This window comes from Lactuca saligna, chromosome 1 (assembly GCF_052625555.1).
Source record: "Lactuca saligna cultivar CGN05327 chromosome 1, ASM5262555v1, whole genome shotgun sequence".
Classification (NCBI taxonomy): Eukaryota; Viridiplantae; Streptophyta; class Magnoliopsida; order Asterales; family Asteraceae; genus Lactuca; species Lactuca saligna.
Window position 1 is genome coordinate 43,785,993 of NC_136417.1, and position 72,089 is coordinate 43,858,081.

The following is a 72,089-nucleotide window of genomic DNA, read 5'->3' on the forward strand; positions in this document are numbered from 1 at the left end:
AGAAGATACCCATGTGCCACTAGCCTCCTTCTGATGCATTACATCGTCGAATGAAATATTTATTTTTTCTAACTTTTTTATGCTTTTTACTATATTGTTCCATATACTGCTCCAAGGATGTTTTGCTCCAAACCTATTATTTGCACCCACCAATTTATGAAGACCATTGACAATTTGGACCCAAAAAGAGTTGGGTTTGTTTTTCAGCCTCCATAACCACTTAGTTAGCAATGCTAAATTAAGGTAACGAATAGAGCCAATACCCAAACCTCCAACAATTTTTGGAGCAATAACCTTTTCCCAGGCTACCCATTTTATGCTATTCTTGCAAGTAGACCCTCCCCAAATAAACTATCTACGAGTTTTTTCCAATGATCTTATGACTCCTTCTGGGGCGCCAAAGATAGATAGGAAGAATGTGGGAATGCTTCCCAGTACCGTTTTGGCGAGGGTGATTCTTCCACCGAAACTGAGGGTTTCAGCTTTCCAAGTTGAAAGTTTTGACCTCAATTTTTCTATTATAGTGTTCCACGAGGCCTTTCGATTCATATTTAAACCTACCGGGACACCAAGGTAGGTGAAGGGTAGCACCGCAGGTTCACATCCAAGAGGGGTTGCCCAGTTAACAACCTCCTGCGACGGGACCCCAATACCATAAACTTTAGACTTGGAGAAATTGACCTTTAAACCGGATGAGACATGGAAACATCTAAGGATTCTAGCAAGGTTTGCAACATTCCTTTGTGACCAATCACCCAAAAATAGAGCGTCATCTACGTACAGGAGGTGAGATAGACATACATTAGCATTAGGGATATGGATACCATCAAATATACCTTTGGAAGTCGCAGTCTTCATTACAACATTTAGTCCCTCCATCGCGATTATAAACAAAAAAAGGAGATAGAGGATCTCCTTGTCTCACACCTTTAGTCATTGAGAATTCGGCAGTGGGGCTCCCGTTAATAATGATAGAAGCCCTAGCCGATTCAAGGCAACCCCTAATCCACGATCTCCATTTACAACCAAAGTTCATTTGAGTCATTATGGACTCAAGGAATCCCCAATTGATCGAATCAAAAGCCTTGTTAAAATCTGCCTTGAATAATAAGATTTCCCTTCCACTTGACTTAGCCCAAGAGCAAATTTCGTTTACTATTAGGGGGCCCTCTAATATGTTTCTTCCCTCAGCGAAGGCAGATTGAACTTCATCAATCACACTGCCAATCACCTTTTTCATACGGAAGGCAAGGATTTTCCTTCTAATTCCAAATTTTCAGAATTAAAACCTCATTATATTCCTTTGTTTATTTATCTAAATTATATGTTTAAATTTAAAGGAGAAAAACACTTTAATTTTAATAATTCAATATTTTTCTATTTTTTTTTTATAAATTTAAACTTCTTAAATGTTTAGAATTTCATATTTTTTTAAATAAACTCATGTAATACATGGGTCTTACACCTAGTTTAATCAATAAAGTTGAAAAATAAAAATATCAATTCAATTCAACTTATTTAATTTAACGGACTCAAAGTTTAATACATGTGTTGGATTAAATTCATTTGTACAATTAAAAATATTTTTTATTGATACACAATAATTTATGGATATATAAAACATAAATTGTTGTGTATGACTAAAAAATATTATATATGATATGGATCACCAGTCATCTTTTCGATTCTCTATGCTTAAAGCTAAAAGTAACTATTATTGTGAATAGCCTCTAAGGCTTCTTGTTGTGTATTTGAACCATTTTATGGAAAAATTTTGAATGGATTCTCAATTTTGAAGGTATTCAATACTTTAGGCATTTTATATGGGTCCTAGCAAGTAGCTTTGTAGTGCCTATTGAGCGTTTGATTTACGGATGTCAACGGTACCAAACGGGAGCGGAAATAGCTGCCCCCGCTCTCGCCCTTGAAATCAGTTGGTGCTTCCGCTCCCGGTCCCCCCCCCCCCCCCTCCCCGCTTACATAGCCCCCGGTCCAGCCCCCGGTTACCTCCATCGTTCCCGGTCCCGCCCCGGTTCCCCCGGTTTATAGGCTTAAAATTCGATTTTTTTGCTAAACAACTATTTTGGTTTAGGTTAAAAAGATTATTTTTAACAACTTTAAAAGCTTAAAACCTAATTTTTTAGAAACTAAAAATTAAAAATCCAACAGTACGAATCCAACATTACAAAATGACAATTCTAACAATCTTATAAATATAAAATACGACAAATCCAATATTATAAATATAAAATACTTACATGTCCAAAATTATATGATCAATTCACTACCTTTTCAATATCCATTAATTGGAAACAGTAAAGTAAAATCTAACCTAAACCTAAAATTAGAAAATCTATTTTGTATATGTATTTTATATTAAATATATATTTTTTACATAAATGTACAACCGGGACCCCCGCGGGAGTACGGGACGGAAATACCAACTCCCGACCCCGGTCCCGAAAATAAGCGGGGTTTAATTTTGCCCCCGCTCCCGCTCCCGATTTTTTAAAAAGTTTAGTCTCATATGGGATCGGGGTCCCACGGGGGTTTTTGACATCCCTAGTTTGATTAGATTCTTATTTTTATTTTAATTTTGTTTTTAGATTTTCCTCTTCTTAGCATTTCAATGAACTTATCCTAATTGTTCCATAAATTAGATAAGTCGATTGAACTAATAAACGATAGTAAGTGATATATCAAGTAGAAAAACACATTATGTAATAAGGTTGTCTTGTGTAAACAAAAAATATATATAGCATCACGTAAGTGGTTAAATATATATGGTCCAAATCATTTTATGCATGCATAAACATTTCTTTTAGGAAACCTTTTTAAAGTTGTTGCATTATGAGGAAATCCACAATGTATTGATTTCACAGAGTTCAATTAATAAATCACTTTTCTTTATTTCATACAAATTTATAATTTTTTTTCTTACAATAATACATTGAACTCTATAAAATTTAATGGAACATTACCAAAAATTTATAATATTTATTTAAGACTTGTAAATTTTAATTTTTCTTATTGAATAGTAAATCACTTTTCTTTATTTCATACAAATTTATAATTTTTTTTCTTACAATAATACATTGAACTCTATAAAATTTAATGGAACATTACCAAAAATTTATAATATTTATTTAAGACTTGTGAATTTTCATTTTTCCTATTGAATAGTTTAGTGACCATTGAATTCCAAATTCATTGAATATCAAGGTAGTATCTCACAATGATAGAGTTTCATTCATTAAATAGACTTGCCACCTCATCGACTCTCTCATTAAACTCTCCATTGTGGATGCTCCGAGTGGTGTTGTAGCCATGCTCAGCCTTAACTTAAGCAATGGCTTATGGCCCCTAATTTCTAGTAAAGATTGTTAGTTTGTTACGCATTACGCACATACACTACAATCAACAAGTAGCGATGCTGGACGATTCGATTTCAGTGTGCTTCTTCCTTCTCATCTTGACGCCTTCTCCTCCTGTCCCTCCAATATCGATTCTTGAAAATAGATTAACTGAAAGATCTGAAACGCAGCCAACATCTTATCTATTCTTCCTTCTCGGTCCATTCTCTAATTATAGATTGAGATTTGATAATTCATGATTGTCGATTGTAAGAAGTAAGAACAACAATAGTTTATCTTTTCAATTTTTATGTTTCAAATACACTGTCTTTAGGAATATAACACGACATTATTGCATCAAATATAGATGATTGATTGATTTTTGTATCAAGAAAATAATAATATTATAAAATTTTGGTTGAAGAAAATCTTATTTTAGAAACTAAGATAGTTTGAAATTAGAGCATTTGTTGATAGATTTCTAAATGTTTCAAAGATTTACAAGTTTTTCATGTTTGTAATCGAGGAGGAACTTCCCTTGATCCATAATTCATTACTTCTGATTTACTAGTTTGTTCATTTGTAGTTAACTTGGTCAACTGGTCTTTGAGTAACTATTATAACCTACAGTTGTATTTTATTATTTTTTGTGTTCTGGTAAGTACATAAAGTACTTGTTTCTATCTCACAATTTGAATATACTAGACTAATTATGTAAATTGTTACCAGAGACCACTAAAAAATAGCAAAGATTTTCTTTTTCTTTATACTTACTCACTTGTAAGTATCATAACAATTATTAAGTCATTTTTTAAAGAACTTATTAGGACACTTTAAGGGTATTAAAAACATCATGTCTTGCAAAGGTCTTCAAATGCCCCATCTTGTTACAAATGTATAAAACAAAGAACACAAAATGGGCTAGGGTTTCGTGAATAAGGTTTGGAGGTGATGGAGGCTGAAGTTGAGGCCAGTTAAAGTGTTTAAATAGGATGCAAGCCCTGAAAATTAGGGTTTCACTCTGGCAGCCCTACTCGTTGAGTCGAGGCCTCTCGACTCGTCTAGTAGAATTCAAGTCCCGCGTCCAATCATTTGTTCATACTCGACGAGTCTGGGGCCTCCAACTCGTCGATTCCCATTGCAAAAATGAATGTTCTAATTTAAAATACATACCAGGATTCGGGCGTTACAGGTCTTTACTAAGACACATAACCGGAGGGTCCTTATCGAGATATAGTCATGAGAGGCTAATTATTTGTGCGTGGTATTTTGGGGAACTCACTAAGCTTCGTGCTTACAGTGTTGTATGAAATGTGTTTCAGGTACCTCTCAGGATCGCAGGAAGGCGTCGGCATGATTGTACACACCAGCTTGATATTATGTTTTGAGGATTCTAGGATATTGTCAAACATTTTGTTGTCTTGTGTTTTGAACAACTTATAGATTTGGGTTTGAGAAATATGAAATATTGTTTTGTGTGGTTTTAAAAATGAAAATTTTATTTGAAAATTTAGAGTGTAACAATTAGGGTGTTAAAACCCTTTGTTTTGCGTTTATGATTAAATGAATCATTGAAATTATAGATTAAATTGCTATTTGGAACATTTATTCCTATTTAAATTATTTTTTCAAGTTTGATTGAAAGATCCATATGTGTTAAAGATTTTTATTTTATTCCTTATTGTTGAATTAATAGAGTTTAGATGATATTTTTGACTGTGTTAATTTAAATCATAGTTGTCCATGATCATTGATAATGATGACTAGAGTTTGATCATAAACTAAGGTTAGGATAAAAAAGTGATAAACTTTAATGTGTGTGCATGACTATATGATAATTATACACATGATTTAACTCCTATGATCATTATGATTAATAAAGATCAAATGTTGCTTAATACAAACTCAACAATGACTTTATGGATAATTAATGACATGACGATGAAATTATAAGTCTTTATATTCATTAGGATTAGTAGTCTAATCATGATGTTAGTCATATTAGGAATCGGTGAATAATCAATGAATATCCATTGCACTTGAGTAATTAAACATGATTTCGAGATGTAATCCAATCTAAACCAAAGTATCTGAAGTGATTCGTTTACAATCAGTTATCTAGTTAGTTTAGGTATTGATTTAGTTGAGTTTTATAATCAAAACCCTCTCTTTTTATTGCTTTCGTTTATTTAGTATAACCTATAATCAAAAAGTTTAATATTAATTCACTATCGTTCCTAATATAATACGCAATATAATGCAGAATATTTTCATTGACTTTATTGATCTAGCCGTAAGGTATATATACTGTACATGATGTCACAAGTCGAAATTTTTAGATCAAGTAAGACCTAAACCCTAACCAAGTACAAGTGAAACTGCATTGCAATTCTTGTTACATTTTATCATCTATAACCTTAGGGCTTGTTTAAAGAACTAACAAAGATGTATGGATTGAAAACTTATGTTAAATTAGGGTGTTATAAATGAAAATAGTTTGAAATACTAAGGGTTTAAACCATAAATAATCCTTATAAATGAGTTTTCACAAATCAATTCCAAATGGGGTTTACTGTTGAAATTCAATGCAATAAATTAGGTATACGGTTATATGATTAATTCACAAGGGGTTTACGATTGAAATTCAATGCAATAAATGGGCTTTACGGTTTTATGATTAATTCATAAGGGGTTTACGGATTTGGAATTTGAACAAAAAGGTGTTTTCGCTTGCTTTATGTCCGAAAACTCTTTTATCTTGAGCCTAGAATCCGAAAACACCTTGTAAGGCCCACCTTGGGGCGAAAACACTAAAGTCCAATTTCATTCATGAACATATATATATATATATATATATATATATATATATATATATATATATATATATATATATATATATATATATATATATATATATATATATATATATATATATATATATATATATATATAGAGTCAAGATCAAATAAGAAGGAAAATTTTGGTAGGAAGGTAAGAAGATTTTTTCTACATATTTTTTTAGCGAACAAACAAAATGAATCATCTCATGAATCATTTGTAAAATGATTCACAAGAAAAAATTCTCAAAAAAACATGTTGATGATTCATTTATACAATGATTTTGTTGTTATTCACTAAAATTATCACAAAAATGAATATTTTCTTAATTTACTTAAAAATGAATCATGAAGATGTTTTTTTTGAATTTTTTTCTTGTGAATCATCTTACAAATGAATCATCTAGCGATTCATTTATTTTGTTCGTCAAAAAAATATGTACAAAATAAACTTCTTACCTTCCTACAAAAAATATTTCTTATCGGATCTATATATATATATATATATATATATATATATATATATATATATATATATATATATATATATATATATATATATATATATATATATATAGCCGTGAACCAATTCATTTCTCACATTTTCTTTCAGTGAAATCTCCCATTTTTCTCTCAACTATCATCGATAACACCCCTTTTTCCTCTCAATCTTCAAGTATTTTGCCCAGATTTTCAAGTTCTCACCAAGAACATTCAACTATATCTTCAAATCTTCATAATTACCCAAGAACACACCATAAACTCTGTTTCTCCAACCGTAAACCCATTTCAACATTAATTCCAAATAATTATTGTAAGTCTTTTTTACATAATTAAAGTGTTGCCTAATACTTTAATTATTAATTACAACATTATTTAATTTATTATTTAAATTTGTATTTTATTAATTTAAATACAACGTCGAATATAATTATTTTTAGGCTAATGTTATTCACGCGTATTCTAATCCGAGGATTTCCATTAGCACTTCGCAACTCAACCGAGCACGCACATTCAATGTGAGTTCATATCCCCATATTTTTCCAAGCTTTTCAATGTTTTAGAGGGAGGGGTGGGGGATACAAGTAAAACACAAGTAATCTTGTGTTTAAAAATATAATTTTGTTTATTATATTTTCTTACCGCTAACATGCAATTGAACGTGAAACCTACTAAACACGGAAAACATTATGACTACTATACTTACAAACTATTTTACAAAACATGTTAAGACACAACTATTTTACAATCACAGACTTTAACACGGAAACAAACTTATAAACTATATTAAGTATAGTCTATGGAACGAACAAACTACTTTTACAAGGTTACACGTTGTTTACAAAAGGGTTTTCATTTTATTATTCGTGAATTCGTTGAGGGATTAAATTTGTGAGACACGTCTTTGAGTACTTACCTAAGTACCAAGCGAAGTCTAACCTTATGAACCAGAGTCTCCTGGACAGAGAGCGTGAGTTTGTGTATAAATCTATATGGGACTGACAATCTTGCGTCCTGACTATTAGCTATAGTCGTTATGGGTGACAAAAGTCATTAACATTAGCTTCGTCCGAAGAACGTCGTAGGGTTTAACGTCCATCAGTATGGTTATAAGAACTCACATGGATAAAACAACGACTCGTTCACGTAATAATATACATATCAAACAGTCTTCAGGGTTAGTAACTATGTGATTACTTAGTATATACATCAGGGTGAGATGAAATTTACATTCGACATGCAGTGGGATGTGTGATTTCCGCCTCATTTCCTATTCCTTGTTTGGTTGTGGGCTTAGGGCGGAATCACCCAATCGACTGAAACATCCCAAAAATACGGTCCAAAAATTTCGTTTTCAAATCATTATTAAAACCATAAATCATACATAATCAAAAATAAATTCGTGTATCATGTATCACAAAGTATCATAATATATGTCACATATCAAAATAGCAGAGTAAAACTCTCAAGCTGAAGATTGTGGTGTGTGCCATGCGATCATCCCGAGCATTTCCTTTTGTCGGTGGAAATACCTGAAACCAAAACTAAAACCGTAAGCACGAAGCTTAATGAGCTCCCCCAAACTACCAAATAACATACAAATATCATGCAACTAGGAGATACGGGCCTCGTCCACTCTCATGGAGATTCGGGACCCACCCACTCTCATGGAGATTCAGGCACACTCTGTTGTTTAGGAGATTCGGGCCCCGCCCACACTCCGCTGTTTAGGAAATTCGGGCCCCGCCCACATTCAGCTACTAACATGCATACAAGCATCACACAGACAACAAGTATATCTATCAAGCAATCACATAACTATACTCAAATAACACTATGAGGTTCGGGCCCCGCCCACACTAAACTGCTACGAGATTCGGGCCCCGACCACGCTCGACTACTAACATGTCACATATACGGGCCGACCTTGGTGTCTTGGACCCATTCCTACTGAAAGGGAACTCACCTCGCAAGACTGTCTGCTAAAAAATCGAGTGAGGAATCCCTGTCTGCTGATTCGGTGACTCTCTGGCTATCAATTTCATAACAACACTTAATCAAAATCTGATAATTCTCCTTAGGGTAAAATAACCATTTTACCCCTAGTCAAAATCAACATCCTGGTCAAAGTCAACCTTCCAGGTTGATCTAACTCGCAGAGTCGGCTTATTAACCCGTCGAGTTCTAGAACTCAGAAACCCTAAAATCACGATTCGGCTCGTCGAGTCACTTTATGACTTGTCGATTTCCTAGGCTACCCATCATCACGACTGGACGAACTAACTCGTCGAGTCGTCCTCAAACTCGCCGAGTCCTAGCAAAATCAGAAAAAGGGACAAGATGATCCACGATTCGAGTTCCTTGGCAGCTCGCCGAGTTTCATGAACATCATCGGAGATCCTCGATCGGACTCACCGAGTTCCTTTATGAACTCGTCGAGTCCCTTGCATATCTAACCTAGATAGTTGATTTCACACTTCTAAGGCTCCAAAATAAAGATCCAGATCGTTTCCATGGTCCATTTCTATAAAGTTGGTGACTTGATGGCTTTGCACGCCTCAAATGGACCCAAACTTAAGTTATAGCAACCTACTTCCAAGAACATGACCAATGCTTGGGAAAAAATGGGTTTAAGACCTCTTTTATGGTTCTAGAAGCTAAATATCACAGGAAGAAGGGATTGATTGGCATACAATCCATGGAGAGTAACTTATCCTTCCCAAAGGGGTCAAAAAGACCCATAAATCAACACTAAATGAGATCTAAGCTATGGGTTATCAAGCTAAGAGCTTTTTACCTCAGAAGGTTGCCAAAGATGGATGAAGTCTTGGATCTTGATCTTCTCCACAAGCTTGATGGCTCCAAGCTCTTCCAACTTTCTTCTATATCACAAAAACACACTCAAAATCTCAATAATCACTCAAGGATGAAGCTCACGGCGGGTTAGGGTTTTTGGAGGACAGTGAGGCTGCTAAGGGAGGCCTAAAAGGGGTTATGTGGCTTAAATAGGGTGCAAAACCCTGAAAATAGGGTTTCCTCCTGACAGACCTACTCATCGAGCCCAGACTTCGACTCGCCGAGTAGACCATTTAAATCTCGCGTCCCATCTGGAATCTACTCAACGAGTTAGGGCTACCAACTCGTCGAGTAGCTTTTACAAAAATAAATATTAATTGAACTGATGTGTACCAGGAACGGGGCATTACATCGACTGTCTGTTCAATCTAGATTTCTATAACTCGCATGTACTAAGTGATCACAGGAGGGTATTAACATCACTTCCAGTTTACAGAACAAACACGTTTTCGGCTAGTTTTATTTAGTAATAAAGATACACTTTAACAACTTAAGTGTGGGAAATACTTGTACTTTTCAATTTGGAACATTTAAGACAACAACACATTTTATGGAAAATATAGGATTTTCCAGGACAACCATCAGTATTTTACAAGCAAACGGTTCATCATTCAACTAACGAACAACTATTGTTAATTCTATAATTCCTTAGTTTATGCATCAAGGTCATGTATGAAGAATATCTGATAGACAGTGGAATGTGTGATTTCTGTCTCATTTCTTGTTCCTTGTTTGGTTGTGGGTTTAGGGTAGATCCACACAATCAAATGTCCATTCGATCTTGGTTTATATATAGCTAGTATAAACTAAGTGGACATAGAAGGAACTAGTATTATCATATTCTTACAAAGAAAATATAGGATTTTCTTAAGGAACACTTTCATCATATTTCAAAGGACTAATACATTTAACTTTGTAAGTACCTAGTGAATATGTCAGGGTTATATACATGAGGATCCGACAGACAGTGGGATGTGTGGCATCCGCCTCATTTCCTGTTCCTTGTTTGGTTGTGGGCTTATGTAACAGCCCGGAATTTCAGGTATTGCTTAAAAGCTATTTTTGGGGCATTTTTGGAAGGGACTCAGCGAGTTGGAGCCAGACTCGCCGAGTAGGACCACAGACTGGGTCGCGGGTTCGCGACTGGACTCGACGAGTCCATTATGGACTCGGCGAGTCTACGCTGTTCAGCAGAAACCCTAGCCGTTTGGTTTTGGATCGTATATAACGCCCCATATGCCGTCATTGTCCTTCTTTTAGCCGATTGAGAAGAACCCTAAGCATCTGTGGACATCTAGAGCAAGATTTGAGGCTATTGGCACTTTGAAGAGATTGTTGGGCAAGAAGGAGAGGAGTTTTGGCTAAAGGAACAGCAAGGGATTAGAGTTCTGAGGTTTGGGGACACAGAGAGTACGTTTTTCAGGTAATACTTCGGATCATTCCTGTTATTTTGATGTGTACACGGATTTAGGGTTTATGAAACCCATTTGGTGATTAGATGGATTATTATGTTGTTACCCAAACATTTATACCCCAGTAATAGGATGTTTAGAGGTGCAGAAAGTCCCATGATTGTGTATTTCGGGACCATACGTATTCCAGGAAGCAGTTGATCGACTGCATGGCATGGACTCGCCAAGTCCAATGAACAGACTCGGCGAGTAGCTTGAAGATTCACTGGGACTCGCCGAGTTGTTCTTCAGACTCGGCGAGTGGAGTCGGGGTGGCCCCGCGATTCTTCCACGTGGATCTCGTCGAGTCAAGGGGGATACTCGACGAGTAGAAAGGGAACATCAGTGAAAGTTGGAGAGAACGTCTCGACTCGTCGAGTCACCTTTGCACTCGACGAGTCCGGTCCAGTTGACCGTTGGCCAGAGTTGACCTGCATATAATTTCTTAGGGTCAGTTGTCTTGAATGATTAGAGTATTAATAAGGGTATATGGTATTATAGGGAGTCTGCAGATCGGCGGATCGAGTGCGAGTGATTTCAAGAGTTGATAGTTTTCATTACCACGAGGTGAGTCTTCTCACTATACTGTACCCGGAAGGGTTTGACTGTGTGACCGGAAGGTCGGATATGATTTGTGTTATACGTGCTATAAATGGTAAGGTATTTGCTATGTGTGTTATGTGTGTTATACGGGCCGGAAGGCAATATGTTATGTGACTGAAAGGTCGGATATGATATATGATATATGTGCTATATGTGTTAAGATTATTGTATAAATTGTTGTGTATGTTTATGGGCCGGAAGGCAATATGTTATGGGCCGGAAGGCAATATGTTATGGGCCGGAAGGCAATATGTTATGGGCCGGAAGGCGATTATCTCAAGGCCTGGAAAGGCATATATGCGTAAGTAGTATACTGGGGATCTCACTAAGCATTTATGCTTACAAGTTGTTATGTATGTGTTTCAGGTACTAGCGAGGACCGTGGGAAGGCGCCGGCATGATGCATACACACTGCTGCTATTTGAGATCTTGGGGATTTTATATATGTATTTGATATGAAACATGGAATAAATACTATTGGTTGAATGAGATCACTTTATTTTAAAATGAAAATTTTATTTGAAAATTTGCGTTGTTACAATTGGTATCAGAGCCTTGGTTTGAGGGATTTGGGTGTACCTTCGGGTGTAACTGAACTCAAACCGAGGATTTGAGGAAAAATCTTTTAAAAATAATAAAGACATAAATTTTTATAAATGGTAAAGTGGTAAACAAGAACGGAGCAGTGTGTACGATCAGCCAGCGCCCGAACGGTAAAGATCCCCAGAATACCTTACAATGTTATGTTATGCACTGAATTATGAATTGTTATGCATGCTAGAAGACTAGGTATTCATGATAGGACTAGAATGGCCTGTTTTGTGATGCCTTAGTCTAGGGAGTTTGCTTATATGAGATATTCGATAGCGTGCAGGTAGATAGTGCATACTAGAGGTAGAGTACTCACTATTCGGGGTTTGGGGAGGAAGATTTGGGACGAATACTAACACGGTGTGGTCGGTAGTATTGGGCCCGTACTACCGAAGACACCGGGTCGGTGGAAGACCCAAGTAAGAATCCCTGGATATCGGAGACTGAGTAGGGTTGCGTTATCGAGTACAATTGTACTTGATGGAGTCTCTGATAATTTTATGTTGTATTTCAGAGACATCATGGTTACCACACGTCATGGGGCGAGTTCGAGCAGTGTGAGCGACGAGGATATTCGTCAGATGATTCAGGAGGAGGTAGCTGCAGCGATCCGGGCTGAGATCCCGGAGATGTTTGGGTCTATTAAGACCACACAGATGGAGACGTTTGAGGAGCGGTACACCGCACTAACTGAGGCTGCAGCCGCTGCCGCTACCGCAGCTGTGGCCGCTGCCAGGCCGCAAGGGGGCGATTCGTTGTTGTTCCGGGAATTCAGCAACACGAAACCCCCTGAGTTTGATGGGATGCAGGATCCGATTGCTGCGATGAGGTGGATCGCTCACATTGAGGGGTGCTTCTACACTTGCTCATGCCCGGAGCACCTGAGGGTACGGTTCGCCTTGAACCAGCTCCGTCTGGGAGCAAAGGATTGGTGGAAGTTCGTGACGGCGAACTTCACTCTGGCGGAGATTACAGCGGTGACATGGGAGAGGTTTACTGAGATGTTCAGGGACGAGTACGTTCCCCCAGTGGAGAGGGAACGATTGATTCAGGAGTTCTTGACCCTTAAGCAGGGTACTGATTCCGTTGCAGTGGTCACACGGAAGTTTCACGAGAGGGCGATGTTCTGCCCGGAGCTGGTGTCTACAGAGCAGTCACGGATGAGCCGGTATTTAGGCGTTTTGAGGAGGGATATCCGGGAGTTTGTGTCAAACTCCACCTATCGTACTTTCACTGAGCTTCAGGCGAACGCCAAGAAGCGCGAAATCGAGTTGGAGACTCAGGCCAGGGAGGAGGCCGAGTCTCGGCAGGTGGACCGACGACCGGCTCAGTCTCAGCCGGCAGCCAAGCGGATCAAGTCCGCTGATTCGAGGATGGGAGGTCAGAAGGGCCGCACTTGCGGGAAGTGCGGCAAAAGTCATGAGGGGGCGTGTCGAGCTGGTGGTTGCTACAAGTGTGGCAAGGAGGGACACATTGCTAGGGATTGTCCTAAGGGGTTCATGGTTTGCTTTCACTGCAACCAGACAGGCCATCGGAAGGCCGAGTGCCCGCAGCTTCGTCAGGGATCTACACCTACTACCAGGACTACTGAAACCCGACCGGTGAAGGTCGAGTCCCCGAGGGCTCGCGGGAGAGCCTTTCAGCTAACTGCGGAGGAGGTCCGCGCTGCGCCCGATGTTGTGGCAGGTACTTTTCTTGTGAACTCTATGCCTGCTCTAGTGTTATTTGATTCGGGTGCGAGTAGATCCTTTGTATCTTTAGCTTTTAGTCAGCATATCAGCATTAGTCGTGAGCTGTTAAGTCGGCCTCTGAGCGTTTCTATAGCGGCCGAGAGGGTAGTTTGTGCCACGGAGGTTCTTCGGGGATGCGTACTAGAGATTTTCGGGGTTGAGTTTCCAATTGACCTAGTTCCTATTGCGATGGGTGATGTCTGTGTCATCGTGGGCATGGACTGGTTGAGCCGATTCAGCGCTGTCATCGACTGTGAGCGCCAGCTGGTGACTATACGAGACCCTAGTGGGGGAGTTCTTACGGTATACGGCGAGGGTACCCGTTCGGGATCAGCTTTTTGTTCGGCCGCTAGGGCAAGGCAATGCCTACAGCAGGGATGTAGAGGTTTTGTGGCGTATGTGATGGATACGTGGGAGGCTTCCGAGAGACCGAGGACAGTGGAGGAGGTTCCAGTGGTGCGCGAATTTCCAGATGTTTTTCCCGAGGATTCGCCGGGAGTACCTCCTGCGAGGCAAGTAGAGTTTGGTATCGATCTGATTCCGGGGGCTGCACCTATTGCGAAGGTGCCTTATCGTCTTGCACCTCCAGAGATGCAAGAGTTGTCCTCGCAACTCCAGGAGTTGCTGGGGAAGGGATTTATTCGGCCGAGTAGCTCGCCGTGGGGAGCACCGATTCTGTTCGTCAAGAAGAAGGATGGTTCACACCGGATGTGCATTGATTACCGGGAGTTGAACAAGGTGACGGTCAAGAACCGTTATCCGTTACCTAGGATCGATGATCTATTCGATCAGTTGCAAGGGGCATCTTGGTTTTCCAAGATCGATTTGAGATCAGGGTACCATCAGGTAAGAGTGCGGGATGAGGATATCCAGAAGACAGCATTCAGGACGCGGTATGGGCATTACGAGTTCGTGGTGATGCCTTTCGGGCTCACCAATGCCCCGGCAGTGTTCATGGACCTCATGAACAGGGTATGCAGGCCGATGCTGGATCGGTCTGTGATTGTATTTATCGACGACATCCTAGTGTATTCGCGAACTAGAGAGCAGCATGAGGGACATTTGAGGGAGGTCCTTGAGGTATTGAGGTCGGAGAAGCTATATGCGAAATTCTCCAAATGTGACTTCTGGTTGCGGGAGGTTCAATTTCTTGGACATGTTGTTAATCAGGCGGGGATATTGGTCGATCCGGCCAAGGTGGAAGCAGTGATGAGTTGGGAGGCACGGAAGTCACCTTCCGAGATCAGGACTTTCCTTGGGTTGGCGGGGTACTATCGGAGGTTTATTAGGGACTTCTCCAAGATCGCGGTACCGCTCACCAGATTGACCCGGAAGGGTGTTACATTCTCATGGGGACCCGAGCAACAGACTTCCTTCGAGACACTACGTCAGAGACTGTGCGAAGCCCCGGTATTAGCCCTCCCGGAGGGGATGGAGGATTTTGTCGTATATTGCGATGCATCAATTTTGGGACTGGGTGCAGTGTTGATGTAGAGAGGCCATGTGATAGCTTATGCATAGAGGCAATTAAAGCCTCACGAGGCGAGATATCCCACGCATGACTTAGAGTTGGGGGCAGTAGTGTTCGCTCTCAAGATTTGGCGTCACTACCTGTACGGGGTTCGTTGTACTATATACACGGACCATAAGAGTTTGAAGTATTTGATGGATCAACCCAACCTAAATATGCGTCAGAGGAGATGGTTGGACGTGGTTAAGGATTATGACTGTGAGATCCTATACCACCCAGGCAAGGCTAACGTAGTAGCCGATGCATTGAGTCGTAGGGCGGAGAGCACTCCATTGCGAGACGTATGTCTGAGACTGACGGTGATGTCTCCTGTATTAGATGCTATTCGTGGGGCACAGGCCGAGGTTGTGAGATCCGAGATGCAGAAGAAAGAGCGGGTCGTTGGGTTAGTTTCGGAGTTCGTTAAGGATGGACGAGGACTTCTGACGTTTCAGGGTCGGATTTGGGTACCATTCGTGGGCGGTACGCGTGCTACTTTGATGGAGGAGGCTCATAGATCGAAATTCTCGATCCATCCCGGTGCTACGAAGATGTATTTGGACTTGAGGAAGGAATATTGGTGGCCTTGTATGAAGAGAGACGTCGCATGGTTCGTTGAGAGGTGTTTGACCTGCCGTAGGGTTAAAGCCGAGCACCAGAGACCGCATGGTAAGTTGCAGCCCTTGGAGATTCCTGAGTGGAAGTGGGAGCAGATTACTATGGATTTCATCACCAAATTGCCGAGAACTGCTAGGGGAGTCGATGCAATTTGGGTGATCGTGGATAGATTGACGAAGAGTGCACACTTCCTTGCCATTAGCGAGAGTTCATCAGCGGAGAAGTTGGCGGAGTTATACGTGAGAGAGGTAGTATCTCAGCATGGAGTGCCGATCTCGATTGTTTCAGACCGTGATGTATGCTTCACTTCCAGGTTCTGGAAGAAATTCCATGAGGAGCTGGGTACTAAACTGCATTTTAGTACCGCATACCATCCCCAGACAGACGGTCAGAGCGAGCGGACGATTCAGACATTGGAAGACATGCTTAGAGCGTGTGTGCTAGACTTTGGGGGTAGCTGGGATGCGCATTTACCCTCGGCTGAATTTTCCTACAACAACAGCCATCATTCGAGCATTGGTATGCCACCTTTTGAGTTGTTGTATGGTAGGAGGTGTCGGACTCCCATTTGCTGGGGAGAGGTGGGACAGAGAGTGATGGGCAGTACAGAGATCGTACTCCAGACGACAGAGCAGATTCAGCAGGTTAGGCAGAGGTTATTGACCGCCCAGAGCCGACAGAAGAGTTATGTGGACAGACGTCGGTCCGAGCTGGAATTCCAGGTTGGCAACTTCGTTCTCCTGAAGGTTTCTCCTTGGAAGGGAGTGATCCGGTTCAGAAAGAGGGGCAAGTTAGGGCCCCGGTTCATAGGTCCATTTCGTGTAATTGCAAGGGTAGGTCGGGTAGCTTATCGGTTGGAGTTGCCAGCAGAGTTGGGACAGATTCACAATACCTTTCACGTATCACAGTTGAGGAAGTGTATAGCCGATGAATCGGCAGTGGTTCCGTTAGAGGATATTCAGGTGGATGCGAGCCTGAATTACACCGAGAGACCGGTAGCTATCAGGGATCGGAAGATCAAGGTTCTGCGGAACAAGGAAGTACCTCTGGTGTTGGTTCAGTGGCAACATCGGAAAGGATCGGAGATGACTTGGGAGCCGGAGCGTGAGATGTGGGAGCACCATCCGGAGTTATTCGCAGAGTGAGACTGCGAGGGTGAAGTCTAGTTCTAGTGGGGGAGAGTTGTAACAGCCCGGAATTTCAGGTATTGCTTAAAAGCTATTTTTGGGGCATTTTTGGAAGGGACTCGGCGAGTTGGAGCCAGACTCGCCGAGTAGGACCACAGACTGGGTCGCGGGTTCGCGACTGGACTCGGCGAGTCTACGCTGTTCAGCAGAAACCCTAGCCGTTTGGTTTTGGATCGTATATAACGCCCCATATGCCGTCATTGTCCTTCTTTTAGCCGATTGAGAAGAACCCTAAGCATCTGTGGACATCTAGAGCAAGATTTGAGGCTATTGGCACTTTGAAGAGATTGTTGGGCAAGAAGGAGAGGAGTTTTGGCTAAAGGAACAGCAAGGGATTAGAGTTCTGAGGTTTGGGGACACAGAGAGTACGTTTTTCAGGTAATACTTCGGATCATTCCTGTTATTTTGATGTGTACACGGATTTAGGGTTTATGAAACCCATTTGGTGATTAGATGGATTATTATGTTGTTACCCAAACATTTATACCCCAGTAATAGGATGTTTAGAGGTGCAGAAAGTCCCATGATTGTGTATTTCGGGACCATACGTATTCCAGGAAGCAGTTGATCGACTGCATGGCATGGACTCGCCGAGTCCAATGAACAGACTCGGCGAGTAGCTTGAAGATTCACTGGGACTCGCCGAGTTTTTCTTCAGACTCGGCGAGTGGAGTCGGGGTGGCCCCGCGATTCTTCCACGTGGATCTCGTCGAGTCAAGGGGGATACTCGACGAGTAGAAAGGGAACATCAGGGAAAGTTGGAGAGAACGTCTCGACTCGTCGAGTCACCTTTGCACTCGACGAGTCCGGTCCAGTTGACCGTTGGCCAGAGTTGACCTGCATATAATTTCTTAGGGTCAGTTGTCTTGAATGATTAGAGTATTAATAAGGGTATATGGTATTATAGGGAGTCTGCAGATCGGCGGATCGAGTGTGAGTGATTTCAAGAGTTGATAGTTTTCATTACCACGAGGTGAGTCTTCTCACTATACTGTACCCGGAAGGGTTTGACTGTGTGACCGGAAGGTCGGATATGATTTGTGTTATACGTGCTATAAATGGTAAGGTATTTGCTATGTGTGTTATGTGTGTTATACGGGCCGGAAGGCAATATGTTATGTGACTGAAAGGTCGGATATGATATATGATATATGTGCTATATGTGTTAAGATTATTGTATAAATTGTTGTGTATGTTTATGGGCCGGAAGGCAATATGTTATGGGCCGGAAGGCAATATGTTATGGGCCGGAAGGCATTATGTTATGGGCCGGAAGGCAATATGTTATGGGCCGGAAGGCGATTATCTCAAGGCCTGGAAAGGCGTATATGCGTAAGTAGTATGCTGGGGAACTCACTAAGCATTTATGCTTACAAGTTGTTATGTATGTGTTTCAGGTACTAGCGAGGACCGTGGGAAGGCGCCGGCATGATGCATACACACTGCTGCTATTTGAGATCTTGGGGATTTTATATATGTATTTGATATGAAACATGGAATAAATACTATTGGTTGAATGAGATCACTTTATTTAAAAATGAAAATTTTATTTGAAAATTTGCGTTGTTACAGCTTAGGGCAGAACCACACAATCGATTGTCTGTTCGATCGGGATTGTATATGACCTGTATACACTAAGTACTCGTAGAAGGAACTAGTAGGAGTCATTTTATTATCATTCATTACATAAAAAAATATAGGATTTTCTGGAGAAACACAACAAGTTTTACAAAGAACAAAGAACTTGTTTTCTAAAACAAAACGCTTATGAACTCACCAACTTTAACGTTGACACTCTTTCAAAACCACTTGTATTCTCAGGACACTAGTAGACAGGTACACGCATGGGTTCTTAAAAGACGGAGCATAGTAGCTACAAGTCTTTACGTTGTTATTTATTTTTGGAGTCAGTCATATATGATTCGAATACAATCTAAATATTTTAATATCAATACAATGGTTGTTGTTGCTTTGATTACTATTATTCAATTGTTGTGATACTATACATGACGTCCTCCGCCCCCGAATGTTTTCGCCATTCCGGTTTGGGGGTGTGACACATGAGGTTGACCTAAACATAATATTTCCACTTAGGTACCTACACTCTATACATATATAATAAATAGAAGATACACGACTAATACACCCCCACAGTCGAAAGTATAGGAGGTCTGATGTTGAGACTGGATCTGAAATCTTCAAACGGTATGCGTGGAAGCCCTTTGGTGAAAATATATGCAATCTGAAAACGTGAGGGCTCATGTAAAATGCAAACTTCACCCCAGGAAACTTTTCCCGCACGAAGTGAATATCAATTTCTATGTGCTTCGTGTGTTGATGCTGGACTGGGTTGGTGGAGAGATAAATTGCACTGACATTGTCGCAATACACAAGTGTCGCTTTAGGCGGGGTGTGGAATAGCTCGTATAGCAGGTTATGCATCCAGCACGTCTCGGAGACAACATTGGCGACTCCTTGGTACTTGGCTTCAGCACTAGATCTCAAGATTGTGGTTTGACACTTAGAGAACCAGGAAAGTAAGTTATTACCCATGAAGATGCAGCAACCGGAGGTTGAACGATGGGTACCCTGACATCCTGCCCAATCGATTCCATAGATCAGGATCCATTAGTTTGGGATTTGTTGGTTTATCAGCCCCAGCTTTATCAGTGGTGGAGGAGGAGATGACTTCATCTTTGGGTTTAATATGATCAATGAACTGGAATACAATGGATTCTAAACAACTCAACCCATGAAGTATACTAAGCGTTTTCCATCTCGAGAGTAATCGAAATAAAATTCCAGATATTAGTGATCATGAGAGGCGAATGTAATTTTTCTGCCAAAGGGAGAAGGAACGAAAGAAAATAGAAGGAGATAGAGACTGTGAAGGAATGACGACTAGTAGTGTTAGGTTTTCAGAGAGGGAGCTCTGATACCATAATATAATACATAATATAATGCAAAATATTCTCCTTCACTTTATTGATCCTGCCGTGAGGTATATATAATGTACATGAGACTGACCTAAACACAATATTTACACTTAGGTTCCTACACTTTATACATATATAATAAACAGAAGATACATGACTAATAGTTCCCCTTAAGTTCAACACTCTTACTTATCAAAATTATACTATACTCGATCAGGTTCATTGTTTGTAAGGTTTGGTTTAGATGCGATAGATTATGAATTATAAATAAAAACTAAGTGCATTCTTCATCCCATCAAACTAGTTTCAACATTTTTTATCGAGTTGTTTAATTCGTATGATAATAAAATGTATAATGTAATTTTTCAACCGTGTCATTTAGGCAAACATGTTAGACTTCCTTTATCTGAGTTTGTCGTCAATTTTCTTTTTGAATTTGTTCACTCTGATGTATAGACTTCTCCAATTCAAAATCACAGTGGGATAAAATATTATGTCGTTTATCTAAATCAATTTTATCATTTTGTATAGGTTTATCATCTTTGATTAAAAACCGATGTTTTTCCAAGTTCCTTCATTTTCATGCTTAAGTAAAAAATCAATTAAAATGTGATATTCAAACCTTTCAACGTGAAGAAAACCTAAGTACCACCCTCATTTGCATAGTCTATGTGATACTAATAGGATCCACATGAGATTTTAGTTAGATGATTTTAGATGCTTAGACTTCACTTCAAAAAATATCATAAATCTCTCGTCATGTTTTCAATAGTTTCCCTTGACACCAAACTCTTATGAAGAACAGAAATTAGGGTTTAATGAATCAACAAAAACACAGAGGAGATTGTAAGGAAGACAAAGATGAAATTGAACTAATTGATTAAACAATAACACAATCTCCTGATAGGATGATTGCCCAGGGATGAATCCCTCTCTCAAAGGCCTAGCCAATGAGCCAATCTCACTCTAGAGACTAACACCGCTCTAAGATATTTCTCCTTGTCTAACAATGCAATCCTACCCTCTATTTATTAGCAGACCTCTAACAAACTCTATTTAGGAATTACCCTTTTACCCCTTTAAGTATTTAACTATCTAATTCCTATCACTACTCCTCCCTTCAACAAAGTCTTGACCTCAAGACTTGCTGTCAAGAAGATCTTATGATGCACCAGAACCCAAAACCAATACTTGCAGATGAATGGAACACTCCTTGATACACAACACGCGCCCCTGATTTGTCATTGCCGATGTTTCCTCCCTTGTAGCCTCTTCAGTCGGTCGCCCTTTCCACCAAGTTAACCACCAGTCAACGTGTTCCCTTAGATGAATGATCAAACAGGAAACAAGAAAAATGATGGGAATCCTCCAATCCGAAGCACTCAATTCCCGTTTTGATCTCAAAACCGATCCTGCTTTGACTCGTTCTGTCAAGAAGATCTTATGATGCACCAGAACCCAGACCAATACTTGCAGATGAATGGAACACTCCTTGATACACAACACGCGCCCCTGATTTGTCATTATCGATGTTTCCTCCCTTGTAGCCTCTTCAGTCGGTCGCCCTTTCCACCAAGTTAACCACCAGTCAACGTGTTCCCTTAGATGAATTTTGGTAATCTATCTTGATCTTCTTCTCCACCGAAGGCAATCCCATTGATGCAACAGAAACGACACCGGAAGTACGATGAGATTGGAAACCGCTAACCATGCCGGACGTATCCCTAGAAGCATCATCAACCACCGACGCTAGTAATTTCCCATTCGGATCGGAAACAATGCTAATATCTGAGAAGAACTCTGGATCCTGTTGCTTCATCCAATCCAACATTACTTCACGAAAGGCAGCCTCTTCTGCCCTTTCTGAGGCCATAGTGGTCTGGATTGAGGCCATAGCGGTGCTGATTTCCTCAATGTCTTCATGAATCCTTGTTATTTGCTTATCATGATGATCCAGTCGCTGAGAGACAGATCTAGTGTTCACCACTAGTGACACCATCATTACTCAACTCCGGCAGGTCAAGGCAGGTCGGGCCAATGATGAAGAACAGAAATTAGGGTTTAATGAATCAACAAAAACACAGAGGAGATTGTAAGGAAGACGAAGATGAAATTGAACTAATTGATTAAACAATAACACAATCTCCTGATAGGATGATTGCCCAGGGGTGAATCCCTCTCTCAAAGGCCTAGCCAATGAGCCAATCTCACTCTAGAGACTAACACCGCTCTAAGATATTTCTCCTTGTCTAACAATGCAATCCTACCCTCTATTTATTAGCAGACCTCTAACAAACTCTATTTAGGAACTACCCTTTTACCCCTTTAAGTATTTAACTATCTAATTCCTATCAAACTCACATCTCCTACACTTTTTTGGATGAACTATCCGACACCTTCCTCAAATCCAAACAATTCCTATCATCTTCCAACCTCACCATAACCCTTACAAATGAAAACTTGTCTCCTAACTCCCCTTCCACCACCCGTTCACCTCCTCCCACGCAAACTTTGGCTTGTTGATGTTCTTGACAAAGGACCGCCTACTCATCACTTCATTTTTCAATCTAAGTTGGAAGCTCTTTTTGCCGTTGAGCTAGATGGGGGATGTTAAGCTATATCACAAGCGGAAGTTAGTGGTTAATTAGTTACGGATTCACGGGTCACGGCTGTTTTTGTATATGTGAGTCATCGTGATGTAGTCTAGTACATGACTATGTGGATTATAGTATGTATATATACATTTCCCACACTATTGTATCATTCATTTTACAAAGCAAAAATGCTTTAACTATACATAAATTAATAATTCATAATAAATATTCCCATCCAAATCCTATTTGGTCCATGAACATATACAAGACAAGCATTCAAATCTTCTCTTACCTTTGAATTTCATTTTCATAGAACTATATGGTTCATGCAAAACTCGGTCTGCATTGTCACTAGCTCTTTCCATTACAGATTTCGTCATGAGCTGGTCAAGCATATCCAAAACACGGCTCATCTTTGGTCGTACCTTTATGTTTTTGCGCAAGCAACTATTGGCTATAATCGACAGTCTTTTTGCTTCACGTAAACCAAAATCGTCAATCTCAATCCTAGAGTCAACTATTTGGCAAAATTTGTCATCCGATAAGTAAGGTTTCACCCAGTCCAAGAGCTTTTGCTCGTTCATGGGGCGATGAGGATCTAATGGAGGCCAACCTGTGATAAGCACATACAACAAGACTCCATAGCTCCATACGTTGCTCTTTGTTGTTAGATATCCCGTCTTCAGATATTCAGGAGCTGCATACCCTGATACATAGGTCTGTCCTTCTGAAGTACTTAATGATGTGTTGCCAAAGTTTAAAAGCTTAGCATGCCATTCTTTATCTAGAAGAATGTTAGAGGGTGTGAAATCTCTGAAGATAACCTGCACCATATGTTTAACGTTTAGCATGATAAATAAAAAAAAACTGAAGCAAAAATAAGGATATTGTCGAATTGAATACCGAGTAGTCCATTCCTTCATGTAGGTATGCCAATCCACATGCAGTATCACGTGCTACACGCAATCTTCTGGCCCATGAGATGGGTGCATCTGACTTAGCTGATAAATGATCATGAAAGCTTCCATTAGACATATATTCATGAACTATAAGCTCAAGGGTTCCATTTCTTTCAACCTCATCACAGTAACCAATTAGCTTGACGAGGTTTGGATGCTCAATCTTCCACAGTTCATTGACTTCAGTCGCTAACTGCTTGTCACCCTGTTTGCTAAAAATGTAACAGAATCAATAAGCTTTCAGCCTGTCATCCATAAGATCAAGGTTTAAGCGTTCCTAAACAATATTGAGGAAGTATTGAATGTCAGGAATGGAGAAAGTTAACTAAAGAAAGAAACACGTGCCTGCACTCCACAATTACGTAGCTTCACAGACACCTTAATTGTCTTATACGGATACACAGAACTCTTGATCCTGCCCATACGAACACTTCCTGATTCACTTTCGCGAATCTTTGAAGACCTGCAGAAATTTGTAGTGGCTGCTTTGAGCTCAGTAAGTGTAAATACTCGCGGATTCCTTGGTCTCTCTGCTAAATCGGGTAACTCATCCTGAAAATTAGGTTCGGATCCAAATCGTTTTCCATCGAATTCCGAACAAGCAGTATGATAGCTTTCGCTTGAAGATTTTGCTATGGTTAGGTACTCGGTCTCTTCTCCAAAATAGACTGAGAAACACCTGCAAGAAAACACCATTGCAATGCTAGCTCCTTCAGTTATCTGGTTTCACAGCATTAGGGCTGGTTCGTTTATGTTGAGTACTTGAGTAGGCGTGAATCACAACGTGTGTAGCCCAAAATTGTTATTGGTGTTCACACATCGGAGGTAACGCTTAACTTTTAGGATAAGGTTACTACTTAGAAAGGTGTACTTTCATCCGTGCAAGCTTCCGCTATCGTCGGAAAGGAGTCTCGATTTTATCGAATTATATAAATTTCTAAGAGCAAAATAAGATACAGCTAACTTTTTTTTTTTTTTTCCTTTTGTTATGTTTGGCAAAGATATTTAAAAGCAGCTTATGAAATTTTGTTAAATTCATTCAATTAAATATTCTATTTATTTATTAGTTTTTTAGTTGCAAAGAATAATTGTGCTTGAATTTATATATAAATTTAGGATGGTGCTAAAAACCCTGTAATGATAGGATATGTATTTATAGGTGTGTAAGGATCAAATTGGGGCGGAGATGGGGCGGGGTTGACCGTCCATGTCCACCTAATACTCATCCTAGACGGATGTAGAAAATCGAATTCTCTCCCCTTTAGATTTTAGGCTATTTCCCGGATCATTCCTAATATATCAACAAAATAAACTCAACTTACGAAAAAAAAAAATCAAGGTTAATAAGCTATCAAAAGTAGAAGTTATAATTAGATTGTGTTTACATCGATCATAAAGTTTAACAAACTTCAAAATAAGAAGTGACATGTTTGTATAAAAACCATCGAAGGAAGTGATGATTGACAAACTCATGGAATTGGCAACGTAATTTAGTATATGTTCTTACTTAGTAGATTTAATTCAAATTCAATATATATATATATATATATATATATATATATATATATATATATATATATATATATATATATATATATATATATATATATATTGAAAAATTTAATGTGGATCTCACGATACCTATTTCTACAGGGTATTAATTATCGTTCCTGATTAAGGTTGGTCTCTAAATTTAACATATATAGTAGTTTATATCAAAGAATCATCATCATTGACATCATGAGAACCAAATTAACAAAAAAAAATCAAACAAGAATAACAAAATCTTATCCATTTTTGCTTATGAAACATTATCCATTTAATTTTTTTGTTGTTGATAATATATATATATATATATATATATATATATATATATATATATATATATATATATATATATATATATATATGAGTAATGATATTTCCACTTATCAATTTGATTCTTCCACTTAATATAAATTTGTATTTACATTTTTACCCTTATTTAAATTCTACAAAATTATGATGAATTATATATAGGGGTTTATACGATTGGCCTCTTACCATAATAAATTTAAACATCCCATCCCTTATTTATCACTTACACAAATTAATTAATTTATGTTTTTCTCTTTATTTATTTCTTACAAAAAAAATCAGTTTGTTTTCTTATTTATTCATCAAACAAACTCACCTAAGTATTCCATCTTACTCGATCAATCCTTTAAACTTTTCCATTCGAATATAAAATCTAACAAAAAATAAATTTTCTTTATTTATTAATCAAACAAACCCACTAATTTATTTTCTTAAACATGAGTTTTATTTTTCTTTTTTATCATTTAATTATAAATCTAACAAATGTTAATTTTTTTTCTTATTTATCTATACCTATCACAATAATATATAGTGAAAAATAATTCATTCCATACCAATGCATATCACAACACAATATTTAAATTAATACATATCAAATAAAAATATTTATATTACCCACTAAAATGTTGTCTAACAAAAATTTATAAATCACAATAAAAAAATTTTAAAAAAAATAAAAAATAAGAAGTTGAGGATAAAAAACATTCACCGTACTCCAATTACATACTATCACTTATAAAAAATAAATATATATTTAAATCAAATAAGTTGTTTTTAGATACTTTATAGCTCATTTAAAAGACACAAGTAAACGAAGTATTACTAAACTTTTGACTAAATCTGATATGTTCTTTGAACAAATGATTCGTTAGACAACGGATATATCTCCTGAATTAAAAAAGAAAAATGAAATAAATTTTACTTTACGAAACCCTTGAAGATTTGAGTTTGTGGAATCACCATAAACACATAATCTTTCATTTACTCTATCTTTCCAAAAGAATAATAAAATGTTTAAGAGAAACTTATTTGATTTAAATGCATATCCAACTGATAATATATAATTGATGTAGGGTGAATATTTTTTTATAGTCATACTTTTTTTTAACATTATAATGATTTAACTATTTTCGTTGGTAACAATTTACTATGATTTAATATGTATTAATTTGAACATATTATTGTTGTGATATACATAACTTTGAAATAAAAAAAATTTCCATTACATAATATATATTATTTAGTGGAGGAACAAAGAGATAAATTATTGAAATTTCAAGTGGATTAGTCTAAATAAGAGACATCACTTATTATTTAGTGGGTTAGTTTGATAAATAAATAAGAAAACAAAGTATTTTTTGCAAGGAATAAACGTGGAGAAAAAACAAAAATTAATTAATTTGTAAGTAAATAAGGGGGAAAAAGAAAGGGAAATTTAAAAATAAAAAAAAATAAAAAAAATAAAAAAAACTAATTTTTGTAAGGAAAGGTTTAAATTTGGTATGGATATGAGGCAAACATATAAACCCTCATTTATATCTCTTCTTTTTTTTGTAAATTTTAATTGAGGGTAAAAATGTAAAAACAATTTTAATTTAAGTGGAAGCATCAAATTAACAAGTGTAAATATCACCTCCATATATATATATATATATATATATATATATATATATATATATATATATATATATATATATATATATATATATATATATATATATATATATATAGAGAGAGAGAGAGAGAGGGTTCAATTGAGAAAAAAAAAGTTGAGAATGGGGGAATCATTCTCAGCCACTGATTTATTTTTGCCGTAAAAGCCTCCGTCGTACCAGCAGAAATGGGAAACGAATAGACATGTGTTTTCGAACAAAACATGTTTCCTTAAATTATGTTAATCATTACCTTAATCTATACAAAAACATAGTTTTTTCGATTTTTTTAATTTTTAAGAAACTATTTTTATCGAAAAATGGTTTTAAATATACCAAAATTCATGATTTTTTATTCTCTACAAATAGACATCCATATTGATATAGTTTTAAGATTATATATATATATATATATATATATATATATATATATATATATATATATGTGTGTGTGTGTGTGTGTGTGTGTGTGTGTGTTCAGCTATCGTTATTCATAAGTGAATAAAAATGAATCAGATTTTTACTACAGTACATTCGTTATTCAGTTATGAATAAAAACTATGATTATTTTTTTTTATACAGTTTAAGTATCATTACTATATGAATATAGCATATAATAAACATAGTATATTCATATTTAAATATTAGACGATGCATTCACTTATGAATATTACATAGTATATTCACTTGTGAATATTAGATGGTATATTCACTTATGAATATTAGATAATATTTTCATATCTGAATATTACATAGTATTACATGGTATATCACATGTGAATATTATATAGTATATTTATTTGTGAATATTAGATGATATATCCACTTATCAATATTACACAGTATATTCACATATGAATATTACACAGTATATTCACATATAAATATTACAAGGTATTTTCACAAATATATATAATTTTTATATGTTATTCACATATGAATAACATACAGATTTGCATATTTGGTTTTTTGTTTTAATAATCATATACTGAGAAAACATATTCATATATGAATATAACGTGCTAATTTAGTTCATGCATTTCATCAAACAGTTGGAGTGCATACAATTTAACTTTTTTTTAAAATGTTAGAAACATGATATTTTGACTATTTAAATCTACAAAAGAGTAGATTGATAGAGAATTATATGAAATTTTTCAAAAAAAAACGATTTGATATTTTTCTAACCTCAATTTTCAAGTTTTTATTTGATAATCGATGTTGAATGAATGATATGAAGTGAATTTTTGTTGATTATCGATGATGTTGATCTAATAACGTTGGGAGTATAATTAATCATAGATATTGAAGATATGATCGTATTCAAGCACAATTAAAGGTTGAATTAAAAGAACCAAAAACGAATTTTTGTTGTTAACTGTTGAATCGTGTTGATTATTAACGAAGATCGATGATTGATTAGCACTGGATGATGTTGATTATGGTTTAATTGAAGAAATCTGGATGATTGTTGAAAGTTGGAGAAGAAATTTGAATGATGAACGATGAATGGGTTCAAACTACAAATACGTATTTGAGATTGAAGGTTATTCTCATATTTACAAATTTGTCACCGTGTTTTTTTATGCTTGAATAAAATGAACGGCTGAGAATGATTCTCTCATTCTCAACCTTTTTTATTTTCTTAATTGAACCTATATATATATATATATATATATATATATATATATATATATATATATATATATATATATATATATATATATATATATATATATATATATATATATATATATATATATATATATCATCTTATATTTGTTTGAAGCATCCAAGAAGAGACGGAAATATACAACAAATATCAAAATTTAGTGAGAATACTAAAATAGATGTAATAGTGGCAACATTTATCCTTCATAATTATTTTTGAAAAATGAAACTGAAAAATATGATTTTCAGTATTGTTAATGGACACGGTGATTACATTCCTACAAATAAATTGTCATTCAATAAATAACTGCATATGCTTCAAGATGTTCATAATAATATTGTAAATATCATATGGGATTTAAAAATTTTCACAGGTTTAAAAAAAATGAAAGAACGGAAAATAATAAAACCAAGGGTATTATAGTCATTTTAATTTTCGGAATGATCAAATACGCAACAAAACTAGCTCAAAAAACCACGAATCCAAAAAAGTTATGGTTTTGACCAAAACCCAGAAAAAATGAATACCACAGGAACCATTTTTGCAGTTGCCCTTTATTTTTCGAAAGCAAATGCAAGGGTAGAGAGAGCATAGGGAGGGATTGATCACGGTTTGATTCAATTCGCGATACCGCCACTAACCCACACGCTAATCATGTGGACCCCATCCACCCTTAGGCATCAGTCTAATTCGAATATTAAAGCACACAATACAAAAACACCATAGATACTAAGATAAGCTACCAAATAAAAAAAATTGTCCAAAAAACAATTGACCACAATTCACCTACAATCCCCATAACTTAGCACATCCTTTACATATTCCAAAAAGATCTAACTTTCTTGTACACTTTGATCTACTTCCGCAACACCCTTAGATCCCAACCCTCGGATCTTCACATCATAATAAACCTCCTCAACTTTCCGCAAATCATACTTCATTCCTGCAAAATAAGATTAAATAAACAGTTAATAACTTAACTTTAACTGCCAATCTGCAATGCCAGGGGCAATGTGGGGATAATGGAAAAATGAAAACATACCATCGAACTTTTTTCGCAAAAAGTCATTTCTGAGATTAAGCATGCGAAATGAAGCATGAAGATCAGTTAAAAACTTTAACACCTTTCTAGGGCAATCATAATCCCCTGCTGTCACTTGATTCACCACATACCTAGGCTGCAAAAAAAATAACTACTTGATTATATTTGTTTAAAAAAAAAACACAGCAAAATATAGTAAGAAAGGATTCTTAATTTCTTACCAATTCATTTGACATAAAGCAAATTCCTGTAATAAGAAATTACATTACTAAAACTGCAACAGATTTGAACATGAATCAATATTATTTATATAGAACAATAACATCACTCACTCACCAGTAAGGTAGTCTTCAACATCAAGGCAAAACTCTGAATTCACTGCATTACCCATCAAAAGTAATTGCATTAAGTTTATTAACACTTTAATGTAAGGTGTTTTATAGATTTGCCAATGATTGTTTAAAAGAAAGACTCACGCTCTAGTTTTTGCTCCATTTCTGTATGGATTAGAAGGCTTCCTGTTTCTAGCCAATGTGTAAAAGCAAGGAGAGAGACTACTTGTTGTGTCTCACTTCGCCAATCACCATGATATCTGTTAGTGAACATTATCAACAAGAAGAAATGATAGTAAGTGGTTATGCAAATTAATAACTGAGATTTGGTTTAAATTGTTGAAAATCACCTGTAGTATTGGCCAGGGCTTTCACCAACAATTTCTGCAAGCTTACTGAAAAGCTGCTTCAATTTGTCAACATGAGAGTTAACCTTCTCTAGAACCTCTGATTGTAAGAAAGAAAGGGAAAGAATAACCACACGTTATATCGATACTATTTCTAGCAGTATTCCCAAATCGATCATGTATTAACATCAACCGGTTGCTTTCAAACAAAATTGCAATGGCAGCCAAATAGCCCTTAAATCCATCTCCTTTTACACATTACAACATCAGTTGGTCCATTTCATGATCGCATTAACCGATTATTTACAGAAAGTTTGCAATGCATCTAATGACATGTTTCTCCCTAAATCGATCCTGTTTTGAAGATATTAAAAATCACTTAGTTCAATGTATCATCACATTAACATGTTTTCCCTCTCCCTCTCTCTCTCTCTCTCTCTCTCTCAGAGTAAACGAGAACGAGACACGATATGAACATCACATACGTTAGCCGAAGCGGAAGAGTGTTTATAATTGTAGAAAATGAAAATCAATACCAGGAATGGGCCGAGATTGATGAACAAGAAGAAGAATAGAGTGCATGATCCGAGTAGTCGAATCAATCTCAGTCGCAACAGCTTTGATGCGGTCACGTAAGTTACCAGATTCTTCTAGACTGAAACGAAACGTATCAAACTGCTTCTCGACAGCAGCGGAAGTAGGGGAGGAGTCACCGGCTGCCATTGAAGTGCAGAAATGGTTGCAGGTAGGTGGCCGCCACGTGACAGTGGTGGTGCAGTAGATCAGTGGAAGAGAAACAGTGGCGGAGGCGTTGCGAAGGAAGAAAGGGGTGCTGGGGTTAGGGTTTAAGGAGCGGTGGGATAGAGCGGTGGCTAATATTAATGCGGTCCGGGAGGCAGACTTCATCATGATTGTTTAATGGTGTTTTGTGCGTGGCCTAATAATTGTTGCTTTTTACTCTATACTACGCAGTAGATATTTGCACATAGTGCTTTATATGTGTAACAAAACAAATTAGCCCATTTGTATTCTCAAGACAAAATCTTTTGAATAACAAAAAAAAAAAAAAAAAAAAAAAAAAAAAAAAAAAAAAGACCTCATTTATTTCTACCCCACTCCCACTTCTTCTTACCCTCTAATCATTTTTCTAATAATTGTTTTTACTAATTAGTTTAATGATTAAATATTTTTACTAATCATCATTAGTTTAATAATTAATTTATGATTAATAGTTTTTTTAATTCACAAATAAATCTATTTATTATAATATTATTTAGTTTATTATAGATAACTTATTAACACTATTTTTAATATAAAAAATATATAAATAATTTTATTTGATTAAAAAAATACGACACAACAATAACTAATTAATATTTCGCATAATAAATAATAAAAAAAAATTAAAAATTAATGTTTTTTACAATTTATTTTAAAATTAAAGTTTATATTTTAGAAAAAAGTATAGAAAAAAAACATGCATATGATTATATGATTATGAATAAAATGGTTAACGAGATATGAAAGAAAAAGGAATTGAGCAAACAAAAAACAAGTTAATAGTATTTAATAAGATTGTTACGAGGATATTTACATATAATATGAAATTTAAAAAATGTAAGTGTGAGGTTATAAAATGTAATATAATAAAACTAGATAGCCTGTTCAACGATTCCATCAAAGTTTCGTAGCAAGCTTCAGGCGATTTCGTCGACCTTCAGGCGATTTCATCGATCCTTAGGCGACCTTCACTCGATTTTTGTTGCTAACAGTGTCATGGTTTCACTCTCATTCTCTTTTTCTCTGACGGTAATGGCTTCACGTGATTTCCGGCGAGCTCCACTCTCTCTCTCTCTCTCTCTCTCTCTCTCACACACACACACACACTGTTTTGTTTCTGGCGACGCTGCTAGCCTGCCCAATGCTCGTTCTTATTCTCTAATTTTGTTTCAAATGACCTTCTCTTTCTCTCTCTCTCTCTCTCTCACACACACACACACACTATCTTGAATCCGATGGTGGTTAGTGGTGACGAGCGAACAAATTTATTTCATAAAGTATGGAGATTGTAACCTGAATTTATAATTTGTTTTTGAAAACTAAAAATATATTACAAAAATTTAATTCATCATTAGACAAAAACAAGAGGCCGTGAAAAGTCACACCCTCGAACGTTTTCTTTTAATACTTTTATAAAGTTAAAGGGTATATTTTAAAATGTCCTCAAAATAGGTGGGTTTCAAATGTAAATTTGTAGAATATAAAATAACTTACTTCTCTTTCTGCCCTACCAAAAGTGAATGCAGCCGTCCAATAGTGGTGCAACGCGGGAGAGCAGATTCCGTCGTCTAGAAGAGATTTTTGAAGTTTATGTAATCTTTTTAAAAAACACCAAAAATTAATTGTACAAATTTTTGAAGTTTATGTAATCTATTAAAAAAATACCAAAAATTAATTGTACAAATTTTTAAAGCTTATGTAATCTATTAAAAAAAACATCAAAAATTAATTGTATAAGTTTTTAAAGTTTATGTAATTTAAGTGTAAACAACGTATATGCATAAATGAAAAGCAGAGGTTATTTTGTAAACATTATATTTGTAAATTTAAGGAAAAAAAATGACGATTCTTTTGTTAAAATAAATAAATATATATGCAGAATCTTTATATATATATATAAAGGGTAAACAATGACATTTTTTAAAAATAAAGAGGTTATTAATGTAAATTTATAAGGTATAAATTCCTTACTTTGTGGTAACTCTAGCTTTAAAAACGCAGCCGCCAAGAGTGAAAGAGAGCAACGATTTCTTGCGGCCAATGATTTCCGGCGATTAGCTTTTTCCGGCGGACCTCATGAGATTTCCGTCGACCTTCACCTTCAAGCGAGCATCACGTGTTTTCCGGCAACAGTTCGGTTCAGTTCATGAGTTTTCCGGCAACACTTCTGTCGACTACACACATTTCCGGCGATAAATGTTGCAAAACTGGTGGTTGTCAATGCGTCTCAGACGTTTCAGGCGTTATTTCTCCGACGTTTCACTTGAATTTAGCAAGTTTTCCCGTGATGTTTCCCTCTCCTTCAGTCGAGATTAACGTGTTTTCAGTTGATTTTAACACGTTTTCCGGCGACGCTTCCAACGTTCCGGACTATCTATTTCCCGTTCCTCACTTCTCAGTGGCTATTTTTTTTCGTGTCTCTCTTCTTCGACAAAGATGGCACCGGCACTGTTAGTGTTGGCAATATATTGCCGGCCGCCGGCGGTTGTTGAAGATATGGTTCCGGGATGGCTTTAGATTAATAGATTTTTTAATATTTGTTAACATTTTAGTTAATCTTACTTATTTTATTTGTTTATATACTAAGTATTGTAGTTTATTGTGTGATTAAGTGGATTGACAATGCGTTTGTTTTTTACAATGTAATTGTTGGTTCCAGTATTGATATTGTATTGTTTTTAGAAGTGAAACTTATTTTTTCAAAAAAAACACAGTCTTCTATGAAAAAAAAACTGAAAAGATTGATGCTATCAAGAACACTACTTTTCACGTATATATTAATTGGCTAATAATTCTGAAATTTTCAAAAACTGGAATAAACAAAAGTCAACTACCTAAAAAATAATAATTAAAGAGGTATGATTACTGAAAGTAGGGTAAGAATAACAATACCAAAAAAAAAAAAAAAAGTGAAACTTAATATCTAAATGATCAATTTATGATTGTACCATCTAACAAATGTTTGCTAATTTGTATGTAATAATTCTTGTTATGTACGATAATTTATGTTTTAGAAAGGTTATACAAATCATGTTATTATTATATACGACAAAAAAAGTATTGTGTATAAAAATCATGCTATTATTATGTATGACAAAAATAAATACATGGTGTATGAATGAGCTCATACTTTAATAAAGTATCATCTTTTTCCACAAATTACAAAATTGACCATTATGTTTGCAAGATTTCAAGAAAATAAAAAATCATAATAGCTCTCCACAACACACAAACAAAATATTTTAATATATATATATATATATATATATATATATATATATATATATATACAAAATATATTTTAAAATTGTGTAATCGTGTAATTGTGAAGTTTTAAAATTGCTATGCAATTGTGAAATGGTTCTTACATTTTAGAAATGATTGCTCTTTGTAATAAAATGTTTGAATAAATTATTAAAATCGTACATTTGGTTTACTAAAATTACGTGTTTAGTCTCTAACTTTTTTTTTTTTTTTTGCACTCACACCATCCATGCATTTCATTGCATTTTTCGTCCTTAAAACATGTAAAAAGACTATCTTACTCTTGTTTATTTTTTTAATTTAATAATTTATAACCTAATTAAAAAGATATTTAATAAAAAATATGGTCCCACCTACATCATCTTTTCCCCCTAAACCTACACTCACCCTCACCCGTAGTTCTCTTGATCGTCCCTCTCCTTCCTCTCGCAGGAAACCCCTACACACAAAACTCCAACGACATCCAATGCCTTTCCACTTGCCACCATCACATTCGTTCATGGAGCCGGACGACGAAGGTGCTCTACCTCCATCTGATTCAACTCAGTGGTGGCAAGTCTAAATGTCCAATGATGTTACCCTTGCTGTCGTATTGCGACATGCCCAATCACCGCCTCCTCTATCGACATTCACCTCATGCGACTACCATGTGTGTACTAGTTCGTAACAGACCTACACAATGAACTTCCTCTAATCTAGAACTCACATGTTCTCTCTACAACTCACGTCTCCTACAGTTGGCTAACCCAATCTCCTCGTTGGGACGGTGACATGTGTTTTATCATCTATCTTCTACTTCCTCTAATACTCCAATTTCTTTTTTTGTGTGCGATCCTAACCACCGACTCACTCCTCGGCATATCCCCCCCCCCCCCCCCTCTCTCTGTCATTATCAACATATTAGGTATAGATTGGGGGGTTTTGTTGATTTATTTTTGGTTTTGGGGTTTGTTTTGGTTTTTAAAATCAAAATACTAACTCAATTGGTGTGATGGTGAATAGTGGTTGAATGTGGTTTTGATTTCAATTTATTAAGATAGTGAGGGAACCAAATTTGCAAATCGATGTTTTATTCTATTGTGGTTGTATAGCCCTAACTTTTGATCTTTTTGTCTTCTTTACCTAGTCTTTAATTGTGATTTATAGGTCTAATTACATGGAAGATAGACGCCAATGGAGGGTCATCGGAGAAGACCACCGACGTTGAATGGTAGGGAGTGAGATGGGAGGGTGACCGATAATGGAAGTGAGAATGGGATTTGAGTGGGTCCCACTTGTGAATACAATTAATTCATTTTCTATAAATAAAAAAAATAAAAATAAAAGAATAATAATAATAATAAAACTGGAAAAAATATATATATAAAAAGCAATATAGTTTTTAAGTCTGTGAGGGATGAAACATACAACAAAATCTAAACCTATGGACCGTCCAAGTGTAAAAAGTATTAGGGCTTAAACACGCAATTTTAGCAAATCAAATGGACGGTTTCATTAATTTATTCAAAAATGTTTTAATACCTTTTAAGGTATTTTGTGTATCTTTTGTTGTGGGTTAGTTTCATAATTTGTAACTTGACTAATTACAAAAATTATGATAATTTTTACAATTAGTAAAAAAATTATAAAATAGTTATTTTTGTTAATCAGTTTGCGGGAAAATAACCAAAAAAAAAAAAAACCAAGATTACAAAAGTAGTCATTAAAACCGCAGATGGATTAGGTTCATCTGCGATTTGACCTTCTGACCTACGAATGTACAAGATTTTAAAGCATGGACGTGCATTAAGGTTGTACATTCACAGATAGAAATTGTCCATCTGTGAACATTGACGTATCCCCATATAAATACCTTTTTTAACACTCATTTTTAAGTTTTTTTTTTGGGGGAAACTCTCTCTACATGAGTTATGAACATACATATTCTAGATTTTTCTCTACAAACTCTCATCTTCCATCAGTCACAATGCAGACAAACAAAATATTCACTCATTTTATTACAGAGGTTTTAAACAAATATATCAAAGAAATAACTGTTAAAGTTATAATTTTTTTACAAATTTATATATATAATTTGGTAATTTCGTAGTAAAACCAATCATTTTTGTACCAAAAAAAATTAACCGACAAATCACAGATGGACTGCAGAGTACATCGCATATTAACTGCAGTTCATCTACGAACATAGGTGAAAATTGGTTTTTATACCCAAAAGAAACTCATAATCCGTGAACTTACAACCCTAAATGCACGTTTCACGCTTTAAAAGCTTGTACATTTGCGGGTCACATGAATCTAATCCATCTGCCATTTTAAGGGTTATTTTTGTAATCTTGATTTTTTTGGCCATCTTCTATAAAATGATTAGCAAAAGTGGGTATTTTTATAATTTTCTCAAAAATGATTATTTTGTTAAGTAGTACGTTAAAAAGTTACGCATTGGATATCTTTTATTTAAACTGACTAAAATAACAATTAGGAAAAAAAAAACTAATAATAATCATAATAATAGTAAATAAAACTATAAAAGGAAATAAATAAATAAATAAATAAAATCATACTATATTTTACATCAATTAAATTGAAGTTTCAAAGTTAAGGGCCACCTTTGAAGGAAAGGAAGAGTTTAAGGGTCGACATTTAAAAAGCTGATAACAGACTAATCATACCCTTGAAAGTTGAAACCGGATCAAACGAACCCGGCGTGATTTTGCCGCCACCGCAAAGCCTGGGCATCGCCAATTCTCGTCCCCGACGAATGGAAACATCTGCACCATCTTCCTCAAAGCCGCGTCAATCACCTTTTCGTTACTTCTACTGTAACTGCTTCAAACGTTGTTGTCGCTGTTTCTGCTGTTTCTACTCTTACCCTTAAGGTTGTAACCTTAAACACTAACTCTTCTACATGCTAATTTTTAGATAAATCTCCGCCACTTTAAACCCTAACATCTGAATTAACCAATTGTCCAAACTTCTAGTTGGTTTTACCTCTATGTAGATTGGATTAGATGTTCTTAGTTTCAAATTTTTGTTTCATATAACCTGTGATGTGATACAATTACATTAATTCTGCTTCTCTACAGCTTTAAATCAGCTTGTGGGTTCTATTTATTGTGCAAGCAGAAGCAATTCAATGATTGAAGCTGAAGAGGGTACCTTTTCTTCTATTACTTGATCATGTAATATAGTAAATGGTAGAAAAAGATGGGTAATGTTTTATAAAAATTAGCTTGATAAGCCAGATGACAAATCAGAATTGAATTCTATAATATTTTTATACACTTAAATCATGAAGTCTGTAAAAATATATACTTTTATATACTTAAATCATATGAAGTTATTTATTTCGTAACAACAAGAATATTCAGACAGTAGTTTACATTATCAAAATTCATGTCTCTTGTAAAGCTGGACAACTTGCTGTTGAAAATTGAAAGTTGATTACAAAGAGAAAAACCCAACAAGAAACCAAAGGATTCCAACTAAGATTTCAAGTCAAGCAAAGCTGTTAACCGCTTCCTTTGTAATTAATTTCTTTCATTAATTAATTATTTTCCACGTCATTTTCAACACCACGTGAAATCCAATTTTATCCAATATTACTGTAAAACCTTTTTTTTTAAGATGATAATGCATAAGAATAGTATCACATTGATACAAGATAATTTTCAAAATTTAACATTACATACTTCAAGTCTTCAACAATATATATAACAACATTATTTTTAATCATCCTTTTATTTCTTTGAATAAATCAAAATTTACAACCTATTCATCTATTGTCTAAAAAACCTTTTATCTTATTTCAAAAAAGTTCCAACCGAAAAAGATAAAATATTCATATATTGTCTAAAAGATCCAATTAACACTCAAATATTCTTTTCTGAAAGATCCAAAAAACCAAATGGAAAAAGATAAAATATTCATCTGTTTTGCATTGTATCGTACGTTGTTAAACAAGTCATTATAAGTTGTAATTATATTAATTTGTGACAATGCTAAAGAAGGTTCATTGGTTGACACGTTAAAATAAGGTATCACTTTCCTTCCATGTCTTTCACAACTATACATTCTTCAACACACACAATTGTCCTCCCCAATCTCAACTCCCACCACCATCCTCCGTTCACCACCACCCTGCAACCACCATGTGTTACATAGCAAGATTTTACCAACTTCTCATAATTCAACTCATGCTTACCATGTTCATGTTTGTTAAGTCAGACACAATAACACGAGAATTCTACGATGAGGAGAGGAATTCACTGATCCCATTCCGAGACTCTATGAAGTCCAGTTTCAATTTACATGGAAACTGGACTGGTCCGCCGTGTCGGACCAATATGAGCAGGTGGATGGGAATCGGGTGTACCAATTCCCATATAACCCACCTGACTCTGGAATCGATAAATTTATCGGGATCACTCCCGGTTGCATTCCTACAAAACATTACCTTCTTATCAGAACTCAACTTAAACAACAATTCCATTTCCGGAGACCTTCCAACCCTCACCAATCTTATGAATCTGGAATCCGTATTCCTTTCCGGTAATCGTTTTTCCGGTCCCATTCCATCGGACTACCTCGACCTCCCGAAGCTCACTACACTCGAGCTTCAGCAGAACGAAATCACAGGCACAATTCCACCTTTCAATCAGGAATCATTAACTTCTCTCAATTTTTCATACAATAAGCTTTCTGGACAAATCCCGGAAACAAAAATCCTACAAAGATTTGGAATCAGTTCATTCGATCACAACATAGGGTTATGTGGAAAGCCTCTGGAAACACCATGCCCTTTTTCTCCACCTCCAAAAGACAAGAAGAAAACTCTTGAAATATGGAGTATTGTTTTGATTGCAGCTGCAGCAGCAATTGTTCCGTTTTTTGTGATTTTGCTTTTGTTTTGTTGCTACAAAAGATTTCAAGAAAAAGCAGCTAAGAAACAGGAGGCCATTGGTACGTAATAAGTTAAATACATAGTGCATGCCATGTGTTCGATGAAATTCCTGTAAAGCTGATTAATCTTATACATATAGAGGAAAATCCTAATGAAGGTGTCGCTAAAGCTCAATGGTCGCGAAGCACGGATGATCCTGAAAAAACAAAAGATTTGGAGTTTTTTGACAAACATAAGCCGGTTTTTGACTTGGATGATTTGCTGAGGTCATCAGCTGAAGTAATCGGGAATGGAAAACTAGGCACCACCTACAAGGCGACATTGGAATCGGGTATGGTTGTTGCTGTAAAAAGAATGAAAGAAATGAATTCCTTGAGCAAAAAGGAATTCATACAACAAATGCAATTACTCGGAAAGTTAAAGCATCAAAACCTAGTTGAGATTGTTTCCTTTTACTACTCCAAAGAAGAAAAGCTAATCATTCACGAATTCATCCAAAATGGAAGCCTATTCGAGTTATTACATGGTTCGTATCTATCTGTCTGTGTATCTATCTGTCTATATAACTTTATCTGATAGTTGTTGAAATGCGTAGAGAATCGAGGGTTTGCGAGAGTACCACTTGAATGGACAACAAGGGTAGAAATCATGATGGATGTTGCAAAGGGTTTAATTTTCTTGGAACAATCTCTATCTTCACACAAGGTGGCTCATGGAAACCTAAAATCGTCAAATGTACTTATCAACTTTACAGAAGAAACCGAAAGCGTACAAGCCAAGCTCACGGATTATGGCTACTTTCCACTTTTACCCTCGCGAAGATCATCAGAGAAACTTGCAATCGGGAAGTGTCCCGAGTTTGTGGAAGGGAAGAAAATGACAAACAAAGCTGATGTTTATTGTTTTGGGGTTTTGCTGTTGGAGGTGATTACAGGGAAAGTACCAGAGGATAATGATAATAATAGCCATGAGGATCTTTTAGATTGGGTTAGAGGTGTTTTGAATAGTGACTGGTCAATGGACATATTTGACTTGGAAATATTAGGAGAAAAAGAAAGGCATGAAGATATGTTGAAGATTGCTGAGTTAGCACTTGATTGTACTCACATTTCACCTGAAAGACGACCTAAAATGACCCAAATTTTAATCAGATTACAAGAAATCCATCAACCCCAACTCGTCAATATAGAGGTTAACTCATAAAATGGGTTGCACTCTTGGTATGATATTCGTTTCAATCATGTATCTATTTTTTTTTTTTTTTAAAATGTGAAAAGAAGGATTGTACAAATTACAAAGGTTTTTTTCGGCTATCTCTGTCTAGTAAGCAAACAAGTGAAAGCTATAATGCGTGTACCTAAACCAGTAGCAATAAGTAAACATAAACATTTGTTCGAGTTATGAATATCATAATCATAATGCTTCAATGCAGCACATCGCGTCATCAACCACACGCCATTATACCTGAAAATTTACATTTTAATTTATGCATTTAGTGTTAAAATATTATTGTCTCATAAGGTAATTAATATCTAGAGAACAATAGAACATACTCTTTTGCATTTGCAATAATAAAAGCTTCCAAAGCCCATTTTGGAAACACAAATGGTGTTATAACCGAAACAGCAGAATTTTTGCTCTGATTCGCGATTAGGGTTAGAACAACAGGAAGAAGCACAGACCACTGTAGAGAGAAGAATATTATTTATTAAATTATTATTATTATTATTATTATTATTATTTTGATAAAAGTGGTGTTGATAAATGTTACATACCAATTGGGCTTGACTAAACTGGAGGGAGATGGCGAGTGTGTAGGCTATGCCGGTTACACAATAAACAAGGCAGACCAAAACTATATAATTTGACCCGAAGCTGGATCTTGGATAGTTAAAGAAATAGAATAAACAAAGATAAACTAAAGGCTTCATCACTGTATTTATATGGTCCATTGTATCTTTTGAGAGAAAATACGATAAACTGTTCATCCCACTAGAGCTTTCCCTTTTATACTGTAGTTTATCCAGTGAAAACGTTCTCAAAGCTCCAATCATGCATAACAGTGCTACAAATTAAAGATTAATCCAAATTAAAAGTTTGTTAATTTCAATTCAAATTCAAATTCGTTTTTTGTTTTTCACCACTTACATACAGCAATGACTGTGTACTGATAACCAGTAGCACCGAATGTGTCGTCTGTCACTTTCGCCATTGTTCCTAAGCATGTTCCCGCCAGCAAAAGAATCAGATAATCTGCAGCTTGTACTCTTCCCTCACGTAATCGTTGCCGGAAAACCCTAAATTTCATACGCACAAGTTAAAAAGTGAACGGAAAAATATTATAAATTAACTAATCACTCACCTTTCGAGGTAATACTTATACTGCGTTAAAACTCCGGGAGTTACTCTGCCGGATAAATCTGGAGTTCTGAAGAAATTATACGTTGGAACATCTCGCTGAATTTCACTGGTTTTGGCTTCGGGATTTGAAGGTGGAGGTGAAGAAGAAGAACTTTGATCGCAGAGATGTAACATATCAGGGGGTACTCTGTATCCGTTATGAAGCATCCATCTTACCGGAAGTTGCTGAGCTGTCACGCCGCCGTTTGGCTTTATCATACCTTCGAGAATATCGATTAAATAATCTGGTGTATTTACACGCTCCGGTATCGTAATCCCTAACCCTGCGAAATACTCTTCCACCTTTTTCACAGGTCCATGGTAGACTGTAATTCCGCCTTTCGCCAGAAGTATCAAGTCGTCAAACATCTTGTACAACGAGTAACTGAAGAATTAAAAGAAATTAAAACCCGGTGAGTTTTTTGCCGGAAATGCGAGATGGAGAATTTTCCGGCGACCTTACTTACTTACCTTGGTTGGTGAACGACCATGCTGATGTTAACACCTTCAAGAGCTTCACGACGAAGAGCCCTAAGAAGCAAACTGGAAGATGAACTATCGAGACCTGACGTCGGTTCGTCTAATATCAACAACGAGGGTTCCATCACCATTTCCAATCCGACGTTTACTCGTTTCTTTTGTCCTCCGGAAATCCCTCTCTTTTCCACTGTTCCAACTGTGGAATTGCGTATTCCCTGGAGTCCTAATGACTCGATTACTCTTTCGATTATAAGAACTTTATCGTGTTTTGGCAAGTCAGCGGATAGTCTTTAAAAATTCAAGAAAAAAGTCAAAATTAGTCAACTCGTCAAACTATAAAGGTGCTAGTTCAGTAGCTTCTGATTCTCTCTCTAAGAATGCATACCTACAGCGAGCACTGAATCGGAGATTCTCTTCCACTGTCAAATCGCCATGAACGATGTCATCTTGGGGGACAAAACCGACGATTTTCTTGTAAGAATGAATGGATTCGTTTTTTCCGTTGACCAGAATCATCCCCGACATGGTGCATCCAGTTATCTTTCCGGTGAGAGCAGAGAGGAAGGTGGTTTTTCCGGCGCCGGAAGGACCCATGACTGCAGATATCCTCCCCGGCATAATTTTGCCACTAACAGATCGCATAATATATCTCTGTTTCCCTTTCAGAGTCAAAGTCAACTCCTGGAAAGCAATCTCAATCCGAGGTCTTTTCCTAATATCATCACCTTTCCGTTGTGCCATCGAAAGCAATCCCGAAAACGTCATGTTCTTATTCATCTCCTCCATTTGCTTCTCCTTCTCGATTTGACCATACGCGTATTTATATATTTTGCTTTTCGTGTGAAGATCTTTCTTCGTTTTCCCCTTTTTCTTCGTCACATCTTCCAAACTAAACCAACTGCTGTCGTCATTGTTGTTGCTGGATCCATCGTCCATCGACTCCAACATTTCATTGAGTTTCGTTGTCTCCTTTTTACTTCCGATCGAAAAGGGATTGGGGATTTTCGGTTTTGAATCGTGTCTTGCACTTGTTCTTCTTGAAATGGTTTTCGAGAGCTGTTGTTGTAACCCTAATAAGTCTGAGGATTTGGCCATTTCTTTTGCAGCTTGCCATCTTTCTCTCGCTTGAACTGTTTCTCGAACGTGTTTCGCTGCTGCTTCTCGGGATTTTGCCTGTTTTTTGTAGCGAGTTGACATGAGTTGGTCTGAGCAATTATACACGATAATTAGTATAGCCGTCAACAAAACCTACAAAAACAAAAATGAAAATGCCACTAGTTTTATTATTATTATTATTATTATCCTCAATTTTTTGACAAAATAACTACCTTTTGAGAACAAATAAGAGATGAATTACTTACAATTAGCATGATTCCGAAAGCCTTCATGCTTGGAATATTTGTCTCTTTCTCACACCTTGATCCAGCAAAACAAACTGCACAAATATCATATGTTAGATCATAGGAGTAATTCACAAAATAACAAATATGTAACGAATATAATATATAATATGATAATATGATATTATGAATAGAACTCACGCTTGCTTTTGACAGAGCCCATCCTACAGTAACGCCTGCAACCAAACAAAAACTTACATGTTATCAAGAAAATCTTGTTATCAAAGAACATGAAAATCAGTGAAGGGTGTGAAAGTACAATAATACCCTTTGGGGCAAGGGATTTCCTTAATTGTCGTTGGACAATAATGCCCTGGCGCACAAAACATGTCACTACCCATCTGTACAGGACCCCACATATCAGCCGCTCCACAAGTGTAATTTGGCTTTCCTGCGGGTTGTTGGTAGTGGTATCTGAAAATTTTCTCTACCCATTTATGTCTTAGTAATCCATATAAACCATAATCAAATCTTAAAAAACTATCAAAAAGGAATCCAAAATAGCATATAATATATAACTTACGGATCACAAATTCCACTTTTTTTATTCAGCTTTGCAACAGGACAATATGCACCCAAAGGGCATGCTTCAGTCACAAATTGACAGACATTTGTCAGTAACAAGCAAAAAATACAATCTTTTATGAAGAAAATGGTGAATTAGACACTTACGAATCATGCAAGTGAGACCTTGAGGACAGAAAAATCCTTCACAACATGGTTGGCTGTTATCTGTTCTGAAAGGGATTTTACGTGGATCTGTCTCATTGAATTCATATTTCTGGCCTGGATTTACAGCGCTAGCCCATCCTGCCTCACATCCTCTTGTCCATGATGTCAGATTACAGTTTCTGTTAGGGTCCAAGAAATGAGCTTGTGAAATGCTTTTTGTGGAGTCATCGACTTCTTTTATAAAACTTGTGAAGTATACTCTAAGTTCTGCTGCTGTACATAATCTCTTTGCAAGATCTGTTTTTGTAAGCTATTAGTAGTATCCATAATTGCATATAGTGGATGCATCATGTATGTAAATTGTGAAGGGTTTGTTTGTACTTTGTACCTTTGAACTTCACTTGACAATTTGTGAAGAATTGGTCTTTGCCTTCGAAGTTGAAAGCTCCGTTTATGTCTTTGTCCCTAGAACATAATGGAAATTAGTGAACATACGAAGTGGAATGTGAAATTGGAGGAGATTGTGAGTGGTGCATATTACTCGATACTCACACATCTTCAGTGCAATAGTGTAGGGTTCTTTGGATTGAAGTTTTGTATCTCCTAATCGACTTGTTGAATTGTTGAGAAAGGAAATTTGAAAACAATGGGGCAATTCTAGGTCGTTTATTGTTCGCAGGAGGATCATCGGGGTCGTCTTGACAACGAACACAGCGTGGCAGATAACCCGAAACAACGAGAATGAGGATCAAACATCCGATCGAAGAGGTGATTGCCCTCTTCTCTCCATTCATCTTCTCGTGCATACTGCAATCGGAATCATGACTTCTTTTCCCAGGAAACAAAAAAACGAGGAATTAGTTTGGGGAGGAATAGGGAATCAATCACCGTGTTTCTGTTTGTTCGAATTATTCAGGTTTTAGGTTGAGAAATGGGGATTGGGGATAAGTCTTGAAGATGATGAACCCATGAAAATTTGACCAGAGGTTGAATGATTTTGAGTTGAATTGACAAAAGAGGAGGACGTGGGTCAATGGAGGTGTGTTTGTTGTTGAGAAGATTGGTGATGGATTGAGAATCGAGAGGGAGACCATGGTTTCTGGCGGAAGAGATGGTTAGGAGAAAGGTGAGGCGACAAGCCAGGGATCTGGAGGGATTCGCAGATTCAAGTGACCACCATTTTATACGTGTGTGGTAAATCAGCTTTTTTTTTTTTTTCTTTTTGTTCAAACGAAAATTTTCATACTAGTCTTTGCAAACATTAAATTAAATATCACGTATAATTACCTATATATTCTTCTTAACCCATCAATTTAATACCAAAAAATATATTTAAAAATAATATATATATATATATATATATATATATATATATATATATATATATATATATATATATATATATATATATATATATATATATATATATATGAATCTACCAAAATACTCTTTGTAAATTATATCCCAAATTAAATACAATTACTTTTTGCTAAAAATTGTTAATTAGAGTCAAAATTAAGTCTCGAACCAAAATACACTATGTGTTGCCTGAATAAATTTCTTCATTGAACTCATACTGTCATATATGGGATTTCATTATCGGCAATGGATAGTATGCGTCGTATATGAGAATTCGGTAAGTCAAAAATACTTTTTGTTGTAAGACCAATTTAAATATAAAAGACTATTAAAGTTTCCAAGTTGTCGGTTATGTACGGGGAGTTGATCTGTACACAACAAATTTTCTCGTATGTATCACGAATCTATTGAAGTATGTACATTAGTTAACATGCATCACGATTATTTGTGAGGTTTCATTTGTTTAACAAGGCTTAACTTGCATATTGTAACTAATGATTATTTGGATTTTGACGTGTTCGAGATCCTAAAGGCTTTTGTAAATCATATGTCTGAGGTTTTTCTTTATTTAATTAGGTTTAATCATTCATTTAGTTCTATTATCTAATAATTTGGAAAGGATATTTTAGTATATTCATATTTTATTTTGATTTTTAAATATATTTTAGGGTATTAAATTGATTTATACCTCATTAAATTACTAGATTAAGTTTATATATATATATATATATATATATATATATATATATATATATATATATATATATATATATATATATATATATATACTTTACAAGGATATAGACATAATAGTCAATGTTTGCAAGGACGTACATTAAATAAAAGTTTAATTTTAAGGAAATTGAGTAATTTAACCATTTTTTGTGTTCTTTTAACTTTTTTTTTTAAAATGATCATTTGGTCCGAAATAGGTTATTTCGGACCCGATTTTATATTCGGTAAATACTGGGTAATAGATCTGACCCGGTAATATGGTCCTCCTATAAGTACCATTTAACCTCGTTTCAGACTAGATTTCACCATTTGTTTCGGATTACCCGACATTCCATTCCGGACACCACTAAAACTAAAAATGTCTTTACAGATAGCAGCGATGAGATGTAGTTTTTATATGTACGTTTCTATTTTGTTTATAATTATATGTCTTTATTTTAGATTATACGTTAAAGCATGTTTAGTTTATGCAATTATATAAGTATTATAGAGTCTTCTATTGTGTTAAGACAATTATAGGATTAAATGTACTCATACATGTATACTATATCAAAAATTGTTATAAAAAATCGTCCTTTTCACTAGTCTGGAACATGTCCGGAATCCAAAAATCATGTCCGGAATACTTAGAACTCTCCAGAATACAAGGAATCGGTTCCAGAATTTTGGCCCATAATTTATGGTCCGAACTTTCGTTCCATAACATATATACAAAAATATCTAATTAATTATTCTTTTGATTATAGTACGATTGAACATACAAAATTGCTGTTACTACAACATGCAAACCTGAACTTGGGCGCGAAATCATGACACATTTACAAAAACTGACCAGTTTGTGGGGTAATGTTTAGGTAATCATGTTTTAGTGATTACGTGAAAATGTCAATGGGTGTCGAATGTCACCCTTTACTATGTTACTATCTTATGTGCAATGAATTTGCTACTTTTGATCCAATTGACCTACATGAGTTTATATTTCCGGATAGCGACTATCATGTTTGCTTTGATAGGAAAGCATTATGCTTGGTCACCAGCTTGCGGTTCGGAGAGTATTTCCCTCCAAGTTTTGGTTTTGCAGAGTTCAGAGAACGTATGTTTCCATTTGTATCGATTTCACGTTCGGTGAGTATGGATGACCTTATGTACATGTTCAATAACTTACTTCATCAATTAAGTAATGAAGACGTGGTGAGAGACTCCATGTTGTATATACTAGAGCATATATTTTTGGGGAAATACCCTCGACAGCCAGTTACTAATGAACGCATGACACTAGTCTTTAATTTAAACGAGTTTAACAGGTACATAGTTTTTTACACACAGTATATCAAAATGATACATATACTTATTAAGTGCATTTTTTGACATAGGTACTCATGGGGCAGAGTGATATGGGATTTCACTTACAATGAGATGTGCACTGTGTTTGATAAGATTAAAGACCATTTGAACCCGAATACGCAAGAGTCGATGTTACTAATGTATGTAGTTTAGTCCACCTTGTAATTTATAAGTTGTTATGACATAAATAACTTAATATTAACATTTATATATTGTTTTTATGCAACGTCCCCCCAAAGAATTGTTGTAGCTTACTGCATAGGAGCGTGTTGCTTTATGGTGGATTGAGAGTGTCCCGTGGATATATGTTGCAGATTATACTAATGTTTGACTTATGATTTTCATTGTCTATGTTTTAAAACAATTTTCTTAGGAATATGTAGCAAAAAAAGTTATCATTCCGAACAACATTTTGTAGAATATTATGATTTCGTACAAACATCATTATGAGTTTTATAGATCAACAATATCATAAATGTTGGCTACTTTTTTTACTAGTATTAACTTTAGGTCTACTCTTAGACTTAACTTTACTTTTGGCACTTGACATGGTCCTAATTGAAAATTCATTTTTTTGTTGTCTCTGCGGGAAACAAAGCGTCACAGTTTCTGCTTGTGTGACTGATCCTTTGGCAACGGTTGCATTTTTATGAATCAGACCTTCACCTAGGGATGGGATACAGTTATGGGTTTTAGGCCGTCCGCCTTGTCGTTTGTCCATCAATGGTGGCAATACAACCATGACTTCATCTGGTTCTTCATATTCAGCTGGAACTGGCACATGGAACACAACCTCTATATACAACGATCGGTATGTTTCCATTGTGAAGGGCGATAACACCAATGCACTGCAGTGTTGATATCTTAGTTCCTTGAATATCGACATATCATGAGTACAAGGTATACTCGACAATTTTCATTTCCCACACGTGCAACAACAACTTTCCAAGTTTACTATACCATTTTTCATTTGGTCATTCACCTCATATTTGCTTTGATCAATCTGGTATACCCGAAAAACAGAGGATTTGTTGATCATCCTATCGATGACCTTCTCAGCATACTTAGTAACATCTTTTTTGCTTCCATTTATAAAAACGTTTACATATATGTTTTCATGCACAATAAATTACACTACAATTATCATGGAAGTATTACAATATAAACACTTACCTCTAGCATTACGTCGCTAACACCACCATTGTTGCATAGTTGCTCGAAAGAAATCAATCAACATTATTATTGGTAGTTTTTGTGTGTCTCTTGATAATGCATTGACGGACTTATCAATATTTGATGTCATAAGATTGTACCAAACCACAAGGAAACACGACATTTCCCATCTCCCATTACCGATTATGTCTAGCAATGTACGTCAATCATCGTTTAGTACACGACGTAGCCTACCCAAGCTTTCTTTCAAATCAGACTCTCAGTAGGCTTTTGCAGCCTCTCAAAACAAAATCTTTGTTTTATCTTGTTTGTCAATCTTTGCTATCATATTCATCAACAAATGGTGACAACAGAGCCCGTGACATCCATTCGGGAACACAACTTAAATGACCATTTCAATTGAATTGGCTCTATCTGATATGATAGCCAAAGATGGAATGTCCTCAATACATTCTTTGATTCATGATAAAAACCAAATCCATGAATATCCACTTTTAGTATTACCAACACCAAATGTAATAGGGAGGATTTGGTTATTACCATCCATGCCTACTACTAGGAACATCGTGCCCAGGTATCTCCCTTTAAGGTGTGTGTCGTCGATGATAATAATAGGATGCAAATTTGTTTGAAACGCTCGAACCTAAAAAGTAATTAATAATCTAATTAAAGAGAACGCATGTGTATAGACATTAAATATAAAGAAGTCAGGATATAAAGAATATTACCACGCAACCGATAGCCTTCAAAAAGTATTCAATTTTTTTGCATCACTCGTATTTATATATGTAACCGTCTGTGGATTATTCTTTTCCAAGTTGTAACAGTATAAAGTTAGTCTTTGAAAGCTTTCTTCAGGGGTCACTCTCAATAGATTTAGATCATACATTTTAGCATTCCATGTTTTCCAGTATGAAATATGTACACAAAGACGGTCATTTAAAGTTTGTTGTATCTGTTTCCCCCGCAACATATTACTCGTACTATCAGCTAATATGCCCTTTAAGAAGTGACCCAATACTTTTTTTTGGCTTTCAGGTGATGGGGACGTAGTTGTGTGTTTGAGCAGGTGTGTTTATCCGATAGTTTAACCACTTTAAATCTATCAATAGTATTATGTTTTGTTGCCCGTAAACTTCAGTCATAATTATCCATAAAGTAAACAACTTCAAATCTATCTTTTGTAGATTTTTTCACTTTATATTGGAACCATTCACTAACACTTTTAAATCCTAAACTAAGCCTAAGTGTTTCATTACCTTTGAAGGGTTCGTATAATTTTGCATGGGAAGTATGGTTACATTTTTGTTGAGCTAATTCGGGCAATGGTAAAGGTTCAGGCATACCCCAATGAGTGGTTTGTGTTTCTTCATAATCAGAAAATAAAAAGGAAATTTTTCCTCTTGTGCTTTTCAGGAAGGGATCAGTTTCCTCCTCTCCACCTTTAGGATCATCCCTATCAAATTCAGTGTAACTCTGAAAATGTTCAATTTGTTCTCCATGTGGAATTATATTACCATCATCAACCAACATCATTAGTTTTGTCTCATCATTCGCAAATTCATCAACATCAACAATAGGTTCAACATGAACAGCGTTACTTTTAGACCTATAGTCACCCCCAACTATTGGGTTATTGTAATTCGGAACATGGTTGGTTGTCATAGTTAATAAATTACAAATTTGGTTACTTCCAACACTAGAAGACCCATTTCAACTAGGGGTTGGATCTGTAGTTTGGAGCCTTGGATTCCACCGGAAAGGACTGAACATGAAAAGAGTTGAAAGGATTCGACGAGTTGCTTAGCCAACTCGACGAGTCGAATAAGATTTACCCGTTTTTGGGGTCCTGAGTGATCTCAGTGAGTTGAGAAGGCATTTCGGTCTAAGAGATTTCGATTTAGAGTTTTCGGCCCTCGGACACTAAAGAACTCGACGAGTTATTCAGGTAACTCTGCGAGTTGACTCGGGATTTTAGTTTTATGGACCTCGAAGGAACTCGACGAGTTTCCAGATGCACTCGACGAGTTGGGGTCAACATGGACTGTTGACCTTGACTGTTGAACTTGACTTTGACCAGGCTTAACCAAGTTTGACCTTGAGGGTATTTATGGTATTTTGGGATTTTGACAAGTTAGTCACATGATGGTTATAGGAAGTTGAGTTGGAGCTACGTGTTGGGACTTACCTAATTCTATTTTATTAGTTCAGCATTATTAAGAGGTGAGTCTCCTCACCATACCAATAGGTCGAAGGCACCATGGCCATCCCATTATTTGTTATGTGACATGATAGTTGGATATGGAATATGTGGTATGCTAGTTGTAATTGTAGTACTTGCATGAAATACCTCAGGGGGTTCCCGAGGCACTTGGGTGTAAGACCTTGGAGGGTTTCCATGGCATCCTTGGGCTAAGACCATGTGGAGGTTCCATGGCTCCCGGAGTAAGACCGTAGAGGGTTTCCAAGGCATCCTTATATGTTTGTATGTCTTATTTATATGGTGGTGGGCTAAGACCATGTGGGGGATCCCATGGCACTCGGAGTAAGACCCTGGAGGGTTTCTAGGGCATCCCTATATGTTGTATGCATGGCTTATATGGTTTTCATAGCTTTTATAGCTAATATGGATTACGTGACTATGGTTTTGACAATTCACATGGATAGGAACTCATACACCAATAAATCTAAGTGTCATAAGGTTTCTCTCTGATTCATGAAAATGACGGTGAGGAAACACTTCCACTAAGTAGATTTTAGCTAGATAGCAATTGGGATATTTGCATTCTCAAAGTCGTTAGTGGAGCGTGTGTGGTTTACCGGCACACTAACTTGGACTTGTGAGAAATGGCAAAGGTCAAAACGATCAAGACTATGATTATGGCATCCCTTTTCATAGTTCTTAAAATTGTTTTGACACACCCATGAGCTATCTAAGGGAAGGTGTATGTTTTTGATAAAGTCTTATCAAAACAATCTAGTATCAGAAATCTGAACTTTGGTAACAAAGTCAATAAAGTATTGATTTCTAGAAGTCGAGCTTTCTGAGTACATGTCAAAGCTAGTGGGAGCATAAGTGTTATGCTAATAATCATCATGTTAGTGGGAGCATGATAATTACGATAAGTATTGCAAGCTAGCAATGTTAATTATAGAAAACAAAAGGTTTCAATTGGGAAAAAGTTGTTTTGCTATAATTAAGGGAGAGGAAATTATACTTCATCTCAAATCTATAAGCTTAGATCATGAGGTTTTAATCATTTAGTCAAGGATATATATGAATTTCATGTTGGAATGGCTCAACATAAGGAAATTCTGTATATGGGTCCATTATTTGCGTTCTTAAATTCGATTATGATTACGGCATCCCTTTTCATAATATGAATTATGAGAACTTGGCAAATAGAAATGGAAATGTTATAGCAAAAGACTGGTTTAGTCTTTATGTGAGACATCATGAATCGTGTCCCATATGCTTCGGATATAGGATCGATTACATGTGCTATATTTATCCTTTCTAAAAAATTTCCAATGCCTGGGGCATTAAGAAGGGAAAAGGTTTAGAACTGGATATGACTAAAAGGATTAAACAATTGTCGAGGACAATCTAAGGTTTACCAAAGATTGGTTGCTCAAGGACAGTTGGAAGTATAGTGATAATTCTGGAAGGACCATATTGACATAATCTGTAAGGAGGCAACTCTTGTTCAGAAGTGATAGTCAAAATGGAATCCGGAAATGTTTCAAAGTTAGAATTTTCAATCTGTGTAAGATTAAGGAAACTTAATGCAAGAAGGATGGTTCCAAGGACTTGATCTCCTTTGGAATGCTCTGTAATGATTGTTGTTAAGTCTTTCTGACTTTGTGCATAATCATTACAAGAGGATCGATGCATATAAGTTTAGAATCTAACAGATTTCAGTAAATGACATGAATTTGGAATTCTTGCATTTGCAGTAAGGATTGTGAAAAAAGAATCATTGAAGTTATGTTCAATTGATCCAGTTCACAAAGTAAAGATCATAGACAAACATAGTATGCATACTTGGTGTATGGCATGACTAGTGTTTAGAAAACATAGTGTGCATGCTTGGAGCATGGGACAACTATTGTTTTAAATTCAAGAATAATGTTGATAGCTGAAACAATATACAATAAATAATGTGTAATCATATGGTGATAAATAAAAAGTGTTTTATTTATATTCATAAGTTCTGAGACCATATTGGATTCAATTATTATTGTGTTTCACTTTGCATGTTTTGACTTCCCGAATAAACTAGGTTATTCTTCCGGAATGACTAAGTTATTCAAACCATCCACAGTCGATCATATGTTGGAAGTAGATATGAATTAAGACTGTCATGGGTTGGCTTGTAGAGGTCTAAGATGTTGGACAAAGGGCTACAACACTCATGAGTGCTCATAAGTTCTGAGTATTGGATTCAACCCGCGCTCATTGGAATCACTTCATGGATTTTATCACGAGTGATCATGAGACGATAATATCTTATATTCTTCAAACCTAGAGATATGAGTTGTTACTATGAGTTGATAGTACATTGATTACACGAAACGCATTGGTAACTCGATGTTATAAAACGTGTCTTTGTGTATGATTCAACAAGTAGTAGAACAAGCCATATGAGTCGAAGTTTATCCATTCCTTTTACCTTCGGGATAAAAGTGATATCTGTGGGCCCCTCGATGATTTGATGATGACAAATGGAAGTGCTCGGCCGGGCCAGGACTGATTTGATTTGTTCAATTAGTCAGTCGTCATAAATCGGAAATCGGGAAACAACTAATGGACAGAGAGAATGATTATAATCCATGTCTCAGTCCATATGATATCTAGAATGGAGGAATATATGATCCCTTATCTAATGGACAAGTCGTTGACAAAGATCAGAGTTCATCTACAAGGTCAGAGTTCGACAAAAGCTTTTGAGAGCTACGATTGCTAGTTGGTTCCTGAAGTCATACGCAATAATAGTTTTAGACTTATCCAAGTGGGAGACTGTTGGATTAATGTCTAAGTCCATAACTATAATTGGTAAGACTTGAACCGACCCGGCATGGTCCATTTGGGTTGCATGGCATCATGCACTTGGATAGACTATAATGAGAGAAATAAGACACTTATGGTTATTAATATATTATAAGTTCTAGTATATTAATAATAAGAATAATGAGATTATTTAATTAGTATTGATCAAGAATTAATCTAGAATTAATTAAGTGATCAAAAGAAGACTAATTAAATATATGGGTTGATTGTGTAAATCATTCACTCTTATATATGTGGGCTTGTGATCCAAGATTCCTTATGTTGGACTAAGTCCATGGGGTGACCCATGGATACTCCATGGAGGTTAAAATCCATGGAGCATAAGGAATGGGTAAAGTCATGAGTTACATGGTGTAACCCTAATAGCCACCATATAAAAGAAACCCATGGCTCAAGAAATCGTGACTATGTATGTGTATGAGGGCTAGACGATTTCATGAAGTGTTCTAATTTCTCTCTAAGTTATTCCAAGTGCTTATGGTGTTGTGTGAACCATTTGAGGTGTCACACTTGGGGCACTAGGCACTCAAGCTTCATGAAGACAAGCACTATCAAAGAGGTATGTATTCTATCTTGTTATATCCATTATTTTGTATGCTAGATTAGGATAATACCTTGGATGTTCATATTTGCATGTATAATAGAGAAAACATAGATCCAAGGTATTTAGGGTTGCATGTACACTTAGGAGTGTTAGAATGCTCATAACCCAACAGTGGTATCAGAGCCTAGGCTTGTTTTCTTGTTATACCTGCAATAGAAGCTGAAAAATCGAGTTTTGGTGCTGTCAGCCCAGCTGACTCGCCGAGTCCATGAAGGGACTCGACGAGTCCAAGGCAAAATGCATCCAACTCGCCGAGTTGTGTTCATGCACTCGACGAGTTGGACCCCAGACAGCATATCTTCGAGGTTTTTGGCTAGAAATGGACTAGGAACATTACCCTAAGTTGTTTTGAACTTATAAACTTGTTTTTTAATGTGGTAATGTTCATGCTAATCCATTTTCAAAGATAATTGTCAATAGATTCATGTTTTGTATTAGTTTAAAGGTTAGACTAATTACATGAAAAAGTTTGATTTGAATTATCTTGTTCTTATGAGTTGCTTAGATTAATAGAAAAGTTGAGTGAAAAAAGTTGTTTTCAATCCAAATTAATCTAAGAGTTGATTCTAAAATGTGTTTTTGTAACTTGTCCTCAAGTTATATGAAAAGTCACATTTAAGTTTCATAAAAACTCATAAAAGATGGCAATGGTTACAAAAGATGAAGAGTCTTGTCCTTAAGTTATGGAGGTTCAAGAGTCACTTCATTAATAAATAAATAAATAAAATATGTAACCTTAATTAATTCCATAAGTTATAAAATAAAGAAAAGATTAATTCTTTATTAGTTTAAAGTCTTCCATAATTTGTCCACAAGTTATGGAACTTGAAGAGTTTTTGGATTAAAACTACTTTAAACACATAAGTTATGGAATTAATTAGTTTTGAATAGTTTCAAAACTTGCCCTCAAGTTTTGGAATTTGTAAAGTTTTCTCTTATGAATACTTTAATTCCAAGTTAGCCCTTAGAATTTTAAAAGTTAAAATTCAACCCTTATACTTTATAATATTATAAGTTAATAATATATATATGTATAAGAGTAAAGTCGGTCTTACCGCTAGTACGCCTCATTCACGAAGCCGGACTATAAGGTGGGTATAAGGTTGTTGCCTATAAAATGGCAACTTAATGGGTGTCCACTCTCACCCACCGCTTGCTTGACTGGTGGAGGGTCGTTAGCCGAACGGGTTTGACAGGACTATAATTCTCCCTTCATTAAAAGTATTAATGATAAATACTAAGTAACTAAACTCTAAATAATACCCAATCTTAGTTACTTAGGAAAATGTGAATAAGGTGCTAATCCATGAAATTACACTTTGCACTTTGTTTAAGTCGATTAGTGGAGCGTGTGTGGTTAACCGGCACACTAACTCGTATTTAACAAGGTAGGTAAAGGGTAACTTAATGTTTATCATAGTATCGATGGAGCGTGTGTGGTTAACCGGCACATCGATTGAGGGGTAAACACTTAAGGGTACCCAGTAATTTGCATGGTTACTTCACACCTTGTTTTGTGATCCTCGGCATCCCAGTCACAAAACCTGAAGGGCACACTCGAGATTGAAACATGCCATTGAACAGTTCAATGAATCTCAAAAGATCTAGGAATTTCAAATCCAATTAAAACCTAATAATACATTTCGTTTATCTTGGTGGAAATTGGTGAATCGTCATTCACCTACCTTCAAATTGTTTTATAGCTTGGATTACGGCATACCTCTTCTAAGTTATAAAATAGTTTGTTGGGTCCTAGCCTTAATATTTCATATTGGGTGTCATATTAAGGACTTTAAGATCAACTATCTTCAATATCTCCCAAAACATGTCTGTTTTAGACATTTATGATCTTCCCAAATCTCTTGAAACAAGCATTCCTAATGAAGATGATGTCCCATGGATATCATACTTCTTTATCCTCCTCCAATTATTCTCCCTAACCCACAAGTTCTTTAAAAAGTTTAAAGTCACTCGAGCCCTATTGGCAAGTAAAGGTCTTGGTGTGGTCACATCTTGGAGATGTAGTCACATATTGACAAGCCGGGAGAGTTGGGTGTCAAAGTCTTGAGAAAGTTGGTGGTTCAATCACTTTCTAAGTCACATAGTGAGTTCTTTTGGAACACCTATGAAATAGACTATGACAAGACCCTTAATGATCTTATCTATTGTTAAGATCAACTTCCTGAAACTTTATGGACATTGACAATGGTGACACTGGAAATACAGAAAAAGCATTCTCTTCCCAATGGAAAGGGATCGGCCATAGTCAACTCGGTTGAACAAATGGTAAAGAGAAAAGCTAAGTTTGTGATAGTCTCGTGTACCATTATCAAAGGGTCCATATGTTTATATTGCCAAAGAAAGGGTCATTATTTGCGAAGCTGCCAAATTTACCTAAGGATGTTAAAGTCAATAAGGTTGACTCTACTTCAGGTAAAATCCACTACTCTAACTCTGTTAAGTTTCTATTCTGAGATTCCTTATACATGATGTGACTGGGTCACATGGTAATGTTTTAAGAATCAAAGAAAAGTAAAGGAACTCAAAGAAAGAATATGCTGAATCTGATCGCATAGATGGATTTCTATTGCGTAGTTTGAAAATCGGATTCTTGAGCTACTTCTTAGGAGTTATGAGATATTGCTAAGGAATAGATAACAACAAGTTTTCATATGGATTGTAAGGGTAAGTTTTTCCGCATAGTTTTGAAAATAAAAGGAAATTTTGATTTTATTTATTTTAAAATATCCTTACAATGGCATTTGGAAAAAAATTGTTGCTTATATGATTCCATTAATAGCAAGAGTGGAAATATGAAATTGATTCCTTCATTTGTGGTAATGTCTAAATTTACCAAATAAGGAAAGACTCTCATCATCCAAAGTCTCAATTGGACCGGGACTTGGAATCATGCAAGTTGTATAGCATGATGAATGAGAACTTTCAAGTATTGGAAAAATTAAGACTAATTACTTGTTCACATGGATGTGTGAGTCAAGTAATGGACTAAGGGATCGAGTACATAGTCATGTGCACTGATTAAGTCCACCACAAAAGATGTAAGGCTATTCGTCATAGTTTACTAAAGCTCAGTAAATATGATTATACTTACAAGCTTAAGTGTAACTCTGAGACGTTGGAAAAGGTTCCAATGTAAGGCAGAGCGAATAAGAAGAATCAAATTAGGCAGAAGGATAAAAGTTTCTCAAATCTGAAAAGATGGGAGAGTACTTTAGTATCGGTTTTGTGATCATCTTAATGATTAAGAAACCATATCAAAATTAGTTCTCTAAGGAAGTCTCAGTTCATTCTTATGACTAAGAAGAAGGGATCTTGAATTGTTGCAATGGTTAAATCAAGAAGATGAGTCATACTTCGTTCCAATACAAGTCTTAGAGTCATACTCCAAGATTGTAATTTGAGTGACATGTCCTTAAAGAAGGTTTAAAACACTTGACAAATGTAAGAGTAAAATTTTTCTACTCTTGTACATTTGAAATTGGTAAGTTGTGATGTTTTGGATAAAACAAAGACCAACTTAGGCCAATTGTGTGAAGTGTTTGTCTTGATTAGAATCCGCACTATCTCTTGGATGTTTGACAAGGGAGTCTTATAGGTCAAGAGGACAGTGGGTTCTGTTGGGTTCTCTTCTGATGATAACTTCTTTGCCACGAGGAGTCCTTCGTCTATTCGATGTCTGATGAAATGATGTTTTCTTTCGATGTGTCTGGATCTCCCGTGATCCCTTGGTTCCATTGCTAAGGCAACTGTACTTTCACTATCACATAAAACTTCCATAGGCTCCTTTATAGCCGGTACAACTCCAAGGTCTCCAATGAAGTTCTTTAGCCATATATCCTCCTTCGATGCCTCGCTTGCTTCTATATACTCTGATTCGCAGGTTGAATCGGCCACTGTCTCTTGCTTGGAACTTTTCCAAGTAATTGCTCCTCCGTTTAAGGTAAATACCCAGCCTGACTGAGAGCGGAAATTATCCCTATCAGTCTGGAAACTAGCATCATTATACCCTACTACTCTCAAGCCATCACTCCCACCGAGGGTAAGGACCCAGTCCTTAGTCCTCCACAGGTACTTGAGAATGTTCTTTACCAAAATCCAGTGAGCCTTGCCAGGGTTCCCCTGATATCTGCTGACCATGCTCAATGCAAAGGCCACATCAGGACGAGTACAATTCATAGGATATATGATCGAGCCTACAATGGAAGCATACGGTACTCGACTCATCTCAGCTATCTCAGCCTCTATACTCAGGCCCTGAGTCTTACTCAATCTGGCGTTACTCTGGATCAGTAACTCTCATTTCTTAGAATTCTGCGTGCTAAACCTATTCAGCACCTTATCCAAGTAGGTACACTGACTAAGTCCAATTATTCTTTTACTCCTGTCTCTCAAAATCCTTATCCCTAGGATATAGGCAGCTTCTCCAAGGTCCTTCATAGCGAAACACTTCCGAAGCCAGGACTTAACTTCGTGCAAAAGTTGGGATGCGATTTCCCATGAGTAGTATGTCATCCACATACAGTACCAAAAAGCTAACTATACTCCCACTAGCCTTGACATATACACAAGATTCATCTTCACTCCTCGAAAAGCCAAATTATTTGACTTTCTCATCGAAACAAAGATTCCATTTGTGAGGTCCTTGTTTCACTCCATAGATGGATTTCTCAAGCTTACATACTCCATTAGGGTAATCTGTACTGAAAAAACCCTTTGGCTGACTCATGTAAACATCCTTAGCCAACTTTCCATTAAGGAAAGCAGTTTTTGACATCCATTTGCCATATTTCATAATCATGAAATGCATTAATGGCTAACACAACCCTAATAGACTTAATCTTTGCTACTGGTGAAAAGGTCTTGTCATAATCAACTCTCAGAGTTTGAGAAAAGCCCTTTGCAACTAGGCGCGCCTTATAAGTGTGTACATTACCATCCATGGCTGTCTTTGTAACACCAGATTCCTGGTATGATTACTGTTTATGAATTTTTTTCTCATTTTGCCTTGAATTCGGCGAGTTGGAGGCCCGACTCGCCGAGTAGGAGCAATTTTTGGCACGTGATTGAAGTGAGCGACTCGGTGAGTCGGGTCCCAAACTCGGCGAGTCCATTTTGGTCGAGTAAAACCCTAACCAGGGTGTTTGCACCCTATTTAAACACTCTAACTCGCCCTCCCTTGTCCCTAACATTTCCAGAGAGCTGTAGAGCGAAATCCTAGCCCCCATATTGTTCTTGTGAGTGATTTTTTGGCTTGGTGAAGGAAGTTTAGAGCTTAGAAGAAGAAGAAGGAGGTTGAAGAGTGCAAGGAGGGGAAGTAGATCCGAAATCTACACTGTGAGAAGCTTCCATTCAGGTAGAAAAGTTCCTACCTTGATCACTAGTTCATTAGATCCCCTTTTTGTCCCTAATTGATGGCTTTCAAGCCCTAAAACCTCAAAACCCATGTAGTTATGCTCTATGTTCTGAAAGGACTTCAGATCTGGACCTTATGGACACCTTAGAAGTGTAAAGTTTCTATGGTTGAAGTGATTGAGGTCCCTATTGAGTGTATGACCTCATAAAGAGCTTGGAATTGCCTTTTGGAGCTCATAGGGCCATGCATGCATGTAAAGTTTACAACTTTACGTGATAAGCATACCCTAGGAGCTTAGATCTATGGTTTGGAATCGTTGCATGTATCAGATTTGGTCTATATGGAAGGAGGGTTGAAGGGACTCGACGATTTCCAAAGTGGACTCGGCGAGTTCTATGAAGATGGTCTTAGACTCGGCGAGTTGGATGAACAACTTGGTGAGTCCTTTGAAGATTGCCTGGAACTCGACGAGTTGTTCTTCAACTCAGCGAGTCATATATATTGTTACTGAGTTAAGAGAGGTTTAAGTGTAGAAGGTCCAACCCTTCGTAGGTACACGCGGGATGAGCAATTTAACATGTATCAATAGTCCTAGAAACCCAAATCCTCAAGATGGATGCTCTGGTGAGGATTTGGAAGCAAGTAGGAGAGGGACTCGGTGAGTCTGTACCATGACTCGGCGAGTCCAGTCAACTGTAATTTGGCTTTGACTAAGGAGTTGATCTTGGACCTGGGGTAGGTCAGTCATTTGACCTAAGAGTATTCAAGAGTGACTAATCTATGTTTATGGATTTATAGTCGGAGGATTGCCGGTGCAGAAGTCAGTCGTCTAGCAAGCAAATTTTCAGTAGCTACTTTTCGAGGTGAGTTACCTTCCAGTAGCAGTGGGTCTACGGCCACAATGCCGACCCACCAGTAGGTGTTGTATGTTAGATGATTGTCTTTGTGATATCGTCTAGGTTTGCTACTACCTGATATGTTATATGCTAGCATGATATGTTATGTGTGATAGTAGTAGAGTTCGGTTGTTAGGACCGAAGGGTAGGTCAGGCACCCCAGATATGTCTGACAGTATGTGATGGTATGTTTGTAGGCTGGCATGATATGTTATATGTGGTAGGGGTAGTAGGAGGGGAATAGTCCCCAAGTGCGGTTGTTAGGACCGACGGGTAAGTCAGCACCCTAGAATAGTCTGACATGGGTAGGTCAGCACCCCATAATGGCTTGACACGGCTAGGACAGCACCTCAAAATGGCCGCACGGGTAGGTCGGCACCCCAGAATGGCCGTACCGGGCAGGTCGGGCACCCTATAATTGTCTGCAGTATATATGCTATATGATTGTATGGTATGTGGTACGATGGGGGAACTCATTAAACTTTGTGTTTACAGTTTACAATTTTGGTTTCAGGTACCTCTTCAGCGAAGGAGAAGGAGCTGGCGCGGTAGAGGCACATCATACACCCACTCCCGTTTTTTGCATCATGAGATATTCTAGGATTTGTACTTTGACTTTATAATGACTTATGTTTTGGGTTTGCAGACACAAAACATGTTTTAAGAAATGATATGGTCGAATGTTGTTTATTTACAAATGTTTTACAAAGTGTTTAATTGAAAATGAAATTTTTGGACTTGAAAAAATTGGGTCGTTACCATCTTCTTCTTGAAGATCCATTTGCACCCAATTGTCTTACGACCTGGTACATTGTCAACCAAGTTCCAAACTTGATTGTCATACATGGATTGTATCTCGCTTTCCATAGCCTCTTTCCATTTAGTAGCCTCAGGGCCTGCCATGGCTTCCATGTAGCTGTTAGGTTCATCCAGACCAATCAGTGTGTTATCACTGATAAGTTTATCACCTTCCGCAGTAATATGGAAACCATAGTAATGCTCAGGTGCATTCCTAACTCTCGTGGAATGCCTCAGATGTATAGACTCGTCAGTCGGATCAACAGGATATTCCTCTTCAGGTTGATTGCTAGGGTTTGAGGTTCCTTCACCACTGGACTCTTGAATTTCTTCAAGGTCAATTTTCGTCCGACTGTTTCCTTGGCTTATGAATTCTCTCTCTTGAAAGACTCCCCTCCTTGCTACAAATACCACGTTATCATTGGGTCCGTAGAAGAGGTAACCAAAGGATTTCTATGGGTAGCCAATGAAAATACACCTCTCACTTTGGGGTTTGAGATTATTGTGAGTTTTGCGCCTCACGAACCCCAAACCTTGATGTGGTATAGATTGGGAACTTTTCTAGTCCACATCTCATGAGGTGTTTTGGCAACCTTTTTGTTAGGGACTAGATTAAGAATATGGGCGGAAGTCTCTAAGGCATACCCCCAAATTGAGATTGGTAACGAAGCTCGACTCATCATGGAACGAACCATATCAAACAAGGTTCGATTATGCCTCTCAGCCACACCATTAAGTTGTGGTGTCCTGGGAGGTATCAATTGTGAGAAAATCCCACATTCCTTAAGATAGTCAAGGAACTCTGGACTAAGATACTCACCACCTCGATCGGATCGAAGCATCTTAATGTTCCTTGCCAATTGATTCTTCATTTCCTGCTTAAAATCTTCGAATTTTTCAAAAATTTCTGACTTATGATTGATCAAGTAGACATATCCATATCTACTAAAATCATCAGTAAAAGTCACATAGAAGCGGTTAGCATCCCTTGTGGCGGTTCTAAAGGGTCCACACACATCAGTGTGTACCAGATCCAACAAACCTTCACCCCTAGCACAAGAACCAGTGAAGGGTGACTTCGTCCTTTTTCCAAGTAGACAATATTCACAACTATCATCCGACTTTAGGTCAAATGACTCCAAGACTCCATCCTTTTGGAGTTGGCCTATGCGTTTCTAGCTTACATGTCCAAGACGACAATGCGACAATGATTCAATATCCAAGTTAGTGGAAGAATCAATACACAACACGTTATTTCCTAGGTTATCTACAACAGACACAACTTCATACAGACCATCACAAGGTAATGCTTTAAAATAAAGAACGTTATTAAAAAAAGCATTAATACTACCATATTCATTATCAAAGGAAAAGGTAAGCCCTTGTTTGTACAAAGCATGAAAAGAAATAATATTCCTTGCCATTTTAGATGATTAACAAAATTTATTCAAATCTAATGTTATCCCACTACTTAGCAACAAAGTATAAACTCCAATCTTGGTGACAAGTGATGCTTTCCTATTCCCTGTAATTAAGCTTATCTTCCCATGCTCCACATCCTCACTTCTTCCTAGTCCCTACAAATCAGAACAAATATGAACACCACAACCGGTATTAAGGACCCAAGAATTAGAATGGGGTGAGTTATTAGACAATATAGTGTATACACCTGCATGGTTGGGTTTCATTTTCCCACCCTTCACATCTTGCGGATACTTTGGGAAGTTTCGCTTCCAGTGCGACTTTTCGTGGAAATAAAAGCATTCAACCTCTTTAGGGTTAGCAGAAGGAGCGATGGAACCTTTCTTGGTTCCACTTGAAGCAGATCCATCAAGAGACTTTTCCTTGGTACCCTTCGAAGGGCTCGTATTCTTCTTCCCTTTGCCTTGCTCGATTGCCAAGACAGGGGCTGCGGTAGGAGTAGGCGTGGTAACAACTGACTTACCATTAAGATCACTTTCGGTAGTCTTCAAGAGTCCTTGAAGTTTGCTAAGTGTAACTTCCTCCTTAGTCATGTGGTACGTCATTCAGAATTGATCAAAACAATAAGGTAACGAGTGCAAAATGATGTCAATTGCCAACTCTTCAGGGAAGTTCACATTTAGCTTCAGCAACCGGTCCACATACCTTTGTATTTTCTGCAAGCGACCAGTGATGGGTTAACCATCCTTCATCCGGGTTGTTATCATGGAGCAGATGATGTCATACCTCTCTTGGTGAGCACTTTGATGGTAGCGGTCCATCAAGTCCTGGTGCATCTCAAAATGGTAATAGTCAATAGAAGGTAAAGTCAAAATGTTTGACTCTACTTCAGGTAAGTCCACTATCTAAATCTATTACGTTCCTATTTGGAAACTCTTAATACATGATGTAATGTAATTACATTTTGATGTTTTGTAGGATCGAAGAAAAGAAAGGAAGCTTAAAGGAAGAGCAAGTTGAATCTGGTCGCGAATTAGATTTTTGACATGTTGCTTAGGAGTTATGATAGATTGCTTAGAAATATGTGATAACATAGTTTTCATTTGTAATTGCATTGTAAGGAAAAGTTTTTCTGCAATTTTATAAATAAAAGAAATTTTTTGAATTTATTTTATTTTAAGTTTCCTTGCAATGGCATTTATGAAAATTGATGTTTGTATGTTTCTATTGTTAGCAATATGGATTTGATTGTTTCATTTATGGAAGTGTCAAAATTTACCAAATAATAAAATATTCCCATCACCCAAGTTTCAATTGGATAGAAACATGGAATCATGAAACTTGTATTGTGTGATTAATGAGAACCTTTTCCTTTGGGAAATTAAGACTAATTCCTTATTCACGTGAATATGCGAGTCAAGTGAAGGACTAGGATATTGGGTACACTTGGTTGTGTGGTGGTCATGTCCACCACAAAGATCGATAAGACTATTCGTCATGATTTACTAGAAGTTAGTAAATATGGTTATGCTTACAAGTTTAAGTATAATCCTGAAACATTGGAAAAGTTTCAATGTATGACAGAACGAATGAGAATAATCAAATTAGGCAGAAAGATAAAAGTTTCTCCAATCTGAAAAGATAGGAGAGTACTTTAGTATTGTGTGTTATGATCATCTTAATGATTATGAAAAACCATATCACAATTGATCCTCTAAGGATATCTTAGTGCATTTGCATGTCTAAGAAGAGGAATCGTGAATTGTTGAAATGTTTAAATCAAGAAGATGAGTCATACTTCGTTCCAAAACAAGTGTTAGAGTCATACTCCAAGATTATGCCTTGAGTGACATAATCTTAAGAAGGTTTAAAAAAATGACCAAATATAGAGTAAAATGTTTTGTTCTTGTACATTTGAAATTGTGCTGCTATGTGGCAAGAAATTAACATTGAACAAGTTCAGTCCATATGAGTTTGGATTTGTCACAAACCTTGTCTTATGATCATGGATTGACAAATTCACATGGATAGGAACACATACACCATAAAATCTAAGTGTCATAAGGTTTCTATCCGCTTCATGAAAATGATTGTGACGAAATGCTTTCACTACGTAGATTATAAGGAGATAACAATTTTGGTACTTGCATTCTCAAATTCGATTATGATTACGACATCCCTCTTCATAGTTTGAATTGTGAGGAATGGCAAAGGTCTAAACATTTGAGACTTATTATTTGAAGTTCTAAATTTTTTTTGACATACATGTGATCTATCTAAGGAAAAGGTGTATGAGTTTGAGAAGCCTAGATAAAGTCTTATCGGAGCATCTCATATCAGAAATTTGAACTTTGATAACGAAAGTCAATAAGTATTGATATCTAGAGGTCCAACTGATTTCTGGGTACATGTCATAGCTAGTGGGCGCATAAGTGTTATGCTAATAAGATTATAAGTATTATGCTAGTGGGAGCGTAATTATTATGGTAAGTGTTGCAAGTTAGAAATGTTAATTATAAAAAACAAAAGTTTGAAATTGAAAAGTTGTAGGGTTTGAAAAGTTGTTTTGCTATAATTAAAGGAGAATAATTCATATTTCATTTCAAATCTAAAAGCTTTGATTGAGATTTTAATCAAATTTAGTCAAGAATATATATATATATATATATATATATATATATATATATATATATATATATATATATATATATATATATATGGATGTTATGTTGAAATGGTTCAACATATGGATATTCTATATGTGGAAATATTATAGCAAGAGACTGGTAAAGTATCATGTCTTTATGTGAGATATTATGAATCGTATCCTATATTTAAGTGCTCCATTTTTCTAAATGCATATGGCATTAAGAGGGAAAAGGACTAGAACTGGATATGACTAAAATGATTAAGCAATCGTATCCTATCTTGTTCAGAAGTGATAGTCAAAATGGGAATATGGAAATATTTCCCTAAGTGGAAGTTATTCATTAAATATATGTAAGATTAGAAAGCTTAATGCAAGAAGTATGTTCAAACGAATGTACTTTGAATGTGAGACTTCGTTTCCATGTAATTGCTCTCCATTGGAATAATTTGTAATGTCTATTGCCAAATCTCTATGACTTTTTTGCATAGTCATTACAAGAGGATCATTGCATATAAGTTTAGAATCTAACAGATTACAGTAAACAACAAGAATTTGGTATTCTTACATATACGGTAAGGATTTGGAATTGTGAAACGAGTTTCATTGAAGATGTGTTCAATTGATCTATTTCACAGAAAATGACCATATACAAACATAGTGTGCATGCTTGGAGCATGAGATAACTATTGTTTTAATTCAAGTATTAAGTTGATTAATCGAAACATTATACAGTGAATAATGTGTAATCAATATGGTGATTTAATAAAATGTGTTTTATTTATATTTTTAAGTTTTAAGATCATATTGGATTCGATTATTCTTGTGTTTCATTTTGCATGTTTTGACTTCCTGAATAATAAGATTATTCAAACTATCTACAATCGATCATACTTTGGAAGTAGCTATTGAGGCAAGACTGTCATGAATCTGACTGTAGACTGTCTAGGTGTTTTAGACATAACACAAATTTGTTGCAGTGTTCATGGGTGCTCCTGGAATAAGATTCGAGTATTAGATTTAACCCACGCTCATCTGAATCAATTCATGGATTTTATCACGAGTGATTGGTGAGACGATAATATCCTGTATTCTTGAAACTAAGAGATATGAGTTGCAGTTTATAAGTCGGTTGCACATTGATGATATGAAAAACGCACCAGTAACTTGGTGTTATAAAACATATCATTATGTGTGATTTGATGAGTAGATAGAACAAGCATATGAATCGAAGTTTATCCATTATTTTTACCATGGAGGGATAAAAGCGATATTTGTGGGCCCCTCGATGATATAGTGATGACACCCCTAAGCGCTTGGCCAAGCCTAGACTGATTGATTTGTTCAATTAGTCGGTCATCATAAATCGGAAATCGAGAAACGACAGATGGACATAGAGAATGATTATAATCCATGTCTCATGTCCATATGATATCTAGAATGGAGGAATATATGATCCCTTATCTAATGGACACATCATTGACTAGGTCAGAGTTCGTTAGCGGCTTTTGAGAGCTACGATTGCTAGTCAGGATTTTGGAGTCGTACTTGCAATAATAGTCATTAGACTTATCCAAGTGGGAGGCTGTTGGATTAGGTGTCTAAGCCTATAACTATTATTGGTATGTACTTGACCCGATAGTAGCATGATCAATTTCGGGTTGCATATCACCATAACAATTTGATAGGATGGATACTTGAGTAACAGGTTACTTATGATTTATTAATATATTATAAGTTCTAAGATATTAATATGAAATCATATTATTTAATTAATATTGATCAAGAATTAATTTGGAATTAATTTTGTGATCAAGAGAGACTAATGAAATATATAGGGATTGATTTGGTAAATAAATGATTTATATAGTGTGGGCTAATTGTTATTTAGGATGGGCTAAACTAATATGGTAGTCCATGGAGGTTTAACCCATGGAGCCTAAGTAGTATGAAAGGTCATGGGCATTAGGGGTTTGCATGGATGTAACCCTAAACCTTGCTACATTATAAATGTAACCCATAGTCACAAAAACCGGCTGAATGCATTCCAAGAAGAGTGATAGCCGATTTTGTATGCTAAGTAGCATCTCTCTCAAGTTCTCTTTTTGTCCTAGGTGTGTTGTGAACCATTTGAGGCATCACATTTGGGGTGCTATGTTCTTAAAGGCCAAATACAACAAGTTCTACAAGCTACATAAAGAGGTAAACTCCTAACTGGTATTTTATGTTGTTTATGTTAATTGTATGCTAGTTGTAGGCTTAATGCTTTGGAAACAATATTGCATGTATAATTAGAGAAAACATAGATCCAAAGCATTTAGGGTTGTATGTGCACCATAGGATGTTATAGTATACTAAAACCTAACAATTAGTAGTTATAGTTTGGGTCCATTTGGTGGGTTGCAAGCCACCAAGCAATCAACTTTATGAGTTAAGACATGATAATGGACTCAGATGTGTAATTTGGACTTAAGGTCTTGACGGATTAATCACTTTGGAGGAAGATGGATTAAGAAGATAGTATGATGGGTGTAGAAGCCAGTATGCACAGCGTACAAGCCATACAGCATGTACGCTTAGCGTACAGAGGAGTACGCCCCGCGTACTTATCATATTTGGGCTTGGTGTTGTTTGGGCCCTTTTCCATGGGCTAGTATCTTGGGTTTTGGTGGGCCATATGAATTGGACTTTTGGACTAGAGAAGCATTATTGGGCCTTAGGTGGAGGCCCGTGTGAAGGGATTGGGCCCAATTGGAAATTTGGCCATATATTGGGCCTTATGGAAGTGTTTATCTTTTGGGCCAAAGTTTGGGTAGAGTTCATTTTGGGATAAGAGTATGTGAGGGTTAGAATGGTCTTTTACCCCAGTGAGGAATTATGGTCAAGTTATGAGAATCCAGGACTTATCTAACTTGTATGATGATCATTAGCTCGGGAAGTCGAGACATTAGCAGTTCGAGGATCTGCCAACTAGCAGCCAGAGGTTTATCTGTGGGATTCTGCAGTCATCTTTGTGAGGTGAGTTTTCTCCTGTAGGGACGACGGGTCGAAGGCACAAATGATGGCCAGTTTATGTATGTTAGTATGTTCCAAACTAAGGTTCGATGCCGGGCAATGCCCGATGTAGGTTGTTATGTTTTCGGATTCCAATCTGATGTCGGGCGGTGCCCAAGGAATGTTTGTATGCTTGATGTCTTCGTGATTCTTGCATGTGCTTCTTTTATATGTTTTTGGACTTCAATACGATGCTGGGGAAAGCCTGGGGAATGTGTGAATGCTTTCGGATTTCGGTCCGATGTCGGGCAGGGCCCGAGGAATGTTTACATGTATGTTTCCGAACTACAATTCGATGTCGGGTGGTACTCAATGAAGTAATGCATGTTTTGTTATACTTGTTGTATTTATGATACTTGTATGTTCCTGGTAAGAAGGTGAGTGTGGGCGGGGTCCCGTATCTCATCACTAGCTGAGAATGGATAGGGTTCCATATCTCATCATTAGCAGAGTAGGGGCGGGGCCCATGATAGGTAAGGCCTTAGGACTAGAATATATAGTATTGTGTGTTGATTATTTATGTACTAACATGATTATATGTTATTGTATATATGTGTATAGCGGAGGGGGCCCAGTGACATGCGAGGTTTAGGAGAAATACATCTGTATACCGAGCGGGGCCCAATGCTAGTCGGGGCCTGATGCCAGATTCTATCCAATGTTGGGGGGGGGACCCGATTTATTTGATTATGTGTATGGTATGTGGTAGTTTGGGGATACTCACTAAGCTTCGTACTTACGGTTTTTCAGTTTTGGTTTCAAGTATTTCCAGTTGCAAAGAGAAGAGTTTGTGATGACTGCAGTGCACACACCATTTTGTTTAGCCTGGGATGTTTTACTCTGATATATTGACATGTATTTTTATATGATACGATAACTAATGTTTCTGGATGAAATGGTTTTGATAGCTATGGTTTATTTAATGATTAAAAACGAAAATTTTGGTCATGATTTTTTGGGATGTTTCAAGTTGGTATCAAAACCTTGGTTTGAGTGATTCGAGCACACTCTCGGGGTTTGTCTGAACTCAAACAAGGACTTGGTATGAAAATTTTCAAAAGAAAATCATATTTTTATAAAAAGGATTTTGAAAAGTTAAAAAAAATGAAAAGAGAAAAAGGTGTGGTGTATGCAATCAGTCGAGCTCAAGTAAGTTCTCCTAAATTACTCATGCACGTTTATGTTATGATTATGAGAATTGTATGCTAGCTTAGGGTTAAGGATATAGGAATGATACCTTGTATGCCTGTTATATGTGTATGAGAACTGCATGCTAGATAATGGCTAAAGATCTAGGGATGATGCCTTGTATGCCTACTGTATGAGCTTATGAACTGCATGTTAGTACTGATTAGTTAGTGATATGATGACCTGTTTAGGATATACTTGGTTTTCTTTACTCAATGCTCGAATGTTTCTTGCTTTGTGCTTTTGAGAGTCTTAGTTATCTTTAACTGACCAATAAACAAATACGTTAAGTTACATATTATCAGGACTAAATAATTTCAGAAGGTTAGGTTGTGCTATATTTCACAGCTCTCGTCTGAGTCTAACCATTTTAGGGTAGGACCTCTCATTCGAAGAATTATCTGGTCTTAGTGATATGTAATGGTATTCACGAGCTAGTTAAGGAAAGATAACAGGGACTTCTTATGCAGCTGATGGCAGAGAGTGGGTCGGAGGTTATGTAACGCCCGCATATCCGGGCTAGTGAATTTAGAGGCAATAAGGGTCGAAAATGACTTTTCGACAAAAGATTATTTAGAATAAATAATCTTAACCAAGTTTTAGAATATGTCACAAGGTTTCCGTACATATAAAGAACGCCAAAATCCGAGTTATAACGAAGAAGTTATGGCCCGTCGAAGTTTTACGGCAAAACCGGCACGACACCGGGAAGCGTAAATAGTGAATTTATGATAGAGCGAGATTTATCCTTAGCAATCTAAACGAAAGTCGTAGAATATGTTAAACTAAGAGCATCGATAAAAATAACGCCCAAATCTGACTTCGTATGAGGAAGTTATGATTTTTCTAAGATTCGGCTTAGCAGTGTACAGCCCGAAACTCGAATTTTAGTTTGAGCGGTTTTTGGCTTACGTGACCTAAATGAGAGTTGAAGATCTCATTAATAGGAACTCAACGGTAAAAAGACAGACGAAAACGGAGTCCGTATGAAGGAGTTATGAATTCTTCGCGGTCATTTAACAGTCTAAACGCCTCCTACTGTTAAATTTCAGATCGGTCGAGAATTTGCCGATGGAGTCTAAACGAAAGTTGTAGATCTTGATTTTACCTACGCGTGGATATAAATAACATCAAAAACGGAGCTTGTATGCGAAAGTTATGATTTTTCTAAGTTTAAAGGCTGATACGCGATAGGGGGTGATGTGGCACCACCAGAATTGGACATGTGGCACCACCAGATGGCCACCACGTGCACCAACTCGGCGAGTCATGACTCAGACTCGGCGAGTCCATCAGGTTTTTCCACTATAAATAGAGGTGTCGGGTTCCATTCATTCTCACACCTTCCAAACCTTCTTTCTCTCTCTAAACTCTCTCTCTAAGCCTCCCTAACCCCCCAAAGCCTAGGGTAACTCCCTAGCACGAGGCGGAAGCCCCGGAGCACTCAACGGCTCCGAGAAAAGAGCCTTTCGGCTCGGGAAACGCTGCTTCAGCGAATCCCGGTTTTGCGAAAAACCCGCTGTAAGTGAGCTACGCCTACGCTAGTTTTAATATAGCTTCTAATTAATTATAGTAACATTATTAGGACCTGAAAATAATTATTTGGGCTATTATTATGAGTTATATTGAGTGTTATTTAACGCTTATATAATAATAACAATAGTCAGACTATTAATTTGTCGCAGTTATCGTTAAACTAAACCCTAGTGGTATCGGTACTAGGTTTTATCGAAGGAATATCGTTTTGAGAGTATCGAAGCGCTGTCCGAGTGCTGAGTCACCACCTACTCAAGTGAGTGCATAGTTACTTTCAGCTTACACATAGATATGAAGTATTTTATATAAATTACGTGCTGTGTGTATATTATCTGTATACTTGCTATCTATGCTGGATGAACGT

The 72,089-nt window shown here is 36.5% G+C and overlaps 4 protein-coding genes across 7 annotated transcripts; 1 reads left to right on the top strand and 3 right to left on the bottom strand.

The window, feature by feature from the left end:
* Positions 1 to 22,940: 22,940 nt before the first annotated feature.
* LOC144997717 (serine/threonine-protein kinase PCRK2-like) lies at positions 22,941 to 24,661 on the bottom strand. Its single transcript, XM_078957592.1, has 3 exons — positions 24,072 to 24,661; positions 23,671 to 23,931; positions 22,941 to 23,591 (listed from the first exon to the last, which is right to left on the bottom strand). Exons 1-3 carry the CDS (start codon positions 24,420 to 24,422, stop codon positions 23,010 to 23,012), a joined length of 1,194 nt encoding a protein of 397 aa, XP_078813718.1. The 5' UTR covers positions 24,423 to 24,661; the 3' UTR covers positions 22,941 to 23,009.
* Positions 24,662 to 29,617: 4,956 nt separating this feature from the next.
* On the bottom strand, positions 29,618 to 31,572 carry LOC145034549 (Translin family protein). The gene is made up of 7 exons (XM_078982991.1): positions 31,165 to 31,572; positions 30,632 to 30,728; positions 30,426 to 30,541; positions 30,286 to 30,327; positions 30,171 to 30,196; positions 29,950 to 30,085; positions 29,618 to 29,850 (listed from the first exon to the last, which is right to left on the bottom strand). Exons 1-7 carry the CDS (start codon positions 31,535 to 31,537, stop codon positions 29,741 to 29,743), a joined length of 900 nt encoding a protein of 299 aa, XP_078839117.1. The 5' UTR covers positions 31,538 to 31,572; the 3' UTR covers positions 29,618 to 29,740.
* A 5,747-nt stretch (positions 31,573 to 37,319) lies between these two features.
* On the top strand, positions 37,320 to 40,969 carry LOC145034529 (leucine-rich repeat receptor-like protein kinase PXC1). 3 transcript variants are annotated; one of them, XM_078982983.1, is made up of 5 exons: positions 37,320 to 37,548; positions 37,756 to 37,824; positions 38,897 to 39,631; positions 39,712 to 40,098; positions 40,168 to 40,969. In XM_078982983.1, the coding sequence occupies exons 2-5, from the start codon at positions 37,806 to 37,808 to the stop codon at positions 40,773 to 40,775; spliced, it is 1,749 nt and encodes a 582-aa protein (XP_078839109.1). In that variant the 5' UTR covers positions 37,320 to 37,548; positions 37,756 to 37,805; the 3' UTR covers positions 40,776 to 40,969. The 3 variants fall into 3 exon arrangements, with proteins under 3 accessions (XP_078839109.1, XP_078839095.1, XP_078839102.1); XM_078982969.1 differs by lacking the exons at positions 37,320 to 37,548; positions 37,756 to 37,824 and having other exon boundaries at positions 38,821 to 39,631; XM_078982976.1 differs by lacking the exons at positions 37,320 to 37,548; positions 37,756 to 37,824 and having other exon boundaries at positions 38,821 to 39,631; positions 39,730 to 40,098.
* Positions 40,883 to 45,661, bottom strand: LOC145034516 (putative white-brown complex homolog protein 30). 2 transcript variants are annotated; one of them, XM_078982949.1, is made up of 14 exons: positions 45,077 to 45,661; positions 44,913 to 44,989; positions 44,525 to 44,821; positions 44,376 to 44,439; positions 44,120 to 44,266; positions 43,994 to 44,028; positions 43,814 to 43,887; positions 42,838 to 43,700; positions 42,444 to 42,740; positions 41,935 to 42,357; positions 41,721 to 41,869; positions 41,348 to 41,637; positions 41,126 to 41,256; positions 40,883 to 41,036 (listed from the first exon to the last, which is right to left on the bottom strand). In XM_078982949.1, the coding sequence occupies exons 1-14, from the start codon at positions 45,328 to 45,330 to the stop codon at positions 40,883 to 40,885; spliced, it is 3,255 nt and encodes a 1,084-aa protein (XP_078839075.1). In that variant the 5' UTR covers positions 45,331 to 45,661. The 2 variants fall into 2 exon arrangements, with proteins under 2 accessions (XP_078839075.1, XP_078839083.1); XM_078982957.1 differs by lacking the exons at positions 40,883 to 41,036; positions 41,126 to 41,256 and having other exon boundaries at positions 41,496 to 41,637; positions 41,725 to 41,869.
* Positions 45,662 to 72,089: the final 26,428 nt, after the last annotated feature.

Coding starts and splice junctions, on each gene's coding strand:
- LOC144997717 (XM_078957592.1), bottom strand. CDS start 24,422: ATGGTGTTTTCTTGCAGGTGTTTCTCAGTCTATTTTGGAGAAGAGACC. Junction 23,932..24,071: donor TACGTAATTGTGGAGTGCAG/GCACGTGTTTCT, acceptor TTTAGCAAACAG/GGTGACAAGCAGTTAGCGAC. Junction 23,592..23,670: donor ATGAAGGAATGGACTACTCG/GTATTCAATTCG, acceptor CATATGGTGCAG/GTTATCTTCAGAGATTTCAC.
- LOC145034549 (XM_078982991.1), bottom strand. CDS start 31,537: ATGATGAAGTCTGCCTCCCGGACCGCATTAATATTAGCCACCGCTCTA. Junction 30,328..30,425: donor AATGGAGCAAAAACTAGAGC/GTGAGTCTTTCT, acceptor TGGGTAATGCAG/TGAATTCAGAGTTTTGCCTT. Junction 30,197..30,285: donor TGTTGAAGACTACCTTACTG/GTGAGTGAGTGA, acceptor TTCTTATTACAG/GAATTTGCTTTATGTCAAAT.
- LOC145034529 (XM_078982969.1), top strand. CDS start 38,821: ATGTGTTACATAGCAAGATTTTACCAACTTCTCATAATTCAACTCATG. Junction 39,632..39,711: donor TAAGAAACAGGAGGCCATTG/GTACGTAATAAG, acceptor TTATACATATAG/AGGAAAATCCTAATGAAGGT. Junction 40,099..40,167: donor CCTATTCGAGTTATTACATG/GTTCGTATCTAT, acceptor TGAAATGCGTAG/AGAATCGAGGGTTTGCGAGA.
- LOC145034516 (XM_078982949.1), bottom strand. CDS start 45,330: ATGCACGAGAAGATGAATGGAGAGAAGAGGGCAATCACCTCTTCGATC. Junction 43,701..43,813: donor CTTTCGGAATCATGCTAATT/GTAAGTAATTCA, acceptor TTGTTTTTGTAG/GTTTTGTTGACGGCTATACT. Junction 42,741..42,837: donor CGATTCAGTGCTCGCTGTAG/GTATGCATTCTT, acceptor GAATTTTTAAAG/ACTATCCGCTGACTTGCCAA.